The sequence below is a fragment of the Drosophila subpulchrella genome, chromosome X (assembly GCF_014743375.2).
Source record: "Drosophila subpulchrella strain 33 F10 #4 breed RU33 chromosome X, RU_Dsub_v1.1 Primary Assembly, whole genome shotgun sequence".
Taxonomy (NCBI): Eukaryota; Metazoa; Arthropoda; class Insecta; order Diptera; family Drosophilidae; genus Drosophila; species Drosophila subpulchrella.
Genome location: NC_050613.1, coordinates 11,514,444 through 11,585,195, shown reverse-complemented (window position 1 = coordinate 11,585,195; position 70,752 = coordinate 11,514,444). Strand labels below are relative to the sequence as shown.

General features: G+C 39.1%; 8 protein-coding genes across 8 annotated transcripts; 4 read left to right on the top strand and 4 right to left on the bottom strand.

Annotated features, from left to right (window-relative positions):
- Window positions 1–18,017: 18,017 nt before the first annotated feature.
- On the top strand, window positions 18,018–21,677 carry LOC119557353 (alpha-protein kinase 1). Its single transcript, XM_037870089.1, has one exon. It carries the CDS (start codon window positions 18,537–18,539, stop codon window positions 20,715–20,717), a length of 2,181 nt encoding a protein of 726 aa, XP_037726017.1. The 5' UTR covers window positions 18,018–18,536; the 3' UTR covers window positions 20,718–21,677.
- Window positions 21,678–25,414: 3,737 nt separating this feature from the next.
- LOC119557764 (autophagy protein 5) lies at window positions 25,415–37,315 on the bottom strand. Its single transcript, XM_037870660.1, has 6 exons — window positions 37,073–37,315; window positions 36,901–37,000; window positions 36,732–36,837; window positions 35,722–35,947; window positions 35,521–35,626; window positions 25,415–26,092 (listed from the first exon to the last, which is right to left on the bottom strand). The coding sequence occupies exons 1-6, from the start codon at window positions 37,223–37,225 to the stop codon at window positions 25,974–25,976; spliced, it is 810 nt and encodes a 269-aa protein (XP_037726588.1). The 5' UTR covers window positions 37,226–37,315; the 3' UTR covers window positions 25,415–25,973.
- A 366-nt stretch (window positions 37,316–37,681) lies between these two features.
- Window positions 37,682–45,344, top strand: LOC119556572. The gene is made up of 3 exons (XM_037868871.1): window positions 37,682–38,281; window positions 39,691–40,008; window positions 42,368–45,344. The coding sequence occupies exons 1-3, from the start codon at window positions 38,198–38,200 to the stop codon at window positions 43,853–43,855; spliced, it is 1,890 nt and encodes a 629-aa protein (XP_037724799.1). The 5' UTR covers window positions 37,682–38,197; the 3' UTR covers window positions 43,856–45,344.
- On the bottom strand, window positions 40,364–42,098 carry LOC119556574. Its single transcript, XM_037868873.1, has 3 exons — window positions 40,997–42,098; window positions 40,738–40,949; window positions 40,364–40,685 (listed from the first exon to the last, which is right to left on the bottom strand). Exons 1-3 carry the CDS (start codon window positions 42,023–42,025, stop codon window positions 40,448–40,450), a joined length of 1,479 nt encoding a protein of 492 aa, XP_037724801.1. The 5' UTR covers window positions 42,026–42,098; the 3' UTR covers window positions 40,364–40,447.
- A 231-nt stretch (window positions 45,345–45,575) lies between the features above and the next one.
- On the top strand, window positions 45,576–48,202 carry LOC119556573 (malonate--CoA ligase ACSF3, mitochondrial). The gene is made up of 3 exons (XM_037868872.1): window positions 45,576–45,784; window positions 45,841–46,030; window positions 46,503–48,202. Exons 1-3 carry the CDS (start codon window positions 45,707–45,709, stop codon window positions 48,041–48,043), a joined length of 1,809 nt encoding a protein of 602 aa, XP_037724800.1. The 5' UTR covers window positions 45,576–45,706; the 3' UTR covers window positions 48,044–48,202.
- A 46-nt stretch (window positions 48,203–48,248) lies between these two features.
- LOC119555829 (antigen 5 like allergen Cul n 1) lies at window positions 48,249–49,384 on the bottom strand. Its single transcript, XM_037867447.1, has 3 exons — window positions 49,277–49,384; window positions 48,517–48,938; window positions 48,249–48,465 (listed from the first exon to the last, which is right to left on the bottom strand). Exons 1-3 carry the CDS (start codon window positions 49,382–49,384, stop codon window positions 48,249–48,251), a joined length of 747 nt encoding a protein of 248 aa, XP_037723375.1.
- Window positions 49,385–57,050: 7,666 nt separating this feature from the next.
- Window positions 57,051–62,801, top strand: LOC119557829. Its single transcript, XM_037870788.1, is given in 4 exon segments — window positions 57,051–57,558; window positions 60,309–60,530; window positions 61,122–61,430; window positions 61,644–62,801. Coding segments are annotated over 4 exon segments (1,674 nt in total). The 5' UTR covers window positions 57,051–57,417; the 3' UTR covers window positions 62,646–62,801.
- A 4,708-nt stretch (window positions 62,802–67,509) lies between these two features.
- Window positions 67,510–68,178, bottom strand: LOC119557327. Its single transcript, XM_037870049.1, has one exon. It carries the CDS (start codon window positions 68,030–68,032, stop codon window positions 67,718–67,720), a length of 315 nt encoding a protein of 104 aa, XP_037725977.1. The 5' UTR covers window positions 68,033–68,178; the 3' UTR covers window positions 67,510–67,717.
- Between the last annotated feature and the right edge of the window lie 2,574 nt (window positions 68,179–70,752).

The following is a 70,752-nucleotide window of genomic DNA, read 5'->3' as shown; positions in this document are numbered from 1 at the left end:
TCCTTTGTAAATATTAATATTTATAAGTTATAATGAAGGATAGATGTAGTTTTGGTCATAAGCTTAGAGGACCATCTTCATTTCATTATAATAATTATTTTAACATCTTAAAGGATATTTTAGGCAAACCCTTTAATTTAAAAGATCATACCCCTTTTATTCAGATTATTGGTCCACCTCTTTGAGATCTGTAAAACTTAACGATTGATTACAAAAAATTTGAATTTTTAGGCAGCAGTAGGCTGTTATACACTTCTAATAAGTAGTTTCTAATCTTTCATACCTATAAAACTTTCCAAAATTATAGCTACTTGAGACTTATCAACATCGATTTGCATTGACATGGCAAATAAAACTAAGCGTTTGATTGTTAGTTGGGAGAAATTGTTTGAATATTTATTTCTTTCATGGGCGGGCTTGAGAAGGGGTTTTTTGAACCATAGAACTCGAGTACCCCCTGGGTACTTCAATATATGTATGTGTATGTGTGTGCCTGGGTATCGAAAACAAACAGTAGAGCAACAACAACCGAAATCGTGGGCGATAAAATTCGTACTCGAGTGGGGGAACAGGGGCGCCGCAAAAAATGGGGGCTCGATCGGTGGTTAGAATTATATTTTCCTCTATATCTTGGTTATCTTATCTGTAGTCCATGCCTTTGAAAACTATATTCTGTTGAGAGCGTCGCATATCACTCTAATGATTTCTTTTTTTATATCATGATATTATAAAAACAAAATTTTAATGAAAAATTGGCAGACTTTTTCTTTCTATTTCAGTTTTTTATAAAATATTGCATACTTTTTGGAGCAGATAGTCCTAAACTGCAAATCTTAATAAAAAAGTAGGATGTACACCTGAAAATATATCAGAAAAGCTGGACTTGAGTTCGTTTTCATCAGTTAAACTTGAAAGCCTCCTCCTCAACTTTTTTTTGGAAACCCCTTTTGATGTGACGCCACTGTCGCTGTTCCAAGTGCCGATGACGTTATGCGCGCCGGACGGTCTGGCAATGCAATGCACACTGCACTCACACTCACACCGGCACACCTCGCTCGCACACACACTCCACATCGAGTGGTCGCTTCGGTGTGTGTGTACTTCTGGGGTTCATTCCGTGTGTGTGTTTCATACTCTATAGAGTAACACCTCCCAAGCAGCGCGTTCAGTTCGTCAAAAGCGCCAACAACAACACGATTAATACACTGCGCACAAATTTAGAAAAATAAAATATGACAATTTTATCCAGAAATTTTGGTGATGGGTGAAAGGTTTTACTAGTACACTAAAAAAGTTTTATCTCAGAAAGTCAAACATTTACCATTTTGATTTTGTTATGTATATAAAAAAAAATCTTCTTAAATATGGTCATACTGTTTTTATTGCAAGATTAAATTTCTATTTACAAGATAATCTCTGGATAATTCTAAAAGATTTGAACTATACAAATTTTTAAATTTCTATGTCAATAGATATTTCTTATAATATTTGTAAAAAGAAAATAAAAATTGCTTTTTTAAACACTTTTTTTCTCTCTGTGCATTGCTAGCAAGATGAACTTGATGTCTCAAATTGCATTAAGGTTGATTTTTCTCAGTGCAGCGAGAAGAAGAAGCAGAAGAGCCACAGAACATAATCTAAATGGAATTTTGCTTTGCTTTGCGCTTCGCTTTTTCGAGCGATTTCTCAACCGAGATACAACAACAGTGGGCAGCGACGTCGACGCCTCCACTGCCCACTCCCCCACCTCCCCCTTCCCGACTCCCCTTCGCCCATCCCCCGTTTCTCTCAGTGCATGGGCGTGTGTGTGTGTGAGTGCAGTGCTTGCGTGTGTGAGTGCGGATTTTTCTGGCGACAGACTGTCTGGCCTGACTCTGCCGACGCCTCTGCCCGCACCGCTGCCACCGCCGACGTCGACGCCTCTGCCACCTCCGTCTCCGTTTGTTTGGCCTGCCTTTATATGGCGAGTGGGAATGCGTCAGTGTGTGCGAGCACACAGCACAGCCCACGAAAATGGCACCGAAACGAATAACATAATATATTTAGCTGCAAAAGTAGATGGATAAAATACGTAATTCTTTTTAAAATGATTGTTTTTTTTTTTTAAACTGTATAATAAATTACAATTTATTGTTGTATGTTTATATTCTTTAACCATACGTTTATTGTAAAACAGATTTAAGAACAAATTACTACCATTTTTTTCATAGCTCCAAATTTTAATTTTCATAGTTAATATACCAAATACTCTGCAAACAATTTTAAATTTGTTCACACTTCTTAAATAATTTTTTTCACTACTTTAATTATAGAAACTACTTCATTTCAAGGACCTCTCCTTTTCTCAAATGTTCCTAAAAGCTTTTTAATGTGACAATACAGGTTTAAACATTTCGGGTTGTGATCATATAGGGGTTCTTTTTAGATTCTTTTAAACAGAAAACAAGTTTTTATACGAAATTCTAGTTAAGTTATAGTATAGTATAATAGTATAAAAGTAACTTAAAATATTTGTATTAGATATGAAGAAATATAATGTATAAATATTTAAAATTTTATGTTTTCATACAACATCTTAGAGAAACCAGTTTGGGAACCTGCCCCTTAACTTGGTGCTATTTTCTTCCCCTCCACTGTGGCTGCCCGTGGCTCTAAGAACGTAGGTGTGCCAGTGTGTATGTCTGAACTTTCCGTCCGTTCCGTTTGTCCATTTGTCCGTTTGTCCGGGGCACGAATGTTTTGTTATTGCGGCGTTTTGTTATTGTTCCTCCGTGCTGATATGGATTCTCGATGGGTTTGAGTTGGTGTTGGTGAGTGCATTATTGTAGGACTGTTGGAACTGTCGGATTGTAGGTATCCCAAAACCGAAACTCAAACCCAAACCAAAAACCAAACACTCACAGTCACAGTCACAATCACACGTACAGTGGGCATTACCATCGTAGAGCTTGAACTTTACCTTTCAAAGGGTTGCTCTTGCTCCCTTTTGCAATTTTGACCTTCAGGAGGAAAAGGAAACCCGGTGCTCAAGTCCCGGAGTGCTTTAATTGCCTGAATTCTGTGATACTACTGCCTGAACTTATAGCGATTGAGCTTTACTGTACAGTAGACCTTAAGCAAAAGGGAATGCTGTAAGAAATTACAGAAAGGGGATTTCTGAAGTTACTTTTTATGTTAAAAACCTACTTTTAAAAAAGTAGGGTTATACCTTAAATTTGCGTAGGTTTTTCAGATTTAAAACCAAGTTTAAGGTTAATATGCGGACAGTAAACCTAAAAGTAAGTTTTCAACTTGAAACTTCTGTAGGTTTTCTAGCTTTAAAACCTTACTTTAACATGCCACTTTTCAAACAAATATTTAAAAAAAACATAGACAAGAACTCACATCAAGTCAAAAAAAACATTCATTACCATACATAAACATACACTTTCAACGAAGAATCCCAAAAAGCTGCAACTGCATTCAAAAACTTAAAAGCCACACGCATAAATTAAAACCCAAAGGCATACAAACAAAAAACGTACATAAATATTCCAAAATAATTTATCTATATATATTCAAAATAATGCGCACATAATGTCTGTCCGCGAGCAGGGCCGAAAAGTTTATTTGTCTGCCCTCCCAAGGAATAAACTTTTATTTTTCCACCTTCTCTCCAACCACACACCCCCCACCACCCACAAGCACGCACCACCACCCACCGTCTGCTGTATTTGCAGCATGCTTTATGCCCCATATGTAGATTGTACATGCGTTATCAGACTCCAAATATTGGATTTACATAGATAGTTGACCTCAGTCCTGTAAACAAACCCCATTTCAGGGCTCAGTTGGATGTCCCACGTACAGTAGGCACTGGAAATGTGTGCTTAGGGGGGTGGGGGCGAAGTAACAGCGGGGGGACGATTAAAATACCAGGCAGATCCCAAAAACGATCTATGGTACAATGGAACAATCCAAGACAAAGTAATTTGACATTAGATCAGAATGAAAAGCTGTTAAGATTTCTCATAAATAAGTCAAATAGATAATATACTAAATATGGGTTATAGGTTTTCAAAAAATAATATAGAATTAGTTAACATATTCTATAAAGTAGGAAAACTGAATAAACTGGGTTTGACTTTGTATTATAATCCTTTACACATCTTACAATCCTGACAAATATTACATAAAATCTGAAACCTTAAAATTACCTTAAGATAGAATTTATAATTTAATGCTTTAAGATGATCATCGTATTATTGATCAAATAATCCCAAAATAACCTTGAGTTTGTTTAAATTCCAATCTTCAAAAGACAAAGGACAAGTACTTCCTACCGCCGCTGAAGACGGGGTAATGTTAAATCCCCCACCAACACAAAGGGCCACAAATCAAACCGAAGATCTGGGGGTTCTCAAGATCCCAAACACAATCCTGAGCGAAGGGTTCTTCGTCACTAATGCGAAGACCCGTTGACATGGGACACTTGGGCACAAATCATTGTTGGTCTTTGGTTTCCAGTTTTTGGTATGCAATGCCACATAGATTCCATCCGATTCTTATCTCTAATCTCTGCCTTTCTTTTTTCTGAAACCCGAAATGGGTCTTCGGCCATAGATCCAAAACACCTACTATGCTACGTCTATGGTTCCAATGTAACGCCTGCGAACGGAATTCGAATTTGATTTATGACGCCCCATAGATTCCATTCCCATAATTAGTATTTCGTGTGCGTTTCCCTCCTGACACACTGCTTATACTGTGTATAATGCCGTAGTGCCATGGGTCTCTCGGCCTGAGCGATTTATGGACAGGTGGCGATGTCGGCTGGCTACTGTGCACCCGATTTCCTCAGCCGATTGTTAATGCCACGCGCGTATATCGCAGATATAGAATTATGCATATAGATAGAGAGATGGATTGATAGATATGTAGATAGATAGACAGATAGGTAGACCCAGACGGAGACGGACAGACGGGGGGTGCGTATCTAATGAGGTCTCCGGCGGCTCATTTAACTTTTAAACGAGAGATACCGCCGCCTAAATTATGGCCACCTGCGATGTCCCCAGCTGAATCACCAAATATCAACAGATATCGACTCCGACATCGGCGTTATATGCATAAACATGACCACGTATCCAATAATCTTGCCAGCTACCGGATATGGATCCATTCATCATCCCAAGTTCCCCGGTGGAGCCATCATCATTAGACGGCGATGATAAACGACAGAGGTTTTTTGGGATGACATCCGAAAGTGCCACTACAAGTGATATATGTCAATAAAATGTATAAAATATTACATTACCGATCATTTGTTGGCATACGAAAAAGGTGGAATATTTGTTCCTACAAAAATGATATGATATGAAGTGTTCTAAAGTTCTTTGGTATACAAATAAAAATATTTGTTTTACTTAATTTGTGTTCTTTAAAATAACCATTCTTATAACACATACTTTAAAACTTACATGAAAATTTATGTGATAAGGGAACCACTGATAACATTTCATTGAGTTAAAATAAGGATATAAAACCACTCTTCCAGTTTTATTGAACTTAGGATCTTTAAAATTTCCATTTTTATATCACCTTTTTTAAAATTAAGCTGAAAAATGAAAGTGATCAAAAACCATTGATAACGTTTAATCAATTTAATATAAAGACCGAATTAATTCCCGAATCCAAAGACCCCATCAAAGATTGGGCAGGTAGGTGATAGGTAGGTGCGTATATCTCTAGATCGCAGTGGTTTATGGTGCGGCCGTAAACGCAAGCCAAGTTCTTTACGGCTTCTTCGACGCAAACCCTAAATGTGGATTACGCTAATATTGCCCCTTAATAAAGTGGCCGTGGCTTCAGGGTCGAATGTTGCGTCTGATTGGTTTTTCCCACGATTACAATTAGCCGGACGGACACACGGACTGACCTGCTAGCTGACCCGAGCTGACCCTTGAAGAATGTTCGTCAGTCGGAACTGAAAGGAAAGGAAACTGGATGGCAGGTCAGCGCGACGGATTGTGCACTAAGTTGCTTAATCCGACGGGAAATCCAAAACACAACCCGCACCCGATCCTTCGCTCCTTCGATTTAAGCCAAAGTTAGAGGCACAGGCACACATGTGTGTTTGGTTTGGCCGGGAAAGCCCCATTTTAAAGCTGGACCAGCCAACACATGTTAGGTTAGGTCCCTCACAGGTTCACAATCCCTGGAAGGATGGACCTCTGGGAGATTCCCACAACCCGCAAGGCACAACCCGAGGCAGGTCATCTCCTCCCGGCCGACGAGGGAGCCACTTGTCCCGAAAAAATCCACGAGAAACCATCAAGTGGCGTCTGAGAAACCTCAGAACTTTCCACCCACCTATACCATCCTAACGCCACATTATAAAATATTATGCCATAGAAGATAAAGAAGTATTAAGCACAGAATCTTTAATGGATTATATGGTATTTCTATATAAAGAGGCAACCTATTATATCTTGCAATACCTATACCTATAACTTTAAGTATATAGATCTTTATGACAATTTAATATTAATCCAGAAATTACATATAAATATTAAGCCGAAAATCTATTACCACGCAATATGGTTTTAATATTAGTTGATATTACTAACCAATCAAGGGAACCCCTAATACTTTGTAATATAAAACTCAATATAACTATAACTTAAAAACTATATATAAAACATATCTAGATCTCCAAGATTCTCATTCATTATTTTACGAATTTATTATAACCTAGGTCTCCTAAAGTACCCTTTAAATAATCGCGATTCTTTATATTAAAAAACAGATCTTCAAACAATCAAAAAGTTAAGATCAGCGAACAACAGACTTCTCTAACACCCCACAAACATCCAAGGATTATAAACCAACCCACTGATGATTAACCCACCCTGTCCCAAAGAGAGATCACCAGTTGGATCTGTCAGTCACCGTTTGTGGTCAGAGATGACAAATTTCCTAAGACATGATCACCAACTGATCTCCCGACTTCGTAAGCCCCCTGGGCATTCTCTCTCTTCAGATTGCACAACTATAGGGTTTTGTTTTTCAGATTCCACATCTGATTTTTCTTCATGCACTTCGATCTTCACTCACTTCAATTTGATCGACAATCGACGATCGACGATCGATGGCTGTGTGAAAACAAGTTTCGTAACTATGTAAATTAACCTCCATACAGCCAGATCACGCGTTGCCAGTTACTTTTCCGACTGATCACGAAACTGCAGGCCGATGAAAAGGGAGAAGCTCTAAATGGAGACACCGAAGATCGACCATACTTTCCACCTTTGTTTTTGTTTTTCAGGGATTACATACTTGGGTGGAGTTTGTTGACTTTTAAGATGCTCTACTTATTAAGTCACTAGTCTTATTTAATGTGCCTTGATTTTTAGTTTCGAGAGGATAGATTAATATATAGAGATATAATTATTACCTAATATTAAAAAGGGGGTCAAGGGTTTATTGGATTTTTAATTATAATTTAAGGTGCCTTAAAATTCTATTATTATAATTTTTTAAATACCACTTAAAGAAGTACCTTAATTTTTCAGTTGTTTTTAAAGCTCTCTTTTTTTAGCAGTGCACTTAAAACAAAAGAAGTACAAATGTGGTAACATACCAAACCAGCAACCTATGCAAAATTGATAATATATTTAATTTTTAGCCAAGTAGAATAGATCAAAGCACTACCAAAAAAGATCGTTGGCCAGGCCACCCACACGCGCTGCCGAAAAAAGTCGGAAAAGTGCTGAAATTACGAGAAAATATTGCTGATCAAAGTGGGAAGTTCGAGCTGAGGAAGGGGCAGTGGGTAAAAATGCAAATGCAAAAGCGAGTGAAAGTGAAAGAACTTCTATATAAACATACAAACTGCACAAACAAACATATTTAGCTAATTTTATGTTGACTGGGCAGAAAACTTTGCAATTATGGCCGTCGCGGATACACAAATTCATTCAGAACGTGCGTCTACATATAGATGATGTATGTTTGTATAGATCTGGATATATATATGTATCCGAAAGACCCCAAAAGAACTGCATGGCAAAAGGCCATATATGGCTGTTCTTTATTTCCACCCATTTGGCAACAAAGTATACGAACATACTGCATTTTATATCTTGCCATGGAGTGGGTCTAAAATTTAGGAATGCAAAAACCAACAATATAATTGAAAGCAATTATTCATTATAGGATGTATGGATCTTTTTTACGTACTTTGAGAGATAACGAACTAAAGTCATGGGAAATTCATTTATTTGTTGTGATGATCCATATAAGAAAAATGTATTTCTTATCGGAATAACTAAATGTATATGTATAACCTGAACTAGTTATCTTGAGCTTTTTCGCAAATAAACTTTACACATTTACCAGATCAATCTAGTTTTTACAGCTATTTATTGATGGAATATGGACTTTTGGGCTCATAACCAGGGCCTTCTTATCCCAGTGGGTTTACATACTATATAGTATGGTCGCAGTCATCGCTATAGTCATACCCCTTAGGTGGAAAAGTACCGAGCAACATTCCAAACTCAGTAGTTGGCCGCCGATTGGTGGTTGGTGGTTACGTGGTGGTGCAGCAATCGATCGATCGATCAGTTCGCCAAAGTCGAGGTCGCACTACAAAGGGGGATATACTAATATACTAATGTGTGTGTAGGAATAAATGGGGGTATATAGGGTGGCATGAGCATGTGCGCAAAAACAAAGGCCTAAGGGGGACCCAAGCTACAGTCGAACCTCTTAGGCAAACGATATGGTATCAAGGTTATGTATGTATTCATGGAATCAGTAGAATTTGAAACCAGTTTGAAGATCTATTATGACAAAAATACTTAAGTATTGGATTTTGAATAGGCCAAAGCTTCAAAATGTAGGCTATATATTTGCATCCTATACTATACTACAATTTGGATTTTTAATTTTGAAATTAAAATAGAGATTTTCTTAAATAGTTGTTTTTCATCTTGAATAAACCAAACACAGCATCCCCTGTCTATATTTATGATCTTTAAACTGAGATATACCACAGTTTTATTTAATTGCCTATAAGAAATAAAAAAAAAAATATCTGAAAAATGGATATTTTCCATACGGATTCCACGGAATCGATTGAGAATTATTAATGGGCGGGGTAATGAATCAAAATCGGTTGTGGGGATCCCAAACAAAAAACCACTTTTGGAATTTCGCCTGTACCGGAGCGTCGACGTCGGCAGTGGCAGAGGCGTCGGCAGCGACGACAGAGTGTCTGGCGGCGTAGCAAGAACTGGCGACATTCTGTCTGGTGGCGATCGCCGCAACGTTGCCACTTTTCATCGGCCTGCTCTCCGTCTATCGCTCTCTCGCTCGTCAACGTACCTGTTTGGGCGCTCGCTCTCCCTCTCTTTTTCTCATTTTGGAGCAGACAGAGCGACGTCAGCGATGAATGTGGATGAACATGAAATGAATGTGTGGCAGGGCAACTCCAGCCCCCGCTCATCCCCTCTCCCGATGACTCTTCTCCTTCTTCTTGTATTCATTCTCTCAGCTCTGGGGTTCATCGAGACACACACACGCATACGCTTTGGCGCTTGCTGCCCACGTCCGCTTCTCTATTTGCCATCTCGCTCCAACGCCCTGTGGTTCAGGCGCAATGTGTGAATACGAAAATAAATTAAATAACATTAGCTTGGTACACCTTGCGATTGCCACTGTGCGGCTCTTTTTCGCTCTCTCTCTCTCGCTGCCTATCTCTCTCCTGTTCTTCCGCCAACGCAGACATTGGGGCGCCGTTGTTTTGTTGTTGTTAACGTGGCAAAAGCCAAGATCCTGGAAAGCTCTACTTTACTCCTGGAATATCTGTAAGGAGAGCGATCGACAGAGAGAGGGGGGATCTCCGCTATTTCCTGTGCTCTGCAACCAGGGCTGGAGAGCCAACGTGGAACATGGCGCCAGGGCTGGCATATTAAATTAGCCAAGCTCCCGCTCCCGAGCTCCCCTCTCTCTCTCTCTCGCTCCCACTCACTTTTTTATTCTTTTTTGCTGCCGCTCTGTCTGTCTTTCCAATTGAAAATCGACAACGGCGCAACAACAACAACAAAGTGTGGCGCTGCAAAAGAGAGAGGGGTCGGGGTAGAGTGGTAGGGGCATGGTCAGGGGAGGGGGGAGAGCTCGACAGACGAGTTATGTGTGGCTGGCGGTGTAAAAAAAACCTGTTTGTTTAAACAACAATTTTGTACTAAAAATACACACAGATACACACACAAAAGCTGTGAAGTGGAAGAAGAAGACTGGCCGCAGAGAGAGCGAGTGGGAGAGAGAGCGGAGCGGGAGCAGGAGAAAACCAACGAGCACGAGTGCGAGAGTGAACTCGTAATCGCACACACACGCACACACATGGACGAGCAACACTCACACACGGTGTGGCGCTTTATGCTGCGCTGCTTGGGGCGCAGCCGAAAGAAGAAGAAGACGAAGAGGAGCTAAAGAAGCCGAAGCAGCGGCAGAATGCAAAGGGAGTGAGGGAGACGGAGGGGGGAGAGCGACGAAGAAGAGGAAGAGCCGCCTGCCAGTTTGTCTGCCAAGAGTGCGCCACACAGTCTTCGATTGTTCCCCTCCCCCTCCCCCTCCACCACACCACTCCTTCCTTCGCTCGCTTGCCCCCCTTTATCACGCTGCCCCCCTCCCACACTGCCCGCTGTGCACACAGCTGCATCGGCAGAGGCAACTTCTCGTCCGTTGTTGTTGTTGCTGCTGGCTGAGCACGTAGGCGTCCGCTCGTCTGTCGCTGTGGTCACAGTCGTAGTCATGAAAGTAGCTCCCCAAGAGGGGATCAAAAGACATCTGTGTTCTTAAAGTCGCTTAAAATAGATATGATATCTCATAAAAATCGTACAATGAAGTTCTACATAAATGTGTGTTCAGATCGAGGAACACATTAACATGTATCTTTAATACAAAAATATTTTTTCCATAGTCCCAGTCCATGTAAATATATTCTTATAGTTTCAAGTTTAAGATTCTAAATTTAATTGCAATTGCTGTTTCAAAAATCGTACCTTGACAGAGTTCAAAGTCACTTTCAAAAGATTCCATATCTTCCATGAAATATAATGCGATAGAATTATCAATTTTATTATCTAACACAATCACGAAAGTTATAAAAAAGGCAGCTCGCAAGTAAAAATAGCCCAGGTCTAAAGTATCTGTGAGCATTTAAAGAATTTCATAGTTGCTTGCAATTTGTAGATTATTTTTTTCGTTTTTGATAATTAATTTACCATGACTAGTTATTTGGGCATGAGTAAAAAAAACCGTGCGATAAGATAAGATCTCTAACCAAAAATAAATAATAATATGGCATAACCGAAGATTAGGTAATACAAGCAGGGCATGATTTTAAAATAGATATTACTGGCTAGTTCTTGAGATAACTGCTACTATTTTAGCCCGCACTGTCGATTTGCTGCGTTCTGTGGTTCTATTTAAATGTGCGTGTGTGTGTGTGCTGGCGTTGGAGGGCCCCCAATATTTTTTTTTGAGGCACAGGCCCCAGGCAGCGCCTTCTTCTGCTTCTTCTTCTGCCCTCTTCTTCAGGCTATATATTTTTTTTTGTGTTTTCACGTTTTTATGCGCTTCGTTCACGTTCGACTGCAAAACAGAAATTGACTCAAATCGACGCCGAACCCCCCTTTTGAGAAGCCCCCCTTTAACACCGCCCCTGGACAGAAAAGTGCAACCGCAAAACTGCGAAGCCGGCAGCGCAGTCGACGTCGGCGTTTGCTAACTAGCCAAAGACCAAAATAAGGATGAGAAGAATGGGAGCCAAAGGGAGAAGAGGAGCTAAAAGGAAGAAGACGGCGACGGCAAAACACCTGAAGCTCAAAGGCTAAGCTTGGCATCTGTGTGTGTGCGAAGGAGAGAGCGAAAGAGAAGGAGCCGAGGAAGAGGAAGAGAAGGAGGCAGCGCATTAAAAGTCAGGCGAAGCGAGGCGAAAACAGGCAACACAAGGATCCAAGAAATTCCAATTCTCGGAAAAGTTAATAAAAGTTTTGCCTTCGCGCATTGCCTTTCTCATGTGGACACTGAAAAAAAAGATAGTAACTCAAAAATAAATATATCAAATGTTCTAGGATATAAAAAATCATATTAAAATAAGTATAAAAACCTAATGCAACAAACTATCTCATGATTTATTTAAGTATATAAAATGTTACTACGGAAGAATCTATACAAAACAAATCTTATCTTGTTAAAACTTTTAATATGTTTGTCATATGAAGAATACTAAGGTAAGGTCGTTAAAATATTTGATTGCAATCTTAAAAACATATGCGTATCAATAAAATTAAGCTGTAAACTATGGTTACAACGGTTAATAATATTTTCAGGTCCTTAAAATATAAGATTTATATAAGAATTAAATTGCACCTAAAGTCTTCAGAATAAATCAAAGATAAGAAATATTTAGGATTTCAAAAATATCTAGTTGAGGAAGCCTAAAGTGAAGGATATACATAAAATGGAACCTTTAATCACAGTGAAGCCCTCCTGACCACTTCCCTCGACCTCCTTGTATGTATGTGCATATATATATTTATGTGGCGCGGTTTTTTTCCTTTGTATATGGTCAGCGTGCATTTTTATGCGCCTTCCAACCGCCAAGGCGGCCCAATGTCTGGCCCATAGGGGCCCCAAGAAGCGGTGGGGACTACGGGGGTCTTGAGATTTGAGGGGGAGAGGGCGATAGGGGTCCAAAAGGGGACTGGGGATACTGGGGATGGGACAGCGACAACGTTACTTTACCATGACGCTGGCTTTTTGGCTCGCAGCTTTGGCAGGCCGCTTTCTTTTCCGAGAAGAACTATCCATTAGGCGCCTGAGTTCGCTTCGGTTCGTAGTTACCTGGAATCGGACTTGCGAGTCGATTCTTCGAGAATCGGGAATTGGGAATCGGAAGAGGAGGATGGGGTGTGGGGCATGTGGTATGGGGTTCGGCGTTTGGATGGGGAACCAAGTAGAAACGATCGTGCAGCGAACGATCCTTAATGCTGCCATTGGAAGTCGTTAAGATTGGGCAAACACCAGAACTTCAAGAAAGGGAAGAAAAGGTTCGAGGAGAAGAACTGAAAATGGATATTTCACACATTCCCAGTAGCCCAGCAAATAATGAACCGGAAAATCGGAAAAGGCAGGCGCGTTCGAAAGAAAATCATATCGAGGAGCATAACCTGTAGATTCGTCTTAATTAGAACAAAGATTAACTTCTTGAAAGAAGGATCTGATCAACTCCATGAGAAGATGACTATTGATAGTATTTAATCTTTTCATGTGGAACTTACAAATATAAGATCGTATAATTATGCAAAAACACTATAAAAGCATTTCATTTGACGAATCATTAACCGTGTGATATGAATTAATCTAAAATGTACAAAAGACGTGATTTAGTCAAGATCGCTTGGCATATCGGTGCTAAAATAAGAATGGAACCTGCACTTTGTAATAACTATTCATACGTACTATATCATTTAGGCCTTCAACTGATATAATTTACAATGTTTTCCTGAATCTAGTTTTTTGTTCGCCGCCCGAAACGTGATCGACCCACGTGGATCGGTGGGGGGCACAAGCAAATAGGGCTTATTCGAGGGGTGACGTACCCCATAGCCCCATAAAGATACCAGAGTGGTCAGTGGCGAAGAGATTGCAGCAGGGGCCCCCAACCGATAACCCGGGGGCACTACGTGTTCAGATAGATAGTGCCGATATGAGTGTGCGGGCGCATATAGCACATATGTATATATATATTTATATATTTAGGAGGAGTATATTCACGATTCAGATTGTGCATGACACTATATAGTGCACTTTGTAATTGCTCAAACCCCGTTCCGTCGAAAATTGTTTACAGAATCGACTTTTATTGGCCGACAAATAGAACTTGGCACTTGAATTGCCTTTGTTTGATCTTATCGCCTGATAAGGCTCATTTATATACCTATATTTCTGTTCTCTTGGGGTTTAGTCATAGGCTAAATGAGCATGCCTGCCTTCATATTTGAGGAATTTCCTGTTTTCCCTGTTTTATAATTTTGGTTTGGATGGTTGTAATTCAGCAAACGAAACTTACGTAAGTGGGTGTTCTTAATTACAAATCATAAGATCGGATTACCACATTCTAAGAATTGTCATAACTATAGGATCAATATCTCATAGATTGATAGGTTCTGGTTCCTTGGGAGGATTTCGTTTAGTATCATGGAGTTCTGAGCGTATCGGTATGGGGTCAAGCTTTGGTTCTCTAAATATATCCTGGAAACTAATCACAAGATCATCTTGTTGAAGGACGAAATAGTTCTTGTGTATTGATGGGTTAACTTTGGGATGCTATTCTTATTCGGTACATTGAGTGTATCCTGGCATTTGTGTTTCTTCTTCTTGGGGCTCCATCTTGCGATTCTTCAGTCTTCCACCTCTCTTTCTTCTCTCCTGGTGTCGCTTTTGGTCTGTTTGTTTGTGTGGGCTTATTCAAACGCAGACAGCGCGGCGGCAGCGTCGTTGGAAAAAAGCAACTTGAGGTTCTCCTCCTCTTCCTCCTCCTCCTCCCACTCCTCACCTTCCTTCTCCTTGTCTTCCCCCTTCTCTTCCAGATTGGAGATCATAAGTGCCCCAGCACGTCGTTCTCCTCCTTTTTCATCGGCTGCCGCGCCCTTTCCCTTTCCCAATTTTTTATACTTCTTTTTTTTATTCTCAACTTTTTAATCAATTCATGGGTATGGGTGTATGTGTGTATAGGTTTCTTCGATTTTTACGTTACCTTTTTATATTCAATTTTTATCTCTTTGCCTTCGTCTTTTCCGCTTCTTTTTTTGTTTTGTTTTTGATAAATCGATTTAGAAGCCGACGGGGTCTAAATAAAAAAAAAGTGGAATTCTTTTGATTTTTCTGTGCCAGTGTGTGTGTTGCTTTTGAACTTTTTTGTCGGTTGAATTTTTGGTTCGAGTCTGTGTGCGTTTTTTCGGCATATTTTTGGGTTGTTTGTGGCCGCTTTACTTGGAAATGCAATTCAAAAATGTATTTCTCTCGCCTTTTTTAAAGGGTTTTTTTTTTAATTTTTGTTGGCTTTCTTCCCACATTTTTGTCATTGGAAAATGTATTTAACTAATTTTTTAAGTTTTCGTTATTTTTAGGTTTTGTTTAAAAGTTTATATTTGGCTATATATTTGAATACATATTTTTTGTACCTAAATTTTTTTTGAAACATTTTTTTATGCAACACTTTTTTTTTCTGACATCTCAGGGCTGGCACTTTTTTCGCGTTTTTAATCTTTTCGGTGCCTAATTGCGTCTTAAAATTGATTAACCTTTTTTTTGTCAGTGCATCAATGTTTTTTTTTTGGTATTTTTCCCAGCTCTTTCTGTTTTTTTTTTCGTGTGCAGGCGCTTCGCAGGCTCCATCTTGTCTTGCCGTCCCTTTCCCGCTTCCTTGATCTTTCCAGACAGTCCGTCGTCGCTTTTTTATTCGTGGGTGCAGCGGCGGAGGGGAGTGGAGAGTTTGGTTTGGGTACAGTGGGGCGGGGCAGCAGCGACGTGGGAATCTGGACCCCAGAGATCTATCATGGTTTTTTGTTTTTATTTTTGGAGAGCTAGATGACTCAAAGGTCCGCCTCTACCCGTCTCTTTCGCACTTTATCTTACCATATCGCACGCGCAAATTGATGCTCGACAACAACACCATATATTCGATTTGTTTTATGTTTTTTATTTATTTTTTATTTTCATAAATTTGCATACACACGCAAGCTAAGCAGCCCACTGTCGGCGACAAAATCACACACACAACTACAGGCGCATGCAAATAGCGAAAGAGAGCGAGGTGTCTGCGTGTGTGTGTGTGTTTCATTCATGAATTCCAGATTTTGCCGAAGCAGGAGAACAAAATGAAGAAGAAGCTGATGAAGAAGAGGCAGCATTTTCGTTTGTCATTTGCAACAAGTGCGGAGAGGCTCTCTTGTTTTTTTAGTTGCACTTATTGCATGCCCTTTTTGCCATTTATTTTGTATTTATATTTTTTTTAAGCTTAGACAGAACGGCGGCAACATCGACAGAAATAAGCTATAGCCACATATATATATTTATATAAATGTATAGTATATATGCACCCACGGCCATAACAACGAATAAAAAACAAAACCAAGATAGTTGGAAACCTCTCTTTGTATGTGTGTTTGTGTAAAAATATAAAAAATGCAGCAATGCATTCAACAGTTGATTCAAGAGAGAGCGAGAGAGCGGCGGCTAGTGAGAGAGCGGCGCTCAACAAGTTCGTTCGGCGATCTGTTGCGTCGCGTGAGTTTGGCGTGTGTGTGTGTGTGTGAGATGGCCAAGGGGGCGGGGGCACAGGGGTGTGGGTCAAAAGGGGTGGGGGCCGGTGGCGGGGCAGGGGGGCGTGTGGAGTGGCAGTGCCAGAATGTCTGGCAGCCACGACTCTGGCGCACACTCACACCACTCAAAGGGTGCCTTCGTGTCCGTGTATCTGTGTGAGCAACTGGCAGAGCCAGCGAATTTGTAGCGCAGCCAGAAACAACACTGGCAACAACAACACAACACGGCAACAGCAACCGCAGCCGCTAACGAAAGTCGCAGCACCGTGGGGCAAAAAGCTGTTGGCAATGGGGCTATGGCTTAAATAAATATTTTGTATTTAAAAAAAAATATTTTTTTCGATAACATTTTATTATTTTAATAGTTAAAGGCAGCTGAAATGTAATATTTAAAATTCGAGATTTTTCCGAGTAAAGTGTTGGAAATTAAGCTTAATATATTATTTTATTTCAAAATGTTTGATAATATCTAATAGTAAAAAAATTGTTTATTTTTAATTGTGTGCTCACTCCATTCCTTTTTTATGGATAAAATTATTATGTTTGGCTTTCGTTTTTTACAGGCATTAACATAGCCAACTTGGTTAAAGAGGGTTATCAGATCTAATTTAGATTAGCATACTTTTTTGCACAAGACTTGCATAGGATTTCACCAAAAAAGTTAAAGGAATGGCGCATCGAGAATTTACCCTGTAAACGACCTTGATTAAAAGTCATAAATTAAATAAAAAAAGACAATATCGCCACCAAAGCTGGATTTTATCCAGCATTAACATATATTTTTTATTTTATTGTTTTCTTTCTATTTTATAATTTAAAAATAGAAGAAAAAAATTGTTTTCTAATCATGTGATAAATTATGTACTACAAACTGACTTTACCCCCTTTCCTTTCCTGAACAACACTTGAGTTTCAAAATCATTCCATTTATACAATCAAAAAAATTCGTATCGCTCCGAATAACTAAATTATTGTTTATGTTTTTGTCCCACTGTGCCGTTTGCGGTGTTTGTCAGTTAGTCAGTCGTCGGGTGACTGTGGCAGTGGCTCCGCACTCGAAACGTGGAAAGGGGGCCGTTGTTCGAAGGGACGGGGGAATGGGTTGGTTGTTCCGTCCCCTGGTGTCCATTCGGTCCCACCGTGCACACAGCAGAGCCAGAGCAACAACAACAAGGCGTAGAACGGGTATGTGGCCATCCTGCTCGCACTTGCACTGGCAGTCGCATACGCCACGCACACATGCAAGCGCAGACACCTCGCGACACGATTGTCGTCAGTTTGTCTGCAATGCTCAATGCCTCAGCGCCATGCGTTGTGTTGTTCCTGTTGTTGTTGCGCCGCTCGGCACAGCGCTCTCTCCTTCTCTCTCTCTCTCGCTTACGCTCTCCCGTCGTTCGTTTTATTCTCTCGCCCCTTGCACGCACACGAACCGAACACCCACACGAAGGCAGAACGGCGAGAAAAGCAGAAACAACAACAGTAGCAGCAGCAGACAGGCAGGCATTTTACGTTTGTGTGCGCCGTTTTGTGAGTGAACTCGCGCGCGCAGTCGACGGCGGCGCCGGCAGCGACGCCGGCAGAGAGCGGGGCAGTGGCAGTCTAGAACGTATCTTCGAACTAGAACGCCGAGGGCAGAACAATTGTGTTTTGGATTCCTTGCCGTGCGGATCGCAAGCGCGAGAGTTATGAGAAGAGCGTAGCAAAACGTACGAAGTAGTAGCCAACGAATAAAAAAAAAAAATACAAAAAGCAAGAAGAGTAAAAAAGGCCAGCCAAACAACAACCCACAAACGTTATTTTTTTTAACTGTGTTTCTTACGCCCGATTTATATACACTCTATCATATATATATTCCAAACGGATTTTAAAAGTGCTTTTCGATTCTATAATATAAACTCCAAAAGTATCTGTGTGTGCGCGCGTGTGCCAGAGTGTGTGTGACTCGCAGTCGACGTCGCTGCTTTGGGGACAGAGCTGCCAGATCGCGAGTTATGAAAGCGCAAGCGTCGCACGCAAGTAGCAACAACAGCTACAACAAAAGCACCTAAAACTATTGCCCCGAAAAACACACGCACTTATTTTTGCCGCCCCAAAAAAAGGCATATATACTTTACCAGAAAATATCCTAAAGATCCCGACAAAAAGAACCCCAGAATCACCATGGATAGCAGCAGCGAACAGTTGAACGGCTCGGGAGCTTTGAATTTCAAGCGGCCCAAGGATTCTTCGGAGAATTCTACAAACAGCAGCAATGGCACCTCTTCGGGCAGCCCCAAAATGGGCAGTCGCCGGATCTTCACGCCCCATTTCAAGTTGCAAGTTCTGGAATCGTATAGGAACGATAATGATTGCAAGGGCAATCAAAGGGCCACGGCTAGGAAATATAATATTCACCGCCGGCAAATACAGAAATGGTTGCAATGCGAGTCAAATTTACGATCCTCGGTGGCCAACAATCAGCAGCAGCAACAGCAGCAGCAGCAGCAGCAGCAACAGCAGCAGCAACAGCAACAACAGCAGCAGCAGCAGCAACTACTCCCGCAGCAATCGGTATCGCCCACACCGGCGGTCAAGGTGTTCCATCAGCTGAGCCATCCGTTGGTGCATCAATTGCATCATCATCATGCCGCTGCAGCCGCTGCGGCGGTGGGGCATCATCATCATCATCATGGGGCCCACCATCATGCCGCCCATCATCATCATGCAGCGGCAGCAGCGGCGGCAGCAGCAGCGGCAGCGGCAGCAGCAGCGGCCCACCATCATGCCGCCCATCATCTGTTGGCGGCCAATGGCATGGTGCCACACCCCCTGGCCGCCCATCCGCACTTGCATGTCCCGGTGGCAATGCATCCCCAACTGCAGCAGCACCAAAAGGAGCAGCAGCAGCAGCAGCAGCAGCAGCAACAACAGCAGCACTTGCAACAGCAGGAGCAGCAGCAGCAGCAGCAACAGGAGCAGCTGCAACAGCAACCAGAGCCAACAGCAACTATTGCCTCAAATGGCAGCAATCAGGGATCCTCGAGTGTGCTCTCGGCGGCCAAAATAGCCGCTGTGGTTGCCGCCGCCATGGCCACCAGCAATGGCAATCCCACACCAACAGCAATCCCCGCCAGCAGCAACAGCAGCAGCAGCAACAACAACAGTTGCAGCAACAACAACAGCAGCAGCAGCAACAGCAACTGCAACAGCAACCAAGTGCCAATTCAAGTGCCAATCCTGAGCGGATCCCCCGTATCCTCCTCATCCGCCTCAGCCAGCCACATTCCACACATGCCCTATGCCTACCATCACCACCATCATCCGCACCATCATAACCACGGCTATCTGGAGAATCGTCTGGAGGCGGTGGCCACCCCAGCACCCATGGACCTCTCCCTCGGCTCCTCCGCCCGCCGTCAAATGCAGCTGAACGAGAAGGATCCCTCCGGTGTGGATCTCACCTTCCGCAAACGCAAGGTCATCAGCAATCCCATGCAGCCGGATAAGATGAGCAAGCTGGAGGAGGTGATCAAGAAGGAGCCGGAAACGGAGGCGGAGAACGAGGATGTGGAGGTGGATGTGGATGTGGAGACGGAGCAGCCCGAGGAGCACAAGCTGCCCTCCAAGCAGGTCAAGCTGTTCAAGCCCTATTTGCTGGACGAAGATGATGAGGAGGAGCGGGAGCAGGAGGATCTGGATGAGGGAGCTGGCGAAGAGGAGGAGGAGCAGGATGACGAGGATGAGTACCGCGATGCGGATGATGATGAGGTGCACGCGAAAGAGGTGGCCGACAAGAAGCAGCGTCGCCACAAGAAGAAGCCAGCGGTGATCATCAGTGAGCAGCGGGAGCCCATCATCTGGAGCAATCATCCGTATCCTGGTGGCTGTCTATCGCCCGGCAGCTCCACTGCCAGCTTTCAGTGCCCCACAAGTGTGGTGCAGCAGCAGCAGCAGCAACAGCAGCAGACATTTCCCGTCGGCGGGAGTCCTAATCAGCAATTTCAGGATAGCAAAGCCGCCACGCCCCTCAGCCCCTTCTCGGCGCCCGCCCTCTCGCCCACCGGCTTCTGCTGCCCCAAGGGATCGCCCGTTTCCGGCTACGAGAGCAGCTCCTCCACCTACAGCGACAGCGGCAGCAACTACAGCCTCAATCTCCAGCTGCACGCCGTCTACAACGACAATCTGATGTACTTGCAACAGCAGCAGCAACAGCAGCAGCAGCAGCAACATCACCTGCAACATCAGCAACACCTGCAACGCTGGCTGGATCAGGAGTCCCTAACGAGGACCTCGTCGTCCGTCAGCCGACCCCTCATCCTGGTGGCGGACCCATCGCCCACAAACCTGACCCTGGTGGCCTAAGAACACACACAATACACAATACACAATAAACAATAGCAACTAAGGAAGCAGCAATCCCACCAATCGGATGTTATAATGGCAGTCACTGGGCCTGGCCTTTTAGTTCCCTAAGCCATATTTAAGCTTATGAATGGTTTTTTTTTCTAGCTAGCCTTACCACCTAAAAAAACACCTTACCTTAAAACACAAAAACAAATTGTATATCTAAGCGCAAACATATATCTTCCAAGCATATCAGCAAAAAAAATGCCCCAACCCTAGGTTTAATCTTCTTTTTTTTTTGGTTACCTACTAAGAACAAATTAAGCTTAAGTTTAGATTTTTTATTTTTTTTTTTTTATTTAGCTTGTGTAAATAATTGTGTACAAAAACTAAGAAAACAAAAGCGAATCTTTTGAATTTGCTTAAGAATTTCAACGCTAAATTTATGGGGGCGTATGTAGGAGAGAAAGAAATATGTGAAAAATGCAACTGGAAAAACTGAGAAAATTGTTAAGAGTAAAGCTTTAAATATGAAACAAAACACACCTTTACAATACACACACTTTTTATTTGGAAATTGAAAATTCTTGTGATATGAACAAACAACAAAACAAAATTTTAATAAAATTGTTGAAAACTGAAGCTTAATGAATATATATAGCTATATATACATATATATATATTTACAAACGCAAGAGAGAGCAAGAAATTAAATGTAAATTTAAGGGTTACATCTAAAAGTTAATTATAATTATATACAATATACATATATACAATATATTTATATACAAACAAGAGGATAACGTTTTTTTTTTCATTGCCAAGGGAAATCTTTAATGAGCCTATTTAAAAAGCGCATATACATAGAGAGATATATACCTAAATATATATACATATATATAAAAATCAGTATTTTTATATATAACATTTGACAACAACAACAATAATTGTGTGACCATAAACAACAACAGCAACAACAAATCAACAACAAAACGAATTGATTAAATTAACAACAGAAAACTAAAAAACTTTAAATTGAACTGGTTTTATCATTGAACTTGGGTGGGATTTTTAATCAAAGCTATGCTTTCAAGATGGCTGGAAATGTTTTGGGATGATCATTCTTTCTTCTGGATCTACAGTTTTGCTTGAAGATTGGTTAAAAAAAACTGATTCCAAACAAGATCACTTGGAACTTTTTAGGATCTGTTAATATTTGAAGTAAATATTATAATATAAAAATCTAGGAACCAAGAGAGGACTAGGATTACAAGAAGATCTAAAATTGTTGAGTACACTCATTCTAATGAAATTTACTTTAAAGGATTCGGAAATGATATTTTGGTGCAAAGCCTTTCAGCTAAGCTCTTACTCATATATTTTCCAAATACCCCTAATCAATTAGCATAATCTAGATTCTAGAAACATCTCCCTGCTTTCAGCTCGGTAATTCTTGGCTGACTGTGTGAGGTTAAGGCCCCATTTATAGAACCGATCGCCGTTTGATCTCGGCGATCATACGAATGTGCCATTCAAATGTGTGTGTTATTTGCGTGCCTCATTGTGACAACTCATGGGTTGTCAGTCCGTCAGTCATTCAGTTAGTCAGGGCATAGCTTAAGGCTTTGGGGCTTTCCATTTCGACTGCCTGTGCCACGCCCCCACCCAGCCCCATCGACGGACCACCCAACCACCCACCGCCCCTTTTCCTCAAGCCACACGGTTTCTGGTCAAATTCGCTTGGCACATTTCGACGGCGGGGTATGACTAAGCCGCAAATTCTATAATGATCGTATTTTTAAAACGTTTAAAAATAAAGTGCTCTCGTTTGCCAATGTGTGCGCCAATCACGAGCCCCGAGCCGCAGCATTCAGCACCACTGCGATCCACATCCATAGCCACATCCACATCAGCATCAGCACCACCGCAACCGCCACCGCCGCCAGCTATCGTATCGTATCGTATCGGATCGGATTGGGGATCGGTTCTCGAGACAGAGCGGCATACTCATTGTTTTTCACTTGACGCGGTTTCCCTTCTGCTGAGCAAAAAGCAAATCCCGCCGATCGCTGCCAAAGAATTTTTGCGACATTTGCGGACAAAACGGACGGACAAAGTGATCGCAGACCCCATGGGATACCCTAGTCATACACAGAACGAAAACAAATCATCTTCAAGCATTATATACATAATTCCAAACCTCATTGCACACCCTTCAAGTTTCATATGAAATAATATTTGTGATAAGGGGTTCCATATTTAAGAACCTTGCCCTGAATGCATAATATGACGATGATATGATATATAAGTAATGACCTAAAAAATTCCTTAAAAGACTTTTAATCAAATTAATCCAACTACAGTGAACATTTTTTTTCTGATTTATAAGTACTTTTCAAATTTAGATGTATTACCCGAATTTCGTTCTGTGTAGAAAAGGGTAGGGATGGATGGTGCTGCAAGATCGGAACTGTTGGCATCTATGCGATTTGATCGTTCAGGTGATCGTTCCCACGTAGTCAAGTTAAAATAGGGGAGAGGTAGAGACAGAGGGGCAAGGAACAGAGGGAATAAGAACAGGGGGAATGGACTTCGTAGGACTATACAGATCAACTACTCCAAAACAAAAAGAAAACAGCGAATTGAATTATCAAAATGGAATTGGAAGGGCTTTTTAAAAATGGGAAGTACCGAAGTTAATATGGAATACGAATAAAGTAATAGGAAGCTTAAGATTTAATAATGAGAATGGTACAGGGAATATAAATAAAGGAAATGGAACTGAAATAGGTGTTTCATGGAATTGGAGAGATAAAAGCCAGCGGAATAGCGGAAAAGGAACAGGACAGTAAAATAATAAGGAAGGAATATGGGACTTAGGGATAATACAAGAGAATAGAAGAAATATAGATGGAGATCACTGGGATGGAAACAGTGGAAGAGGAACTGTGGAAAAGGAACAAAGGATAAAGCTCAGTTTCTTCCTTTTAGAACAGGAACAGTGGGAAAGGGAGTGATACTAGATAGCTAGAGAGGTGGGTGGAGGTACCCAGTACCGGGAATCTGTGGGAGGAGCGACCCCACCGCAGATGATTGCTAAATTTCGATTTATTTTCGTGTTGCTTTCTTCGAACCGTGTTGCCGTGTAAACTTTTGCTCGCCTTTTTTCCTACCTTCCCAAAAATGTGTGGTTTTTGTTGCTGCCATTGATGCCACGTGACAAATTTCGATCGCTCGGACGTAACAGAAGAAAATATATATTTGTGATTTGCAGCCAACCAAATTTTACAAAGTAAATAAAGGGAAGAAGACAGGCAGCACGGCAATAGAATTCACCTGAGTCCCGAGACTCGAATCTCGAGTGTTTTGCAGATGGCGATCGTCTCTGGCAGATATATATCTATATCTATATATACGTTCTTATATAGTTTGTTATTGATCAAGCGAGTTTTGCGCACAGTGTGATGTTGTAATCAAAGGAACGGATCTCGCGCGATCCGATCGACAATCGTGACATAATCTGTTATATGAATTCTTTTAGTTCTGAACTGTACCGATGGGTTGGGCATATCTTTTGGCATGCCGGGTATCACACGACATGATGTAAACTTTATTAAATAAGATCAAAGAAATTGCAACATGATTAAGGGAAGTTATCAATGAGTAAATATAAGAATAAATATAATTCAAATCAGATTGAAGGAAATTTCATCCAAGGAAGGTTTTTTGGTGATAAAGTAAGTTTTGAAAGATCATATAATAGGTTGTAATGGATCAACATGATTTTAATTTGAAACAAGATCTTGTAAAATACCTATACTAAAAGGTATAATACTATAACTCAAGCACCAAAAAATCCTAAGATGCCTGATCAATCAGAACCGTTGACAGAGCAACTGGCCAAGGGATCCATCAATGTTGCGGGACCAGTTCGGTGGATCCATCAGATTCCCGATAATGTTAACCCCTTACTGTCTTCACACAAAATGGGAAAAAAAACCCCTCCTTACCCACACATACGATTTGGGGCTAATAATTCATACGAAAATTGATTTTAATTTGGCTTGGCTTTTATCAGATTTGCAGTTTATTTTTGGACTCGCTGGGGCAAACGTGCCCAGACAAACGCTACAAATAACAATCAAATAAATCATTCTCGAGTGGTGCAAAAGCGTTAACTAATTATAGATCAGGACAATGTTGTTCTTACACCATGACTATATGTTCCGCTGACAGTGTCAAATCGCTGCTCTTCAAATAAAGTAAATTCGCTGAAGATCGCCGATTTCGGGGTTGTCCAAAAACATATTGTGTAAGGTCCGCCTGGTGGCAAAGGCAAACAAACAGATATAGCACTGTCAGTCCAGACCCAATTTTCAATTCCAGGCGTTATCTCGACAGGCGGATAAATCGCGACCGAAATTGATAACCTTTTTGGGTTTTTTTTTGGGTGCAGGGCTTGACCAGTTTCCGGCGGCTTAAAAGTATCTAATGGAGGTTGATCGATGAACACGGTGGCTGAACGATCAGTTGAACGATCTACCGATCTATCCTGGAATACATACAGTCGAGCTTCTAGAACTTTTAAGTTAAGATCTAGATCTATAAAACAAGATGTTTAACGATGGTGCTGAAAAACAATATCAAAACATTTTTTTTAAAGAAAGTTAAAGTATACTAATCATTTAGATTCCCAAAATAAACAAGTCTTACCATTTTTCATAACTTTCGTATATATATTTTTGATTAGGTCAATACAAAATGGCTTTTATAAATCAATAATGTGGCGTGATGTTATTTCAGTGTATTAAATAATAATAGGACTTAAATATACCCAGAAACATACAAAATAATTAATTTCAATTAAATTTCCCGCAACTTAAACTAGCAGATAGTGCTTCAAAATAAAAAAGTTCGATTGCAAAAGTTATAGTATATGTTTTAGTTAGTGGGTAGTTCCAGTAATCGTTTGGTTTGCGCTGCTCGCTTCTTTTAAATGCTGGCATATATCATAAATATTACATACAGTTTAGCTTAACTAGAGACGTATATTTCTATATATACATGTAGGCGTATATATATATATATATGTTTGACTGTAAATCGATCGCTGAGGATCGCCCTGGGATTTGCTGGAATCGAAAAATAGAACAGCACACACACACACACACATATTCACAAACACACATGGAAACAAATACAAACAGACACACACACGCGGACTGGGCAAAACATCGAATATATAGGTATAGATATATACATATAGACAGGGGGCTAGACATCCTTGTAGTCCACCGATAAATGCAGAAAGTTGTCGGGATAGCTCAGGTGCTCGGACATCCATTGCAGTTGGGTCTCCTCATGAAGATCGATTCCGTGGGTGCGACATCCAACTGGAAATGAGAATATTGGAGTAATACTTTAGCAAGATCATTTTGGGAACTCAACAAATTGGCACTCTAAAAAATCCCCACAAAGTTAAAGCCTTAATTCAAAGCCCAAAATAATCGTCTACATTAAAAGTATATTTTATTTATTTTTCCAAGAATCGTAATCTTAGACTTTAAGGGGTTTATTTTGGTATATAACTTAGTATACTTAGTTTTACATAAATTTATTTTTTATTTTTTTTTAAGAATCAAAGTGACTTTTAGTCTTTAGCGGGGCTTATTTCGATATATCACTAAGTATTATTGGTTGCTACCATAGTTGGAAAAACTTGCTATGCTAACCTATAATTAATCCAATTATCGATCATTCCAAAGGCTGCATAAAGTAATAACAAACATAATCGGTCTTCATAAAACTTAATGAGATCATTTGAAGTTAAAAGGAACCATGCCGCTGCATACACTCTAGTTAAATTTAGCATATAACGTTTTTTACAATGACTATTCACTTTCGGAATCAGTAAACAATTCTTATTATATAAGTCCCAAAACTGTTACCAAGTAACTGAAAAACCGGAAGAGCTATAAAGATTATTTTACCTGGTAGTCTCAAGAATGTTGGTATACTTAAAGACTTAGTTAAGGATCGATCATGATCGCTTAGTTTTCTTATTGAAATTAAAATACCCATCAACCATTATGTAAATGATCAGCAATCAATATTTCATTAATGAGAGACAGCAGTCATGTGAAGTCTACATATAGGAGTACCTATATTATAATGAATGAGATCAGCTAGCGATTACTGCAGCCTGATAAGCCGTGGCTTCTATATGCCCTACACAGCGGATCTGATCATGATCAATTTGCGAGCCATAAAGATTATGGGTACTGAAAAAGAGGAGGCGGGCTCTACCGAAATTGGACTCGCTTGGAAATCAAAGTTTAGCGCCTTATCTACAAGTGTGTGTTTTCCATTCTTATTTTTCCTTTTTTTTCGGGGTACCGATCGTGACAAATTTCGTCATTTTTAATTTTAGCATATAAATTGTAATTATAGATTGCCGATCGCCAATTCCCGATGCCCTGCGATTGCCAATCGTCCGGGGCGTTATGGCAAGCTTCCCGATCGAGGCTTTATAACGCCAGTGAGACCCGTACATATTCATATATATTATATACCCATCTGTGTATGCTCGGCAGATATGGAATGTGTGTGGTGAGTGCGCGAGTGGATGGGCTGATAATGGCTGATTACAGGCGGTGGGAGGCGGTGGCGATAAGATTTGTGCAACGGGGCTCGAGTTCAAGTAGGGCGCACAGCTCTATAGCTCTATGGCTCCATATAGACCCCGCGATATACAACTTACTACACACCGTTCCATTCCATTTCGATCCGTTGCGGTTGGGCAAGTCACGAGTTTAATGACCAAGCTAATGGCGCTACCCCAAAAATAATAAATGAACGGAATCCAATTGCCTCGAGTGGAAATATGGGAAGCGAATCGATTGGCGATACAGGGGGCATTCTTCAGGTGGTTTCGGGAGGAATACATACAACGCTTTATTGCAGGAAGAATTCTTTATGAATATTACAATGCCAAAATGCTGGAATGTAAAACCAATGAATTATATAGCTTGGCTCTATTTTGGTTTCAAAGTAAATGTAATTACAAACTGAAAAAGAAACAAACTTGTACATATGCTTAAGGCCAGGTATTACTTAAAAGTAATAAACCAAGGTCATAAATAACGAACGCTTTGGGTGGAAGTAAGGGAAGTAAATCTATTGTTTCAAAGTTCGCCCGTTGACCAAGGGGTAAAACGTAAATTACACAATCATTTCAGAATAAAAATGTTTACGGCCTTTGGCATAACTAGGTAATATAATAGCACAAAAGCGATTAGTGTAGTTATTAGGTTTAAAGGTATTGTAAGAAATTAAATAAATATAACTATTAGAAGGTCCGGGGAATTTGAAAGTAAGGCTTGTATCTAAAAATCTGAGATCTAAATACATTACAAATTTTATTTTTGGATTGAATATCTCTACCATTTAGATCCACCTAACCATATCTACCCTCAGATCTAGTTTTATAGTTCCGAAAACTGGAACTGTAAAGCAATCAAACGTAATATCTCCCAAGGTGCCGCTCAATCGGCTGGATATATTCAGCGATTTGTGGGGTAACCATTAAACCAGAGACACCTCCAAAGCGCCAAATAGATCATAAATCTTGCATAGGAAACCGACCCGAACGATATAAACTATTAAATGGGGGACAAACCCGCAGACAAGCATTATAAGTATATACACCTCTGATCTCGATGATAATATGCGAGTGTGCGAGTGTGTGTGTGGGGCCCCCCACAGAAAGCGAAAGAGAGAGGGAGACGGCGGCGAGAAAGAGAGGGAGCGAGAGCGAGAGTGGCGCCAAACAGTCTGAAAATTTATTGATCCCATTTTTATTATCGTCAACGTGGAAAGAATTCGAGGGGAGCGGCAAAGGTGGAGAACGTACGACATCGCATAGCTCATGGCTAAAAATAACCACGCTTCATCGATCTGATAAGGCGGTCCAATCATTATAATCACTTAATAGATTGTGTTCCATAAAGCCATTAAAAAATAGAGTATGTATGTAGAAAATAAACCCTATCTCTGTTCCGCAATTCCAAACGTTCCATAACGACCATTATTATAGCACTTGGAAAAGTCAATTTTGCAGTTCAGTGACGCCATTAAAGAGTGCGAAATCAAAAAGTGCTAATCAATTGTTTTTGCTTTTGTTTGTCTGTCTTTCTTCATTTTAATTTTCTTTTCTTTTCTTTTCTTTTTTTGCTTTTTGGGCCCCATAATTTCAATTTTAATTTGGGTTTATTTTCATCCAGCTACAAAGTACTGGAATTACGATCAAAGGGGATGGGAGCAGGGGTTGCGGATGTTTAGCGAAAGAAACAAAATCGGATTTCGTTGACGGTGCAGTTGGATGGTGAATTGAAGATTGCACCCGATAATGGCCGATCAACCAGACAAGAAGAAACAAACAAACGGGAAAGTGGGGAATTAAGTGGGCGCCCAGAAGAGGGGGCGTGGCAGGAAGTGGAAGAATCGAATCGGGGGCTTCTTAAGTGATTCCTAAGGGGGGATTGGCAACAATGTATCAATATTGCAGCGATAATGAATAGTTTAACAATGGTTTGTTTGCCTTATAAACTGGGTTTGTATTGTAATATATCCCCACAATCACCTGTTACCAAGTTGAAATACACATTTCAAGCATATTTCTTAGTGGTTCCGCATACTTAAGAAATTTTAATGTTAATATAGATATTTACTTAGATTATTATACCATTTTTTTTTAAAAATCAGGGCTACTTTTGGTAAGAGATGTTAGATTGATAAAAATTACTCTGATATTTAACTATGATAACTATGATATTTATAAGGTTAGGCTAAAGAACTTTACAAGATTTGGCAAAAAAACGATTGAAATGATAGAAACACTATTTATAATTGTATATTAAGATTATTAATGTGTAAAATTAAGTAATAACTGATATTATAGTTCTTAAAATAAGAGGTTTTTGAAAAAATATTTAAATTTCGGTTCGGATTTGGGATCATTTAAACGAAGTATGATTGATGATCGCCAGGTGTTAAAAAAAGGTAAATTAAAATAATGATGCTGCGAAGATCAACACACAAACACTGACACATAGCAGCAGCCCACCCAAAAAGCGGGGCGTGGCACCGCCAATTGTCGCACAAACACAAACACACACCAGACACACACACACGCACACACCTGCCCTCACACACACACACAGATACGAACCCATACATGGGCATTGTCCAGGTTGCATTTTGCAGGTTGGCATTTGTATTTGTATTGTTTGTCTGATTGACGAAATGCAAACGAAAATGTGTCGAAATGGGACTAAGCAAATGCGCCGATGAAAGAGCGAGTGAGAGGGAGGGCGAAAACCAGGGGGTGGGGGCTGCTTGTCTTTTAACTAAGGAGTAAAAGAGAGAGGCAAAAGTGATAAACATTGAGGTGCGATTTCCGTGCGCCGCCGTTTTCACCGGAGTTTTGTTGGAGTGCAGCGAAAAAAGGCAGAAAAATAAGAGAGAAAAAAAAATAGAGAAAGGAGGGGGAGGAGTAGGAGGTGGAGGGGCAGGGGGTCGAGGTGCTGGCGAAGGTGTAAATACAAATAAGCGGAGGTGATATCTCAGAACTTCCTTTTCACACATTCGAGAGCACCCTACACAAATACAAACACAGCCAGCATGCCTCACACGCACACACACAAGCCCCGCTGAAGTAGCTCAGCCAGTTCCAGCTTTTTTCAAGCTACATCTAGCTTTTTATACACAGAAAAAAAAAACAGTTATCCAATAGATGTTTCCTATATCACTTGGTTCCTCGAATAATATTGAAGCATGGTAAGTCCTAAATTTTTGTTTACTAAGATATCACAATAGCCTATTGTAACTAGAGTTCAAATCCCACTAATGTCCAAGGAATTTGTATTATTTATTAGCCGAATATTAATTTTAAAATTTTAGTTTATCATTTACGAAAAAGATATTACAAAGAGTTCTTAAATTAAAAGTCCTTTCTATTTTTGTTTACAAAAGATATCGCAATAGCCTATTGTAGCTAGAGTTCAAATCCCACTAATGCCGAATGAATTTTTTAATTTTTTCAGCCAAACAATTATTTAAAATTGTAGTTTATCATTTACGAAAAAGATATTACAAAGAGTTCTTAAATTAAAAGTCCTTCCTTTTTTTGTTTACATAAGATATCGCAATAGCCTATTGTAACTAGAGTTCAAATCCCACTAATGCCCAATGAATTTTTTTATTTTTATAGCCTAATAATTATTTAAAATTGTAGTTTATCATTTACGAATAAGATATTACAAAGAGTTATTAAATTAAAAGTCCTTTCTATTTGTCATCTGAATAAAAAAAACTAAGAAATTAAATATCTTATTTGTACTAAACTGAATTAAACTAAATCTTTGGCTAAAGTCTGCAGGGTAAGAAAAATTAAAAAATCACTATAATTTGTTTCCTTATAAGAATATTTTTTTAATTTTTTTTAACCACCTGAAAAGCTTTTCTTTTTTAACTTTCAAAAGCCTGGCAACACTGAAAGCCACTTGCATTTATTGTTGCTGCTTTACGGCGAAGGCAGCGCAGTCGGCGTCGCTGCCGGCGGCAAATCATGAAAGCAGCAACAACAAATGAAGCGAATGCCAATGCACAAGGAGCAGCACAAGTGCGAGCGAGAAAGGTGGCCAGAGAGTGAAAGAGATAGGGATAGACGGAGCAGGAGCCAAAGGCAAAGCCAAAAAAAATGCGTTTCTTTTATTTTTGACGCGTCTTAGATTCTTCCTCTGCCGCTTCTTCTTTCGTCTTTTTTTTGTATTTTTTTTTTGATTTCTTGGAATCGCATCTACTTTGAACCTTCCACGTTCCGACTGAAAACTCAGAGACCCGGCTGCATTGTATATTTGAATTTCATTTCAATTTAAATACGATTTTCTATGAAAATGCACGCACCACAAATACGTGCAATCGTTATCCAAACCATCGCTCCCTCCTCCTCTTTATCGCACTCCTCTTAGCCTCCGTCGTTCTTTCCCCATCCATCGATCCGATCCGATACGATCCCATCCCATCCCATATAACACCATCCAAGTTTCATGAAAAACCCGGGGAAACAAATTGATCATGTTTTGAATGCATTTCTGTTTGATTTCAATTCCGATTTGTATACTCCAAAAATGCGAAAGATTCTTGGATGGGGATGGGGGAAAAAAGGGAGGAGGGTGTTAAATGGAGAATCTGAAGGGATAGGGAAGAGCCACATGAGATCATATAGAGCTGATCCCCCTATGGTATATGCTATTGCGAAAAATGTTTCTGAATATCTAGTAAAATGAGATATTACGTCGGAATAGTTGTTATTGCCAAAAATTGAGCATATAAAATGATATAGGGAATTAGGGATTAGGGAAATACGTACTGAGAAAAGATAAGAATGAGATTATATGTGAATTTATACTGCAAAATTAAGTAAATTGGGTGCAACTTTTCGTTCTGTACTTAAAAATGATAAAAATGGGATATTAATAATACTGCGTAATAAAATAAGTTGGCTATAACTTTCATATACATATGTATTACTAAACTTAAAGGAACATACGTTTTAAATTGCAAACATAAAATACGTGATTAAAGAAATTTTGGGATCTAAAAATATCTCACCCAATTTAAACTATTTTTTTTAGAGATAACTTATATTCATTTAGTTATAACTACTATTTAAGACATAAAAGATGGGTTAAAAAAGTATATTATATACTATATTATTTTTAACAGGTTAAACAAAATTGGGCTATTATAAATTTTAGATCCGAATCAAAGTCACACACATTAATTACAGCAACCTGTTTAAATTGCCCACCCGAAATCCCGCCAAAACACGCAACATTCTCTCCTGATCCCTATAGAACCCAAATTCAAAACCTAGGGGAAACACGAAAATGTCATTGGATTGCCTAGGATGGCCCACTTAAGCCAGGCGTGCGGCGAAAAAGGAGCCGAGGAATCCTTCCCGATTCCAAATCCGAATCCTCCGCCAAGGACATCGTACATACAACACCATCCGAGTGCCGAATGACCTTTGGGAAAATACGTGTTGATCGACATCCATCGGCAATTGTTTAGGATCGTCGGAAATCTCTCACCTTTCGAATGGGAAATTCCTTGGGATCATCGAGTGTGCAGAGAAGGCCGTCTATAAGCATGCAAATAAAGATTTCACACCTTGGCCAGCGCACTAGGGTGCATGCTGCATAGAACATCATGGTGCATGGTGCACAGTGCATAGGGCATAGGGCATAGTGCACCACCAAAGGACTCGAAACGAAATGCAGCGAGATCGGGACACCTGGGAAATACCCAACGTGGCCGAAACATATGGACGCGCACAGGAGGGATCTCTCTCTCTGTCTGAATGGAGAGCACTAGCCATGGGCTATGGCCAAGTGGTTCCCGAAAAACCCTCACAATATAATTCGTAAATCCCAGCCGCAGGTATTTAGTTCCGCCTTTTGTCCGTCTTTGGAATTCCCAATGCTATTATTGCACCTAAGCCACTGGAGTGGGAGGTTTGCCGTGTGTGTGCGCGTTGCAAGTTGCTGCCGTCCAGCAAAACACGATGCCACCTCTACCCATCTCGCTCTGGCCCCGTCTTGCCGTCTCTGTCTCGCCCTGATGGCACTGTCTCGCTCTGGTTCGTGCTGTTCTTGTCGCCGGCGCCGCAGGTCAACAGCAATGCTTGGCATTTTCTAACAGTTGCTGGTGTACTTTTGTTGCAGGTTCTATGCCGGGGGTTTCCGCTGATGTTGCAGGTTCCACAGCTGATGTCGCAGCTTCTATTGCTTCTTCGTTAGTCGGTAAAGTTGCCGTTGCAAGTTATAAGTTTGTTGTAGGTTTTCCTAAAGCTGTTGCTGGCAGTTTTCGTTGATGTTGCAGGTTACATAGTCAATGTTGCACCTTCTATTGCCCCTCTTTCAGTCGATAATGCTGATGTAACAAGTTAAAAGTCTGTTAAGAGGTTTTTATAATATTGTTGCTGTGATTTTTAGTTAATGTTGCTGCTTCTACATCTGATTTTGCACCTTTTATTGTCTCTCTTTAAGTCGATAACGTTGCTGTTGCAAATTAAAAGTCTGTACTCGATTTTTATAAAGCTGTTGCTAAGAGATTTCGTTGATGTTTGCTGGTTACTAAGCTAATGTTGCACCTTCTATTACCTTTTAAATGCAACCAATTAATAGTTTTGTGGCTGTTGCTGCCATGACTAATTTTTAACCCTATTGGTGTCGTTGCAGTTGCAAGTTCCAAGTTCATAAATGTTATTCCTTTTGCTGCTGAAGTTTCCGTCAATGTTGCAGGTTCTAAAGCTAATGTTGCACCTTCTATTGCCTTTCTTATAAAAATTATTATTGCTCATGAACATTTTAAATCCTTTATCTATTATTTTGTACTTGTTACTGGAGTTTATCACAGAGGTTATAAACTCATAGTTGTTTTATGATTTTTATAAAAGTATTTTATACAGTTATAAGTGTTATTTCCATTTTTAAATGGAAAACATTTTTTTAATTTTTATAAAAATAATAAAAAATACTTTAAAATTGAAAATAAAAATGGGAATAATTTGATAACCAATTGGTGCAATATCTAACATCCAAAAACATTCCTGATCTGTAAAACGAAGTATAACATGAAAGGTATTAGGTCGCAGATCACGAATATTTTTTAAATTTTTATTTTACAAATTAATCATTACTTTCATTTTTAATTTTATTAATAAGAACTGATAAATATGGTTACTTTTTATTATTTTTACAAAATTTGAAAAAAAGATCGCTGTTATAAAAAAAACTCAAAAATATTATTTTGAGACCACAAACATCTAAAAAATAAATATCTAATGACTCGAATAGCTGTCATAATTTCCTAAATAAATGTATTTTGTATTTTTCTTAAGTTTTCCCTAAATGGCTGCCATGTTTGAAAACTATTTATTAATGCCGTATTTGCTAAAATCGCTTATGGTTTTTCGGATGTTGTTTTTTCCTCAATTGTTGCTGTTTTTGTTGCATTTGCTGGTTTTCTAGCCGCCTTTGTTGTTGCTGTTGCCCCGAAAATCCACACGCACATTTTCATTGTCGACAAATTTCCAGCCGGCAGACAAAGAATTTTTCATTCGTTTTTGTTCCACACTCTCGGTTTGAATGGCCAAGGAAAATGCGACGAGCTAGAGGGAAACAGGGCACATTTTTGGCCAGGTTGTCAGAGCGGGGGCAAGCGAGATGGCCAAAAAGACCTGCGATCCGTTCCGATCCGATCCGCTCCGGGTCGCTTTTCCACCCCGGGGGCATTGTATTCAGCCCAGGAGAATCGGAGAATCTCCTTTTCCATCTTCTGTTTCTATTCCTATCTATTTTGTTGTTTTTTTTTCGGGTTTTTGTTCAGATGGGACATTGATGAATTGAAGAATGATTGCCGGAGAGTGCCGCTCAGGGCGGATTTTTCGGCTCGGCACGGCTCGGCTCGGCTCGTTTGTGTTATTCAATAGAAAAATAAATAAGTCAGAGGGGTCAGCGCAAAGAGATACAGCGATGCAGAGAGATAGACATGCACTTGGCCATGCCAGACTGACTGGCACCTTTTCCCTAATTTCCAAGAGACGCTGCGTCTGCGCAGACAATGGGCTCTGCCCGTTTTCATTTCCCTTTCGAGACTCTCAGCTTAGTTTTCCTATTCTTGTTTCTTTTTTTAGAGTGCCTGCGGTAATTGATAGCCAGCTATAAGGGCTCTAAAATCGAAAATCCCAACTCACCCGCTTTGCGCACAGGTGTCGATAATTCGGCCATCAGGTCGGCCAGACTCTTCTTTTGTCCGCCCTCGCCGAGCGGCGAAATCAGTTTCTGGGTGTACGTGAAGTCCTATCAATAATGGAGATATAAAATCCATGAATTTGGGCTCAACTGATCTGAACTGAACTGAATCGATCTGATCTTGATCCTCGTTTGCCACTCACATCGTCCGTGTAGATTCGCAGGGGAATGTTTTTGAAGGACTCCTGTTCGCCATACGGCTCCATCAGCCGCCGATTGACCGCCCAGAACTGATCGAACTTGTCGTTGACCAGGCCCAGCCAGAGTTGATTGTGGTCCTTCTTCTGCATGGCGGATATGACCAGGCCGCGGTGCTTCAGCACATCCGCCTCCTTCAGGCAGGACATGTAGTGCGATTCCAGAAGCTCCCTGAAATGTATTAATAGTTTATAAAATAAAAATTGGCAGTTAAAAAACACAAAAAAGAAAAATAATAAGCCTCTTATCAACGAGATCCTTTATGCTTAAGGTAAAATAAGATCAATTATTATTAAGCCCTTGCAAAGGTTACTATAGTGTTGGGAAAAACTGTTAAGTTTCCGATCCTTAAAGTATATATTCTTTAGTTTTAACAAACATTACTTTTAATTATTGTGGGCATTACCTACAAATTATTTCTTTTAAATTGGCTAGATTGATTTTGGTAATTTTTTAGAAGGGGTACACTAAACTGCGCTTTTAAAATTAATAGGCTAACCTATTTAATTCCATTTTAAATCTGGGATGTATAAAATTGAATAGATACGAAATGGATATCTAAAAGGATAAAAAATACCTTACTAAGAGAAGATTGCAATTATGAATATTGGTGATTGGTGGATTTTTTAAAGGTGACCTAAAACTGCTTTAATAGAGTCCATTGGATTCCATCTTAAATGTGGGATAGCTATGTTTGTGGTAACTCTACCAAAATTGACAAGCAATTTAATAAAAATATATGCATATTCTGTGAGGTCATTGTTATCAATGAACTGCGAAACGGAACTTATAATATAATATGACTCTAAGACTCTGTTTGGCATAGTTATGATGTCGTGAAGACGGGTTTTGGTGACCCCAATTTAGTAATTTAAATATTGTATTATGTTGACAAGGGCATAGAAGCTACGGCTAGCCAAAATAGCTTTTAAAATCGAATTCTCTCAATAATTACTTGGAGTTGAGCTTGACGAGCGCGTCCTCGGGGAACTTGGAGAAGTGTATGGTGAGACTCCAGGGCGTGCCGTCCTCCTCCGGATGCAGCAGATCATACAAGACACCTAATGGGGGCTCAAATTAATTAGTGACCAATAGGAGAACCATGATATCATCGCAAAACCCACCAATTGGATAGTGAAGGCGCAGGGGTGTTCCATTGAAATCGAACCACACGGCTCCGTCCTGATGCTCGGCGCTTATATACCTCGAGAAGTACTTGCGAACCTGCCCGAAAACCAAACAGCACATGGGGATTATCAGTATATTGCATATAGTAAAGATATTCCAATTGTTTACCTTATCGGTGACCAGAGGCAAGTAGCTCAGTCGCGAAATCATCAGATAGAAGGGCTCCGGCTTTATGCCCACGATCTCGTCCCTGTCCGCCTGGAAGCATATGCCTATCTGGCCCTCCCAGATCATTCGCAACACCTCGCGGTCGTGGGCCATGCTCCTAATTTGCGCTTTTGTTTTGATTAAATTATATATTTTCTTTTTGCACTTGGAAACTTGGGCTGTTATCGATAACAGGGTGTCCAATTTGTCGAGAAACAGCTGTTGGTCTGCAAGTGAGCGGGGTGGCAACGCTGCAGGCAGCAGTGCTGCCGGACTGTCTAATTTAGAAGCTATGTTACAGGTATGTGTCTCTGCTATGCCAATGTCTCCGCTAACTTAGCAGGGACACCTATTTATTGTATGCTTTTGGTATTATTTTGGTATATACTGAATATGCCGTTGGTATTTCAAATACGGTCTCATCAAAATGTTGGGGCGTGTCCCGGCTAAGTTAGCGGAGACACCCTCCCAACACTTTAGCGTGACCGTTTCTCGATACCCTATTATCGAATAGTCGATACACCGATAGCCGCGATCATGCCATCGATCTTGCTCCATCTCTAGAATATTTGTCTTTTTATTTTACTAAAATAAAATAATCAAAGCAAAGCAGACGCGTCACACCGATTTCAAGCGGAATTGTTCAGCAATCGGATAGGATTCGGAGACCAAACGACTTGTAAACCTAAAAGAACACCAATTCGTTACCCAATTATTCGTAGTTCGCCGCCCAGATCGGCTCGATCGAAGTTGTTTTCTTTGCTTGCTGTTTATTTTGTTTCCACCATACATGTGGGCATACATTTTGTTTGTTTGTGAAACTCTAGATGTGAGTTAATTATGAAGTGATAAAAAGCGAGCGCGACACCCATCGTAAAACCCAGAAAATCGGATGAAATACGGGAAAACTCCAGAAATCGCATAGTTAACTCCGCCAACAACAATTCGGATTCGGAATCGGAGGCGCATTGTGTGAGCGAGAGGGTGTGATTGAGTGCGGTAGAGCGAGAGCGAGAGAGAGAGAGAGAGCAGGAGACGAAGGAGAGTGGGCAGAAGGAGAGGAGAGGAGGAGGAGTGGTGCACAGAATGGATGTTGAAATACCTGTTTTGGCTGGATATCTTAATGTGCCGACCCAAACTGGATTTTCGCTAAATCGCATCTCGAAAAAGGTATGAAAATTCACCTAGCCGTGTTTCCGCCCCTTCTGCAAAGTAATTTCTATATAATAAATAAATCAGATCCTAAACATAGATTTTATTCGAATTTACCCACAAGTGCGTAGTTTTTCAATAAACCAAACAGGACTTTACGGCTGAATGTGTGTGCTTGTGTTTGTGTCTGCATACTTGTTGCATACAAATGAGGCCCACTGCGCGAGTGGGAGTGAGAGAGGGCATACGCGGCAGAGGGAGAGAGCGAGAGAGGGGCCGACAACATACAGTGGCGTGCAAAATAATAGCACTAAGGATGGTTAAGATAATGATATATTGTTTTCTAACATTTATTCTATATTTGTATATGTTTTCTTAAGATCAAATTGTTAAAAAAATATTTGTTGATTTTTTTAAGATTTGGATTTAATCTTGATGTCCCTTTAATTGAAAATGATCTTTTTTTTAAGTTCAAATTGTTTAAATGAACATATTTGATTTTTTTTTTATTTTGATTTGAAAAAACTTTGTTTCTTCAATTAAAAACTAACCTTTTTCAATTTAAAATATGAAAAGTAAACTTTTATATTTTTAAATTTGAATTTTAGAAAAAATCTTTAATCGAAAGTCATCATATTTTGCATTCCTCATATTTAAAACATCTGATTTCATGAAACACTAGCTCATAATAGTTGATTCATAAACCACTTGCTGGTTTTTTATGATCTTACACATGTAAAAAATTGAATACTTTTCTGGGAATATCTTGTATCATATAAGTAACTCTATAGAGTGCTAGTACTCTGACCGCAAATGTTGTAGTTTCAGATGGCACACACAGCTGGCGATTCATGCGACTTCATGGTATTTGTGTTTATGTGCGACAGGAAATTCTTGAGCCAGCAGAAAAGTGGAGAAAAAAGAGGGGAAAAGGGGTCGCTCAGGAGGGGGAGTGGGGTGGATGAGTACTCCAGGGTTTAGCCCATTATGTAAGTCAAAATCTCTGCACTACTCATGCTTAAGTGCTAAATCTTAAGGGATCTTTATAACATCAGTGTAGGATTGTCTAAAAATACGTTGAGGAATCATATAAGCCATAGTATCATATTTATGATTTATTTACCCAGAAATACATGTTTATTATAAACCCCTCTTAAACTCCACTTAAGAGTTCTTAGAAACTTCATTCTTTAGCGATGTAGCCAAACTGATCTGATCGTATACAGAAAAATTGCATAATAAGCTTAATAAATTCTTAGCCCAAACCGATCTAGAAATACATGAATATATTAGGAATTAGGGAATTCCAAAGATTCTTAAAGATTCGATCCTTAATGAATAAACTTAAATACTCATTTTAAAGACAATCCTATATTTTGTACTATGATATACCCAAACCGATCTAATCGAATCCTAATCCTTTGCAGAAAGCATGCAGTCGCTACTGTTTGCTATTCAAGGCCAGTCGCCATGGAATCGCTCGACTGGAGATGTGCGAGAGCAAGGAGGACCGCAACCCCAAGATCTTCACCCTGGAGAACTGCGTCAAGATCACGCAGGAACCGCCTCCCGATCGCCTCATCCACATCGTCAAGCATCATGTGACCCTCACACTGAGCACCAGTAGCGAGGAGGACCTCAAGGACTGGATCACTGCCCTCCAAACGGTGGCCTTCTGCGACACCTCACCATCGGGCGGAATCGGGGCCATCGAGGAGGACAACGACCTCTACTGCAGCTCCTTTGTGAGTGATCACCTCTTTATGCGCGAAAACTTACTGGGGTGTGTCGATAACATTGAGGAAGTACTTAATCAAAGGGGGATTTTCTGCCCCATGAGTATTTTCGGATCCTTGTTCATATAATGTTCTACTTAATGTTCACTATTAGCTAAAACTATGCAAATATTACTTGTAGTTCAAAGTGCTAGATAGTAGAACGTTTTATTTAGATTCCAGGGTTGCTTATCCTGATTTACAAAGTCAAATCAAGTTTAGTCACTTGAATATCTATTTTTGTTACATATCCAAAAATCTGCGAGGAAGTTAGCTTTATAGAACCCATAAACTAACTGACAAAGTTGATAAGAAAGGGTTTCTCTGTTGCCAGACTAATCTTACTTTTATAATTAGTCGGATTTTATTACGAGTCACTAGAATTTGTACTTGCTAGATTACACAATGATCAACGGCGACGGTGGAGAGGGCAGCACCTGACATCGGGATCGTCGATCATGCGTAGAGTGAGCCAGTGCTTCGCTCCGGCAGTCTGCAGCCAAGTGACATAGCGCACAAAGGAGTTATAGTCGACGTAATGGGCCCGCCGGCAGTCGGACCCATGATGATGGGGCGCCCGGCGGTCGTAGATCCAGGTGCGGGTTCCATTTCCGCATCGTCCTTGATACCTAGACTTCGATTCCTTCCTAAATAGGGCTATAGTTTACCATTGATCATCGGTTACTTATCCGAACTTACACATCATCCAAGGCCTTGAGTGCCCGCTTACGAATCATCCGAGTATTGGCCAACATACGCATAACTGGCGGACCATCCTTCACTCGTTTCACCAGAGTCAGCAGGAACATGAATGGCAATAGATCAAAGCGTACGGCTTGCATCATGTTCAAGGCAAAGTGCTTGCGTTGGGGCCACTTATGATCCAGCCAAATGATGGCGGCTAGATAAACCTAAGGAGGGGTTATAAAGTTATAAAAAACAGCTGCTGCAAACCCACCTCCATTTCCGAATTCACAGCCAGTGAAGACAATCCCAGTAATCTCCTCACTGTGCCCGCTTCCACAGACAGAAACTCCTTGCTGGCGATGAACTGCAGAAAGTTGCTGCCCAAACGGGACAGCAGACCCTCCTCCAGACGCAGACCCATCACCCTGCTGCAGATGTACAAGGATAGGGCACGATCCGGAACCAGAGAACCCTGATCGATGCCCCGCCAACAGTTGCCGATGAGTTCCTGGCACCCGAAGAACCGCGCTGCCCTGAAAACCTGCATCAGGAGACCGGGGCCCATCCGATTGGACTCCTCCAGAGCCCAACGATACATGGTCACAAAGGCCCGGGCGCTGACCATCGAACTGGGCAGCTGGAAGACTTGCGATCGGGCGAGTTTCGGTCGACGGAAAAAGCTTGAGAGCACTTGCAGCACCATAGCATGGCAATGGAATTGATGCTCCTCGACAACCACAATCAAAGTGGGGCTTAAGTTCTTCTGGAAAGATATCAGCAGCTGCTCGGCGATCAGTACACGCTCCGGACCCAAAGAATCATGCCAGCGACCATCTAATTTCTGACCAATGGTATTCTCTGGGTCCAAATTTTGCGCCATCTTATCAATTGATATTTTTGGTACTTGCCGAAGACCTATATTCGTGTCGCTGGTCCCAATGAGATCCAACACTTCTTCAAAGTTTCCCACTCGAAGGTCATGGGGTTTTCCCAGGGGAAAAGTTCTTTCGAGTGGCATATCCATCGATTTGTAAAAGAAATCGCTGCTTTCAGTGCTTTCAGTAAGCTCGGTGCTTTCGCCGATGTTCATCAATCCGCGATCGCTTTCTCGCAGCTCCTCACAAGGGGTTTCCTCACCAGGACTCTCCTCATCTCGCGGGTTTCCAACGAGAATGGTGTCTTCATCACCTGTTTCCTCACTTTCCTTCAAATCTTCTAATATCTCAGACATGGTTTTTCTGTAAGCTTTTAGTTTTAACGTTGGATTTTGAATGGGTTCTTTTAAGTTTATAAATATCATAAAACTTGTTTAGCTCAAAGTATAAAAGCAGTGGCTCTAAAAGGTCTATTTTCCATGTGATTGAAAAAGCAATGACAACTTTTCTGATAAAACTAGCTTATGCTTATTCCAATCTAAAAAAATATTTATTTGAGTAATAACACAAAAAACAACCATACAAATTTGCACATAACAAACTTAATGCGTGTTTTTATGATCTGTTAATTGGTTATATTCCTAGGAAAACCATTAAAAGTGTTCATTAATTTTTTTCGAGGCACATTTCCCACTAATGTTTTCTATACAACTTATTTTTTATGTAATATAACTAATAAGTTAAAAATCGTCTTATCTATTTTTCAGGATGGCCTGTTCATCATCACGCTGATTCCCTCCGAGGCCTCCATTCGCTGCTGCATCGAGCCCAAGACGTACATGCTCCAGATGACGCCCACAGAACTGCAGCTCAAGTCGGAGGATTTGGGTGCCACCATCGCCATGTGGCCGTATCGGTTCATCAGGAAGTACGGCTATCGCGATGGCAAGTTCACCTTCGAGGCGGGCAGAAAGTGCACCACCGGCGAGGGCGTCTTCACCCTGGATCACACCAATCCACAGGAGGTATTTCGCTGCATGTCCGCCAAGATGAAGTCGATGAAGAAGCTGATCAGCGGCGACAGTCTGGGCACCTTGGAGTGCGGCGAGAATCAATTTAGTGCGGCCGCTGGCATGGAGCCCGGCTCGCGGAGTCCCCTGCCGCCGTCGCCGTCGAGCAATCCCCACGGTGGCGAGTTCGAGATCAACTCGACGCAAAGTTGCATTTCCCTAAGGGGTTTCATCAGCTCCAACGATTCCCTGAATAACTTTTCGGCGGGTGGCGCTGGAACTGGAGCAACACCGGGTGGTGGCGGAGGAGGAGGAGCAGGTGGTGTCGGAATCGGCGCCGGCAACGCCGTTGGCATCACTTTATCCGTACCCGCAAATAGCAATAGCAGCAAACACATTCCCAATAAACCGCCACGCAAACCGGGCGGAGTCAGCCCAACAACCCATTGTGATAAATACAGGAACATTGTGAAATATGAGCCTGTGGCCATAACGACGATATCCTCGCCCTCCGCCACCGCCGATGTGAACAGTTCGGTGATACTGAAACCGCTGGAAGGTGAATCGATATGCCAGCCGGAGATGTCACCCGATTTGCCGCCAGACTTGCCGCTGCGCAATGAGAGCGCCCCGAAGGCGCCGCCACCGGAGCGGGACTACGAGTGCATTGAGAATATCACAGAGGCGTGGCGCACGAGGGGCGTGGGCGATGTGAGGCACTGCGAGCGTATGCCCATACTCTGCGATACCTCAGAGTTCGTACGCCAGCGATCGGTCACAAAGTCATCATCCTCCTCGGGTGGTCAGAACACACCCAAGATCATCGACATCGATATTGGCGAGGGTTGTGCGAGTGTGACTTCCCTGCCGGACTCCAATTACGATCGTCTGGACTTCCTGTCGCCGAACAACAAGACATCCAGTGGCTACAAGACCATTGTGAATGTCACACTGCCCGGCAATCGCAATCCTCCGCCGCCCAATGAATACGAATTGATCGCTAGTCCCGACACGGAGAGCTTCCGCAAGGCCGACGACAGTCATCTCGGCTACGGGGTGCTGCGAAAGGCCAGCAGCACGACGAACAACAATAATCTGGGAATCTCCAATTGCAACATCAGCGGCGGCAGCAGCAGCATCACCAATGCCACGGCCAACAAGAGCAACCTCGATACGGCAGCCATCGATCATCGCAGCTACAATGGCCTCAACTACACGATCGTCAGCAAACCGAAGCGAGTGTAAAAGCTAAATATATGGGGATGTGGGTTTGGGTATCCAGAGATCCTGGGATCGAACCGGGTGCAGTGGGGTTGGGGTGGCTCAAGAGGAGGCAATCCAAGTTTTTACTTTATTTATCCCAAAACTGTTACTGTTTCCAATTTTAAGCCAGCGCATCATTGTTGCCATTTAAAAGGTCCATATATTTTTAAGAACTGTTTGAGATAAAACAGTATCAAACAAACATTGTATTTGGTTTTCCAAGTAGTCATCTTCATTAATATTTTTATATTTTTTTTGCAGATGAATCAGAGTGTCAGGGAAAACTTTTTTTTAACAAATTGTGACCCAAAAAATTATGTTGTCATAACCTTTGATTAAGTTTAGGGACCTTATATAAGAGTTATTTGTGATTTTCATTTTAAACAACCTACTGGGAATTTTAATAATTTGTAAAAAGACGTTGACGTTTAAGTTTCAATAATCACAAATGACTCTTATTTACGGTAGCTGATTAAATTTAACTACTTTTTTACTGAATAGTGTCTTCTGTTTTTAACGTATTTATTAAACTACACGTTCTTATTACAAAAAGTGTTAAAATAATATTTTTTTTTTATAAAATATAGAAACATTGGAAACAGTGACAGACCAGTAACTTTTTGAATATTTTAATGAATTGCATTTTGAGTATAAGTGAAAAAGAAGAGACTGCCGAGTGCCTTACAGTTCTACACAAAAAAGAAAACAAAAACAGGCCGGAAATCGAGGGAAGGGAGTGCTCCGAATCTCCAAGTCCCAGAATCTATCCTTCCCTCCGACCTGCCAAAAACCATTCGAATCGTTCAATTTTTGTATTTGTTTTTCGTTAATTATGTTAAATTCGTAATCTGTGATTGTATTGTTAATTGTGAAACTGTTAAATTTTAGCAAGCACTGCCCGCCACTTGATCGCACTCGAAAAATTACCCCGGCTCATACTTAAAATCAAAAATTACAGAACAAGAAAACTAATTCGAATCCTGGACGCAACGAAAATTTACAAAATGTGTGTTGAATTTGTGTTAAATATATGTGTTTTTGTATATTTAAAGAAACTAGATTTTAAATACACTGCAATTGTATTTGTTTCCGTTTATCCGTCCGTCCTCTCAAGGTCTCGCTGCCATATAAATCGGTTATAGAACTCCCTCGAATTGTTATTCCTATACGTTTTTGTATGATCAATCATATAGCCTGCCATAGGAACAAACGGTGTAATGCCATAAACTCCAAAATCTCCCACACTAGTTGGCTCTTTTTTTGTTCGACCTTAGACTGTAAATATAGGTTTCTTAAGTGTTGTTTTTCAAATGCACCCCCTCTCATAACCCAGAAAATAAGAACCCCCATATGATCCCCCCCATGCACGTTCGAGTTCTCAAGCCAGGATCGTTGTAAACGACATTTTTGAGTATTATGCAAAGGTCACAAACAAAAAAAAAAAAACATACAAACGATACGAAAACGAACACAAAAAAATACCAAAAGAAAAATTGTGACGTACATATTACTTGAAATACATCATTTTTTTACCTACTTTACGTTTACGATTACGACTATTGTAATTATTATTTTTTGTGTCTGCAAACTATTATTGTGTAAATAAAGACCAACAAAATCAAAACAATCGAATCAAATGAGTTTTCCTTTGTCTAGACTTAGGGAATTCGAGCTGTCAAGAATGCCATGATGTAAACTTCAGAATCGTTTTGGCTTTTCAAGCGATAGCAACTGAAAATCGGAGCTAAATTCTGCTCTCTGTAGCATATACTCTAATTAAGTGTTTTCGCGTCCACACCACTTAATAAAATAAAATACAAATTAAAAACCAAGATGCTGCTAATGCGACGTTGCCACAAATTAAAGCTGCGCCCATGGATTCGTCTGTGCTCCGCCGAATTGATACATAAGGTGTGTACAAATGTATATTATTAAAGAGGTTCATATTTTAAAATTCCTGTTTTAAGGATGGCTTCATTGAGAAACTGCGCCACAGCTTCGATGAGGATGAGCGCAGCAATCTGGTGGTGCCCACGTTCAAGAAGGCCATGCTCTATCCGGATGAGATCGCCGTGAAGGACATCACCGGGGAGTACACCTACTTCCAGCTGTATCTAGCTGCCAAACGCCTGGCCATTCAGATCTCCAATATATGTGGTGAGTGTACGATCGAATGGGAAACTATACAATGCTATACTATGTTAACTATATAAGTTTAAGTTGGATATGTTTACTTAATCTTAAATATTTTGTTTTAGAAACCAGTATCTCTATTTTAATCAATTGGCTTAAGACTTTATATAAATATAATAGATCTGGAATATCTTTTTGGGTTAATGCTTTTAATCACTTAAATTTAAATATCAAAGTAAATATTTTAGATAACTTCATAGTTTCTTAAGCTTATATTTACCTTGGTGCCAGTATTCATATCAATCGGTAAATAATTTTGATAGTTATAACATTATAAGTAACTAAGTATTAAATATTATAAGTATTATTGCTGTTAGCCTTTTTTTATTTGGTATGATAGTTTATTAGACTATTATCTATGCATATACCAATATTCATATCGATTGGCGTATGACTATATTTATAATCAAATTTTTGCATAATTTTCTCTTTGCAGGCAGTGCCTCACTATCGAATGTCACATACTTGTGCTCTAACAATGCCTTATGGGTGGCCATCCAATGGAGCTGTTGGATCTCCGGTCAGGTGGCGGTTCCCCTGGAATCTGGTCAGGCGATCGATCAACTGCGTCGCCAGGCGTCCCTCTGCAAGACCAAGTTGCTGATAGCCACTCCCGAATTTGAGCCCCTGGCCCAGGAGTTATCGCAGGGATTGAAATCGGCCACCATTATATTGGATCACGCCTTTGTGCCGACGGCAGAGAGTGTGTCTTCGACCTCGATGTATGCCAAACAGCTGGTGGGCACCCAGGGAGTTATCCTCACGGAGAGCACCTTGCCAAGTGACTTCTATGCCAAGGCACCCGCCATGCTGATCTATACGCCCAATGCGGTGAATAGTCCCAAGACGGTGCTGTTGAGCCACCGCAATATCGATGCCCAGGTTCGATGTTTGATCGGCAGTTGGCGTCTGGGACCCACGGACTGTATGCTACCTATTCTCTCCATGAATCGAATGCATGTCGCCTTGGGCGCCGTACTCAATGTGGGCGGTAATGTCATTCTGCAGCAAAAGTTCGACGGTCATAATGCCTGGAGTGCCCTGTTGGGCATCAATAGTCCATCAAAACAGCGTGTTACCCTCTTCTTGGCCATGCCCATTGTTTACAAACGACTGATTGCCGAATATGAGAAAATGTTCGCCAAGGATTCGAGGATGGTGGAGTACATTGTGAACCATTGCCGGCAAAAGATTCGTTTGATGGCCACAGCCTTTGCCTTGCTGCCGGATTCGGTGTTCTACAGATGGCGCGAGATTACGGGTCAAAACATCTACGAGTACTATGGAATGATGGAGACGGGTTTGGTCCTCGGTCATCCGCTGGATGAACCCCATCGTGATGCTTCCAGTACTGCCACTTCTTCATCGGCGGCCTCGTCGGCCAGTTTGAGTAGTACCGCCTTGAATGACTATCGCCCTGGTACCTTGGGTGCTCCTCTAAAGGGAGTCACAGCCCGGTTGATCAGCAACAAGGGCGCCGAGCTTATAACCTGCAAGAACGAACTGGGCGGAACTGTGGATCATGGTCTCATCCAGGTGGAGGATATAGGCGGAGATGCTTCTTTAGCCCACACGGTGATTGGTGAACTTCAGATAGCTGGCTCACATCTGGTGTCCAATTCGTTGACCAGCAGCACGCAACAAACGGAACCGGAAGATGGTTTCTACAAAACTGGGGACATTTGCGCCTATCAGAATGGCCACTTCTATTTCCTGAGCAAGACCAGTGATGTCTTCACAGTAGGCGGCTACAAGGTCTACGGTTCGGAGATCAAAAAGGTGCTGATCTCACATCCCAACATTAATGATGTGGCTGTCTTGGGCATACCCAACAAGTTGTGGGGCCATCGTCTTGGTGTTATATGCATTGTCTCACCGGATGCCGATATTGATTTGGATGCTATCAAGACCTACTGCTATCGCCACCTGCCGGCCCACAAGTGCCCAACCGTTTTCAAGACCCTCGTGTCCAAATAGAATATACAATATAGTCTTAAGTCCTCATTGCCTTGCCATTAGCTACAAATTCATGTGATTTTTCGCGATGTTAAACCAAAAAAATCCTTTCTTTGTCATAACACTAATAATCATTTTAAATATTTTTCATTCAAATACAAAAGCAGCAATGCAAAATGACTTTCAAGGTTTTATAATATAATATAATTTATATGAAACATTTTATTTAAGCACATAGTGGTGGATACTGTGAGCTCAAGCCCTTGGGACACTTACTGCCTGCTTTGGGACATTCGCTATATACACTTTTACCCAAATTATTTGTTACGGAGTAGTTACAGGCCACTAGGTACTTTCGAACGGCACCCTCTTTAAAGGTAGTAATGCCACATCCCACAGCGGAACTCTTCTCGTTGATCAAAACGGTCAAATGTCCAATCACCCTGAAAAGTAATAAAATCAGTCTTATTTTAAGATATATATAAATACCTTACTTTTGTTGACGTTTGTAAGCAACTAAATCATCGGGCACTACGTCTTTTTCTTCGTCTGCCCAATTTTTAACTGCCATTTCTATAAGTTGAGTTGGTGGTATATCTATTTGCATCCCTGCAGATTGCCGAATTCTTGCCAAATAAAGATTCTGACCCGAATCCGGAAACCTTTCGGTATTGCGACAAGCATCATGCTTAAATAGACAGGTTTTCGCATTTAGTAATGCCATCTTTGCCAAGTCATCATCCCATTTTACGGTTGCCATTTTGCAGGCGATCCTTGAAACATTTGCCTTGCCACTGGCCCATCTTTGTCTTACCAAATTGTGGGCCTTGACAAGAACATTTTTAAGATCCTGATTGAATTTAATAACTCTGGCATCTTTGGGACAAGAGCTATTAAAGCTTCCGTTTGGGTATTCCTTCATAAAACAATATAGAAAATTTAAAAATTATATCAAAACTATTAGGTAATTAAAAAGAACGCAAATTTTCGGATCTGTTAAATGAAAAGATTCCATAAACACTTATAAACTGTATTTACAGTTTTAAGTACATTTAAGAAATGTATGCAAATCTATGATAATCTAAATCTAATTTTAAAAGGTAATTAAAAAGAACGCAAATTTTCGAATCTGTTAAATGAAAAGATTCCATAAACACTTATAAACTGTATTTACAGTTTTAAGTACATTTAAGAAATGTATGAGAATCTATGATAGTCTAAATCTAATTTTAATAGATTGTATAGCTCACTTACACACGCAATATGGGTTCTTCCATGACAGAGGTCGTTTCTACAGAAATTCTCACCGAAACAATGCATCACTAGAGATAGGATTAATATTAATACCGTTTGGCCTAACATTTTGAAATTTTTTCATACCTTCAACAAATGCAACTTCTTTTATATGCAATTTTAAACGTTAATTCGGTTCAGTTTTTTTTATCTCTGGACAATTTGCACGACAAAAGGCAACAAACACCTACTGCAATTAATAAGTTATGACCCAATAACATTTTAAGAAAATGTTGTTCCAAGGCGATAAAAACATTGAAAAGCTGTTAGTCTTAAATGGAAAAAAATAAAAATTCGTTGAGTCAACGAAATTTCATTGAAATCTCATTATAATATTTAATATTTAAAAATCTTAACTCAGTGAAAGTGTTTAATCACTTTTTGGAACTGTTGAAGTTATTTGTATTGTATAGTATTAAGGTTTATGGAAACAAAATTATGGTTTTCATTGACGTGTATACATATAAGTAAAATATTATAATCAAATTATTTATAATTTAAATGTAGAGATCATTATTTCAACTTGATCGATAGCCTTGTTCTTATATATCGATAACTCTTCATACTAAAAGTTAGTTTCTTTACAACACTATAAATGGCGCGCATTCAAATATAAAATAATACGAAGCTAACCTAATATATATAAATATTATAATCAAATTATTTATAATTTAAATGTAGAGATCATTATTTCAACTTGATCGATAGCCTTGTTCTTATATATCGATAACTCTTCATACTAAAAACTAGTTTCTTTACAACACTATAAATGGCGCGCATTCAAATATAAAATAATACGAAGCTAACCTAATGTTATGCGATCAAGCGAACACTACTAACATACATAAATGGCTTTCTTTATAACCAAATGCAAGAATGCCTATCAAAATATGTATGTACTTATCCGCCCCCTATCAATACGTCTAGAATTTGTGTTAAGTTTGCGATAAGTTTGTTGATGTTGATGGCTTTTTGTTGTTTACTCATTATTTTTACAATTTTGTTTACGCACAATTTTTGTGTTAACGTGCCGGTAGCAACGTCGGCGTTACAAATGTACCCTTTCTCACTCTTCTTCTTGGGAGCCAGATAAAGCAAGAAAATTCTATTTGGCAGCTAAATATAGCAGCCGGCAGCAAACCATAAAACTATTTACAATTATGCTGATCGGGAGTTGTTGCTGCACAGAAAAAAAATGAGTGTTGGTTATAAAAATATATTTGTATTTAATAAAAAAAAAAATTGCGATTCTATAAAGCATATATATACTTGATCAGCATATACAGTCGAATCGATCTAGGCTACGTCCTTTTGTTTCTATGCAAACTTGTCTTCGAGTTTAAAATATGTCTGATTAAAAAGTTCCCAAAAGTATTAAGGAAATTGTAAATAACATTTACATTTACACTAGCTTAAAATATTTTAACATTTTTAGTTACAAAAAATGTACATAAATAATATTTCTTAATATTATAAAACGAAAATATTTAAAATATATACAAAAAGTAATCAATTTTTAGCCGCAAAATTGAAATTATAAGATGTGTAATTTACATAAATAAATTGATCTTATATGAAGGTTAATTTGAAGTTATTTTTCTCAGTGTGGTGGATCTCCACTTGGCACTCAAGGAGCTTTCAATCGGCCGACATCAGGGTTATATGTTTTATGCCGGTGTGGATTACACCAAAAAAACCTCACATGCCCCTTGTGTTTGTTTAGATTTTTCACATGTTTTTGTTTTGACTTCTTTTTTTTTTGGTTTTTCTGGGCCACGTTGTTGTTTTTTGTTTTCTTTTCCCTTTTCAGAATGATGTTTGTGGTCGAAGGTCAATTGCACAAGCCCTAAAAGTGTGTTTATTGGTCATAAATAAAAGATTAATTTAATTAATTTATCATTACCGCCGAAGGCAAGTAACAGAGCCATAATTCTTTCAATTTTTGACCTTATATTGATTAAATTTCGAAAGAAATGGTCAATTTTTCTTAAGTGATATCTTAAAGATTAACTATCAAAGATAAGCACTTAATTAAGTCTGGGTTCTTTTTTTTATTTTATTGATAATAAAAGCACTATTAAAACTATTTTTTAGACTAAACTGGACAATTTTAATGCCCTGAATAAAAAACTAAAAAATATTAGTAATTACTTATATGCATTTTTTGTTTACCAAAACTATACCTTTTTAAGTGGATGCAAACCTAACAGTGCCCCTCAAACTGTATCCAGAAATCAATAGCCTTGTTTACCCGCCAAATTTTTGGGAACCTTTATTTACCGAACATTTTCGAAAACCAATGCCCAATTTCCAAATCTGTTTTGTGTTTGCCCTTTTCATTTTCATTTCGTATTTGCTTTCTGGCCTAATCTTTACATTAAGTTGGTCTGGCTTTTATCTGTCGCCTTTGGATTTTGTAACCCGATGGTCAGAAAGTCATGTGTTGTTATTTTTGTTTGTCGGTGTTGCTATTGTTTTTCGGGTTTTATCAGCTATTATAAGCAGGTCGCTGATAAGGCGGCCGTCAGCTGTAATTTAATTTATTACACGCAGAAAACTAAATTAAATATATTTTAAAAAATGATGCCTAATCTGAAAATATGAAGTGTGTCCCTGAGATACTTTTTTAAAACATAGGTATGATCATAACTTTAGATACATTTTTTCTTTTTTGAAGAGAACTGTAAATAAAAATGTAAAATATTTATTACACCTTAAAAAGTGATTTTAATATATTTAAAAAAAAGAGGTTTCATGTGAAGGGATTGAATGTATGCATGAGATAATTTTTTAAAACTAATTATGATCATTACTTAAAATACATTTTATTTTCTTTTTTGAAAATAACTATAGCTATAACTATAATACGGGGGTTTTGATTAGAAAACATTGCATTATTTAAATATTGATCTAAAAATATTGATAATGTGGAAAACATATTTTAAGATTTAAAACAATTCTTTGCCACCTGGTATGCAAAATCTTAAATATTATTAAATGAGCATATAATTTTTTTTTCTGTGCATTGAGTACTTTCAAGAGTTTTCTAGAGTGTCAAAGGTTTCCACTTAAAAATTTGAATATGTTTATATTTTAGGAGAATGGAAAGCCATGGGAAAACCTACGACAACATTGAGAAAAAGGATGCGTTGCAAGCGGCACGTAGTCGCTGCCTTTATTCTAGTTTTTTTTGTGGTGGTGCAGGCAACTGGAAAACTCACACGCACACACACCAATGCACGACGCAATTAAATTTTATGTCATTTTATGTAAAGACGCAGCACGACTTCTCTGCCGGCGTCGACGTCGCTGCCTCTGTCGCCGGTGTGCCGACGTGCCAAAATACGCATACTGAGAAAAAAGACTAGTGAGCTCAAAACATAAACAACCCCTCTGGCTTAACCCTTCAAATACCCGTGAGAAAAACTAAACATTAATTTAAATGAATAACAAAAATATAAAATCATTTTTGATATATATTTTTTATAATTTAAAAGGGAACTTTAATAAATCATTTTGGTTATTGAAATAAAGTGGTAGATCAAATGAAAATTGCCTATAAAAATAATATAGGCCTTGGTATAAACATTTTTAACTATTTTTTTGTTTGAAAAAACAATGGACAATGGAAAATTTACAATTTTATTAGATGTTTAAAAAAAGGTGATTTCCCCCAAATGCAATTTTTAAGTTAGTCTTAATAGACTATGTTTTTCATAGTATTATAGTCTATATATGTATTACCTATTATATATTAATAAATATAGCCATCCTGTTCTAAAGTTTTTCATCTTAAGAAGTTTTTAAAATCCAATTTTAGTTTTTATAAATATATTATAATATTTCTGGCAATAATATAAGCAATAACTATATTCAATAGTTTCAATTAGAAAGGGTTAAAACATCATCCAACATCAACAGATAGTATTTTGGTTCACATGTTGCTGCCGTGCTGTTCTGTTTTTTTTTTTTCTTTTTATAACTTTTTTCCTGAGCCGGCGTTGGGGCGCAACAACACGTACGCCAAAAACTGAAAAGCAGGGAAAAAACAACAACACCAGACTCTCGCAGACCCGCACACACACGCACATCAATTTAAATGGCGTTGCGGAAATCTGAAATGGCATCAAAACTGTAGAACTGCGGACCTTGAGAAGCGCGACAAGAAATACTAGAAACGCAGAAACAGAATAAAAAATAAGAAAAAAAACAAAAAAAAACTCGAACAGCATGGAGCACAAGGCTTCCCTTTCGAGACGAGACGAGACGACGATCTAGTCCAAAATTCTCGGGTGCCTCGCCTCGCACACGTGTGTGCCTCAACAACGATCCACCCATTCCATGCCCATTCCGATTAGACCCCGGCACACGCCCAAAAAAAACATTTGAAACAGAAGCAAAAACTTGGGAGCGGACTTACAGTTTACAATACAGTGGACACTAGCTAAGGTGTTTAGTTCAAATCTATAAGATTCTCTGGTTTTTGTTGTAGAAACACTATACCTTCTATATGAGGTTTATCACTTGAGACTTCTTTAAAAATTAACAACATTTTTTAAATAAGTTATTGAAATCTGCACTTTGTTATGATCCATCATTTTATTTTTGAAGATTTTAAGTTTAAAGATTCCTAAACCATAGTTCTTAAGTACCATATGTACTACACTATTTAGAGATCTTAAGTTTGGGAATTTACAATGTTTATGATTAATACATTAATACATACATATTATAAGTTTGATAGTTGATCACAAAACAAAGTTCCTTTCTTAACATAAAGTATCCAAAATAACTAAGCTATAATAATCCTTAAGAACAAAGTGTTTCCCCATATATATCTTCTCAAAAATCATTTTTGAATAGATATTTTAAAATGCGAATAGCTACTGTGTTTCATACACCTTTTGCGCGTGCGCTTTTTAATTACGCATTTTAATTTTCGGCAATTGAAAACTGTAGAGCTACTTTTGAATATATTAGATGTCATGTGGATCGTGGGTGTAATGTTAACAGCTCCCTTTGACGTCACTAGACAGGTCGTGTGGCTCCAATTTTTGTTGTTTATTTTCTTCCCATTTTCCATCTATTTGGCTTTGCAGGTGCAGCACCCAACCGATTATAATTTATGTATTTGTAGCGGGCGCATGCTAAACTGCACACACTTCTGTATATACTATGTATATAGTTGAGACCCTGTTTTGGTGGTCATATGTTTGCAGTTGTTTTGTGTTGCCTTTGTTGTCCCTGGACGTGGCGTTACGTGACGGTCGGAAAGTCAGCAGACAGTCGATGCGCCGGTTGTTCTCGCCCAAGCACACGTCCACCCCAAAACAAGTGACGTTTGTGCGTATTTCAGAGATATTACGATCAGAAGTTCGGATTTTTTAAAGATATTAAGTTACTACTAATATCTTCTTAAATGGTTTTATAGTGGTTCGGATTATGGGATTTATGGAGTGCCTTATAAAAACTTAGCAAAATACATCCTATAATGAAGAGAACCATATGACAGGTATATTATTATCCTCAAACATTTTCCTTATTATATAACTTAAGTCTAAATAAAACTAAACTATAGGACCTTATATAACATATTTTAAAACTCCTGATATCCTAAAAATCTTACCTGTATCAGAATGTCGAGAACGCGCCAGAATTGGAGTTTTCTAGATACAAAAATTCCATCTGAAACCGGATCTCCATAGTTAAAGACTTCGTGATTTCACCTTCGCATAAACAGCTTTGGTGCAATGAAGAGAACCATATGAAAGATATGTTATCATCCTCAAACTTTTTCCTTATTATATAACTTAAGTCTAAATAAAACTAAACTATAGGACCTTATATAACATATTTTAAAAATCCTGATATCCTAAACATCTTACCTGTATCAGAATGTCGAGAACCCGCCAGAATTGGAGTTTTCTAGATACAAAAATTCCATCTGAAACCAGATCTCCATAGTTAGACTTCGTGATTTCACCTTCGCATAAACAGCTTTGGAAACTTCCCGGCCAGCTCACATGTTTTGGTTTTCTGTCTGTGCTTCCAAGTTTTTGCCTCCGCAGAGTGCAGTGCACTCCGTTGCCGCATTCAAAACGGTAAAGTGGGGGGCCTTCGATTTTTTATTTTCCACATAAAATGTTGCACTTCTTGGCGGGACCAGTGCTTGCCCAACTGTCGAGGAGGGGTTTATGAAAGCATTGATCTTGATGGGCAGTGAGTACGATTAAAACGAGCGAGATAATCGGGAATTAGTGGAGCTGATAATTCCCTTTAATTTTCACCGACCACTGATATGTATATCCATTCAAATCACTTCTCCTCATTAATTTTTTTTGGGTTCGTTTTTTTGTTTTTGTTTTCTATGCAATGTTTTTTGGGTCCAAGTCCACAGGCGCTCTATTTGATCAAGACTATTATACAATCTCTCACGTACACCTATGTAAAAAGTGCGTATGGGTGTCTACAGTGAAGGTTCCGATACTAGGTCTTCTAACTTTTATTAACAAAGGGATTTTATTTTGAAAAATATGTGGAACAATCTTTTTTTCTTAATAATAATCTAAATTTTTTTTTTAGAAATTTTGGGAAATTTTTTTCAAATGTGTTATGATTCTTTGTTTTATGTTCTGAAAAACCTAGTAATATAACTATAATATCAACCTCAAATGTGTGTGTAAACATGCGTTTTCTGTGGGGCAATGAAGTAGAACAGAAACGGAAAACATAAACTATTTGTGCGTGTGTATTGGTGTTTCCCCATTGGTGTGTGTGCGTAAGGGGGGTACTTTTTGGTGGGGTAGGGGAGCGAAGGGTGCATATTGTATTGGAACGACGGTTTGTCACACGCAGCGACCTAAATACGATTTTTTATGATATTTCGTTTTTGAATTTTCGTTTTTGTTTGTGTTTTCGTCTTCTTTCGTTTGTATTATCAATGGAACACTGTTGTGCATAGGTGTGTGTGTGTTAATCCATGTTTATTAATGCACTTTCCTTTGGGATACCATATGAAACTGAATAAAAATGCACCATTTAAGCGAGGTTTGACATTCACTGGGAGTTGTTTTGTTTGTTTTTGCTTCTGCTTATGCTCCTTCTTCCTCTTCATTTTTTTCATTTTCTTCTTTTTCTTCTTCAACCGGCTTACATGGTTTGATTGTATGTGTGTGTGTACACTTAAATACAGGCGTGGCCATATTAAGAGAAACAGGGAATTGAAACGCGAATTCTTGAGCAATTTTTTTTATAGGATCTTTACAAATTCAGAAAAATAATCTTAAAATTGTCCTATTTCCATCGTTTTATTTTTAATACATAGAGTTTGGACTTAAATTAAAATTTATAAAAAATTTGGATGTTGTAGAAAACTTTTACAATGATTGTTACCAAAATAGTATAATTTTTATTAATATGTTCGAAGAACCTTGAACCTACATAGATCATCTTCTTAAAATGTGTAAGTATATTTTTGAACAGTTTTGAAACATACTTTCTTGGACTTTTCAGAATTGTAACTCTTTACTATTATTTTGGCCGCAATTGTGTTGATTGTCTACTTCTGACAACAACTCCAAGCAGCAGCTGTTGTTGTCCCCGCGCCCTTCTTATGCTGCCCTCTCCTCCCCTCACACACACACACCCGCACTCCCGCTCGCACACACACACTGAAAGACCGCTCTGCTTTTACAGGCGTCGACGTCGACTTCATTTCTTTGCGCAGCGATGGTTTTCAAAACGAATTCGAACGCTTAGGCGAACGGTTGTGTTTCCTCCCAAACAAAAAAAAAACAATCTTCAAAAAACTCTCAAAACCCCAGAGAAATCGAAAAAAATAACTTACCCATACATAAATAAAAGTGTAATAAATTAAAGCGAACTAAAATAAAAGAAAAACATTTTTTTGTGGTGCATCTTCAAAAAAACCGGTTGTTAAATGCGCGTTGCAATAAAAACAACGAAAAGAGTTCAACAACAAAAACCTTAAGGAAAAGGCAACGTTGCACATTTTCTGGAGTGCAGTTCAAACTGTAAGAAAAAGAGGCGAAAATTGAGGAAAAACTAAAGAAAGTCGAGAGACTATTTGAACGAAAAACAAGATGGCATTCTCGATTGTGAGCCGTGGTATTTTGCGCACTTCGAGAGAAATTCTGGAACGCAACATGGCCGCAACTGTCGGCGTTCTGCAGCAGAGCGCCTCCCCGCCCCCGAACACGCCCATTTCGCACAGCGATTGCCATGTAAGTGCCACTGTTTTTTTTCAGTGTGTGCCTGATTTAAGTGAATCTAATTCAATTACCAAAAGAGGTCAAAAAGAATTTGGGGATTCAAAACAAATAGTTAAAAAATAGTTACTCAAAGGCGGGGTTTCCAAAAAAACAGTTTCTAAGAACAATTTTTAAAAGATTTTTCTAAATATTCGTTAAAAAAGAGTTCAAAACCAGGTCTATTGAAAAAATTCTAAAATTCTATAAGAAGCGAATTCAAAACAAAACAGAGAAATAGAATCGCAATTCCAAAAACAGAAGGGTGAGAAAAGTAGATGGAGTGGGAATAAAAAAGAGAAGCAGGGAAAACGGAGAATGAAAATTGGATGAGGGGTTTACGAAACGAGGCCAGTGCCACATAAACTGTAACAGTGGCTCACAAACTGTAAGAACTCTAAGTAAAAACATAATATTTTGATTAGATATATCTGAAGCTATATCTATTATATTAATACCATTGTTATACCAAATGAAGAATTACATATTTGTATTTCTAAAACTGTATAAAATTATTTTTATTTTGGTTTGATAGAAGCACAGTTTTATATAATAAAAATATGCCGACATTATAATTTTTGGCTAATGCCGGCATTGGATTTTCTATTTTTGAGTTCTAAATTCAGTAAACTAATGGCAAATGTCTTAAAGATCAATCATTAAAGGGCGCAGCAATTCAATCAATCAATAACAAATTTGGAAACAGGCGCCAAAAGACGCATTTCCCTCAACAAAATAAATAAAGCAAGAAAATGTAGTGCAAACAAAAGAAAATTACACAATAAAAAAAGGGGCTTAAAGAAATTGGCTTAAATGAAAGAAAAAATATTTGTATTATCTTACTTTTATTTGCTTCTTCTAATATTTGTAACCATTATTTTGTTGTTCATTATATTGTGTTAGCCATGACAATGCCGGCGAATATTTGTAAACTATGTATATTTGCATAAATGTTTCGGATTCGAAACGAAATTTATGTTATTATGTTGATGGTGTTGACTTTATATAAAGTGTAACCAGCTAAGACAACATAATATTGGTATTTTCCCCTGTGTATTCAGGTGAAAGCTAGTTTTCCCTTCCCACCAACAACAACCCCCTCGTTTTGAAAGTCGGTAAACTGCGCAAATTCTGTGGCAGGAAAATCTTGCGCAAAAGCATTGGGAATAATAACAAAGGAAGATACTTCCTCCCCGTTTTTCGCACTCTCCCCGCGCCGGAAAAAGAGGTTTGAGAGTCACAGGAAGTGATTTTAGTGATGGATTCAGATTGTTTTTTACTCGCGATTTTTCTTTTTTTGCTGCTTATTAACATTGACCTGTTGCTCGACTTTGATGTTTATTTGCCGACTCTCTGCATCTTCTACATAAATCTCTGCCATTGCTTTTTGTCTTATTTTCTTATGGTGGAAACGTGTTATTTTTTGTATTCGAGACGCGCAGACATTTAAATGAAAGGAGGCCCGTTTTTTTCGCATTCATTAATTCGTTTTTTTTTTGGAGAAACTTGTTTACGAAAAGACACACCATAAAAAAAAAAGAAACAATCCAAAGTTCGTTTAACCAAACGAAGCGACTGGAACCGAAAAAGGTTCCAAAACAGTCCAATAAGTGTGCGGGCTTTATGATAATGTTATATGGTATGATATCATCGTCGTCGGTGGCTGGTTTGCTGGCAACATCTGTAGTCGGATTCTTTCTTATCGAGAGAGCCACTGAAATTCAAAACGTTTACAAGAGTTTTCGGTTGCTTGTAATTAAAAACGAACAAACTCTTTATCTTTTTCTAATGACATTGACAGAAGCTGTCGGAACAGATGATGGAAAAATACATTTCTCCGAACTGGTTTTTGGCATCTATAATTACATTTTCTTTTGTTTTCAGTGTTGCAATGCTGGCTATTAGTTTTTCTTACACTTCTTAAGTTCTTTTTTGTTGTAAGAATTAAAATTTTTCTAGAATATCTAGTGGATAGTTTTAGATGTTAACTTAATGTTATATAACATATGTTTTGATTTTTGTATTTCACGGGTTCTTTTACCAACTGGTTTCAATTTTCTTCAAATTTTTTTGTTACGTGATCGCCACGTGTTTTATTTTTCATCTGCCTAGAGCCTCTCAAACTTTAAAATGAACTTCAAGAATCCAAAGACACATTTTTGACAGTCACTCCGGCATTCGTGGCAAACCAAAGTTGGAAATACTCGTACAAAACAGACAACAAACCGGGTTTAGAATTGTTTTGTGAGTAAACAGAACTGACCTTAACATTGGAAATATTTTTCCACCACCAAAACAAAAAAATAGAGGAAAACAGCAGTGCCCTGAATTGTAACCAAAAACATAATGATTGCTTATAAGCCGAAGGTTATATAACAACCATATCAACAATAGAAACAAAAGAGCATTCAGCATGGGCTTAAAAAAACAAAAATAAATAAAGCAATAGCATAGAGAGTGGGTAATATTATAGTGCTAGAGTACAGGCCTATGTATATGTATGTTGTATTAAAAGCATTAACAGATTATGTTATATATTTCAAAATAATTATAATCCATTTTGTTGACAATCTCTTACGTATTCGTACTTCAAAACTGTCTAGTCATTTATAAGGCAGAATCTTGATTAAAAAATGTAAATAAAAAGGCATAAATTAAATGTGCTACTTTAATCCAACTGTTCCTATTTAATTTACTTATTTATCTCTACTATCTTCTGATTTCAGCGCCTTTTCCTGGCAACTGGTGGCAACGTCTGTGGACATGGAGCACACTCACTGCTGTGGCATCAAATGCCAACTGCCGTGGTCCAGGCTGTCCGTCAATATTCCAAAAAATCCGCCGAAGCGGCCAAATTGCGACGGGAGGTGGAAAGTGATAGTGATTCCGACTCGGATGATGAGTTCGAGCGACGTCGCCAGAAAGTGGATTCCAAGCGGAGCGAACGGGTGAGTGAACTGCTTGAAAAACAGCATTAAAAATATAGCCATTTCGGAAATATAACCCATAAAAGAGACCCAAACAAACAAAAACACACGCCTCCTCCACGTGGCTGAGAAATTTCAATTGTGCTACTACTTGTGAGTACCAAGTTACAGCTTTTCCTTTGAAAATGTAGAGTAGATGTAAGCTCAGGGTGCAACGCATTCCGATTTTACATGTAAGCAAGCAGTTATTTTATATCCTTGTAAAGCTTTTTAGTGAAAGCTGTATGCCTGGAAGCAGTGTTTAAATTCGAGTCCTTATAGTGAGCTTTTTATTAACGTTATATACAAGCAGTACAGTCCTTGTGGAGCTTTAAAAAGTTCATAAAACAATTTATGTAAAGCAGTTTTAGGAAACAAGCTGTCCTGGAAAGCTTTCAGGATTAAAGTTTTAAGTCCTTTCAAGCAGTAAGCAACAAAGCTCAGCAGCGGAACAAGAAAGCAGTTTCAAGTTTAAGTTTCTAGAGCTTCCTTGGAGTCCTGTGCTTTTATGTTTGAAAAATAACATAAATATTATAATTTATTATTATATTTATATATTTTTTAAATTTTTAGGGCGACTCAGCCTTCTGGCGCCGCAAAATGCGTACCCTCCATCGCATTTTGGACGTGAACCACGACGGTGTTGTGTCTTACGACGACTTCCGTTTGCTGGCCAAACGCTTCAACGATCTGGGCCATTTGACCCCGGAGGTCGCCGCCGAGTTCAACGATGTGATTAAGCATACGTGGGAAGAGCAGTTCGGGGAGATAACCCCTTACAATCTGGTGACTGCCGAGCAGTTTCTCACCGATCTGCACCATCGTCTCAACGACAAGAAGATGGCCAAACGCATTGGTCGTTTCCTGCCCTACTTGTTTAAGGTGGGTCTACTTATATATTTTAAGAGATAAATTAAATATTTAAACAAATTATTGCTGCTAACACGTAAACTGAAGAATTCAAGCAACGAGTTTTATGGCATTATTGTTATTGCATCTAAACGCGAATTCTTCAGGATATATGCAAATTAAATGCATATACTGTGTTTTATTTGATTCATAGCTAATTTTATGTTTTTTTCTACTACCTTTCAGGCTGTGGACTTTGATCACACTGGCCATTTGGATCTCGAACAATACAAGCTCTTCTTCCGCTGTCTGGGACTGACCGAAGACGACGCTGCCGTTTCATTCGCTGTGATAGACAAGAACGGCGATGGCCAATTGTCGCTCAAGGAGTTCGTGCATTTGGGCCGTCAGTTCTTTTTAACCGAGGACGACTCGAAGATATCGAAAATGTTCTGGGGACCGCTGGTGGCCGATCATTGACGGGGTGCAGTCACTGCTGTAGATCACAATTCAACCAAAACAATCACAACAATAATAACCCCACATAAATATCCGATCAACAACACCAAACAAGATTATCAAAAACAACAACAACAGAACGTCCGAAGCCGAAACAACGGCAACAATAACACCAATGAGCCAATGCTAAATACATTTAAAACGACAACGATGATGGCCAATAATAATAATAATAATATAAAGATATTGGCCACATCGTTGCCAACTCGCGTGCAGGCGGCAGGCGGCAGTTGGCTTAATCTACAGCATGTGGCGCCGCATAAATCGGGACCGATGATAACTACCATTAGCAACACCACCACCACAACGATCGTTATAAGGAACATGAGCATTTACGACTATTTACGGCATAACTTGAGCAGGTCAAAGCGCCAGCGCTCGACCTTTGAACCCCATCCATCGCCCAGCACATGTCCCGCCTCCAAGTTGCGCAAGCACAATTTTAGTAACTATCAAAAGGAACGGGAACGGGAGCAACGGCATAAAGATAAAAATCAACGAACCAAGGGCAAACCATCGATGGATGACTACGATATAAGATTCTTTTTCTACCTTAACTCGCTAATTTTATTCACCATGTCGTGCAGCCGTCAATCGGCCGCCGAGGGTGATGACCTCAAGCATTTCATTTGCGACCGGATCCGGAAGTTCGATCGCCTGCGGCGAAAGGCACGCAAGCGCCGGAAGCGAAGGCCCAAACAACTGGCCGAGGATCGAATGCACCTATAAACTCTGAATAGTGGAGCTACATATTAATCACACGGTCACCCTATCTACCATATAATCGATTATTTTTTTGCCTAGTTAAGAGTTACGTTTAACTGATATATTAAACCATACAGCAAGCATGATATAACGGAATAAAACTGATTTTTAAATGTACGATTAATAATACGAAAATATGGTTTTATTTATTGGGTCTTATAACTTTCTGAAGGCCTTACATAAGAAATATAGCTCAGTGCTGATATATGTTAAATATTAGAATCTATTTTATTAATTTGACATTTCCTAATGCAAAATTATGTGATTAAGTTGGTCTTTGAAAATTAATGAGTACTGTACCTTAAACATAGAATGATGCATTCTGCGTTTTCATTTCATCAGATCGAGGGAAGCCCTTCTCCACATTTTGCGCAAATTGCATGCAAATGCAAAAAGGCAAGCAGACGGTACTTCCTTCCACTCATTTTTTATTTTATTTCATATATTTTTTAATTTTTCCCTCACTTGGCATCTGCGGCCACATATCATTATGTAAGCGCCAGCGAAAAGGATTTGCGATATCAACTGAAAAGTGTTTAGCTGGATGTTGCGAGGCTACAAAAAATGGTGACTAAAATAGGAGATGGTTTTAGGCCAAGTTTTCAATACTCTAAAATATCTAATATAACATATTTTTGACAACAAAACAATAAAAATATATTCAAATATATGAAAATTAAAAAATATATCAGAGATACTTCATTAAAAAATTAAGGAAATAATATAAAGGGTATCTTAACCAAATATATTTCCCTTTTTCAAACAAAGCCTGAAGATCGGTTTGATTGAGGTACCAAAGCTGTTCTCCCAGGGTTGCCAAGTTGCACAAGGAATCCCTAGACCCCATAGATAGGGCATGGAAAAGAATTACGTTGTGGAAAAGGGCAAGAAAAACTTGTCGCGCGTAAATCTCTGCGATGGCAACCTCCCACGGCCGTCTAGGCTGGCTGACCAGAGCTCATTATGCGCATTTGTTGCTGGGCGGGAAAACGGGAAAAAATTAGGGGGTTTTCAGTTGCCCCTTTGAAAGATGATGGTACGCCCATTTCTTCCCTCTACTTCTAGTCCTTCTCACTAATTTTTTTCCACCAGCCCCGCAGCCTCATTTTCGCCGCTCCCCGGCTCGTTTTTTATTCATTTGTAGCTAATAATTTTAATGCTATTCAAAATTATGTTGGAAAAAAAAATATAAGAATATAAAAAGAGAGTGAGGGGCTGAGTGGGTGATGGAAGCCATGTGAAAGCATTTTTTGGAACACCCCACACACACGAGCTCGGCTCTTATAAATTGCATTTGTATCTAAAAGGACATTAATTTTGGTTGCACGAAGGAAAAACGTGGTCATTTTCTTTGTCTATAATTTACTTTTTGATTTTTTGTATATTTAAATATTATTTTGGAACCAAAATATCGCTGTAAAAGTGACTAAAGGTATTCTAGAATTATTATATCTTAATAATATTATATAATTACAGAAGCTAAACGATTTAACATTTTTTCTGTGTGCCTATTGGAATTTTTTTGAGGACCTTAGCGATTTAAAAACTATAAAGATATATTTCTAATGTCACTTAAGTATTTTTTCCAGTGCTTTTGTGGGTGTGTTAGCAAGCAGTGCAGTCGCCTTTCTGTCCCTTCTGCGCATTTCTTACTCGCTTCAATATTTTATAATTTAATTTTTTTCCTTACCCCTATTTTTTTTTTTTTTTGGTTGTGCCACGCACATGACGTCCATCGCTAATCCTTTTGCCTCACATATACTCTGAAAAAAATCACACACACTTGCACTGCTACATCTTTCATTATGTAAATGCACGCTTTACACATTTTTTTCAGATGCACTGTCCACTCTGAAAACCCCCCTTTTTTACCATATTTTTTATTTCCCAACTTGGGATTTTCTAGTGGGTGTAGGTGTTGGTGTGTTCATATGAATAAAATATATATATCACACACGGTCACACACATGTAACTGGCTAAGTACATATGTAACTCGCCTTCGCCGTCTCTTCTACTAATTTTCATCTTTTACTCTCCTTCGCTTGATTTTTTTATGGTCCACCCTCTTCCGTCCTCTATTTGCCATTTCAACGTGTTTTATCGCGTTTTAAGAGCAGTTTTTAAAAATTAAAAGCACGTCCTAAGTCCACATTTGGTCAACAGCTGCTGCCCAAGATGGAAAAGCCACCCACGTTTTTCCTCCCTCCATCTCTTTTTATGTTACTGGATTTTCATTTAAATAACAGTCGACTAAAGCTTGATCGTATCTATTTGTGTACGTACTGAAATTATTTAGATCGAAGGAGAACTTGGGAGTTTAAACAGATCCTTTAAAATCAATACTCATAGTTAACTTACTTAAGAAAAGATATATAATATTTTAAACAATTATAAATATATTTCCTATATGTTATCAAAAGGTTTCATGGTATGCTTTTTAATTCAGGTAACGTATTCCCCAAGATAAATAGGCATTGCAGGTATTGCTGTTTTAAGTGCTTGCCGCAAAATACCTTTGCGGCTGGCATAAATTTAGCAGCTAATCATAGAAAAAAGAGACTCAACTGGCGGGGGGCTTGGAGGACATATACTTATCCGGCGAAGGCCATAAAAGTGCGCTAATGTTAACCCGTTGCGTTGGCTCCTGTTTGAATTACAACACCCCCAACACACGCGAGGGGTTAAGGCGGCGTTATGCTGTTGGCATGATAATTTAATTACAGCTCTGGGATTGGGTTTTGCGGCAAAGGCGGCATCAATCTGGAGCTTAGACAAGACAATCTTCCACATGTGTATATGGCATCTTCGTCTTAACACCTTTTGGCCAACCTTTGGAGTCAGATAAAAAAGCAGGAACGACAAGGTGTACAACCGAAACCAAGGAAATCACTCCCGTAGTGGGCGTCAAGGGACTAACACTGGATGACTACGGAATGCTCTAATTCAAAATATATATCAAGAAATTTCACTTAAATATTATTTCGAAATAAGTTAGCTATCTAAGAAGTTTGAGAATCGCATAGAAGGGCGCGGTTATGCATAAGGTACAATCGAAATTTGAGAATCGCATAGAGAGGCTCTAATATAACGAAGAACTTTTTAAAATGGGGTTCCGAAAGATTTTCCTTAAGATTTTTAAACATTCTTAAATAAATTTACAAATCTGAAATACATAGATACCCTTACGGCCCCTAGCTAATATAGCCCTATCTTCTGTGGGCGTCTTCCTGCGTTGTCAGGGTATAATTATATATTAAATTAAGCCATTTGCATGCGCGTATTTTTGGGCGCCTCCCCCCTTTTTGGCCACCCCTTTTGTGGCCGGGCTGTGTTGTAGATTATTAAAAATTATGTCTCACAGTAGGACATGCAATGCTGGCAACCCTTCCCCCACATAGCCACATAGGCCACATTAACGTGCCTGAGATAAGAAGCAGGCAGCAGTTGCAAAAATTGTTTCGGTTTTTTTTTTGTAATTTTTTTTTGGTGGGGGTTTCAAGCCCCCTGACATTTATTACTGTTGCTGTTGTTGTTGGGCCAACGCAAATCCACGCAAAAATTATATTTTGACGTTTGTCAGCGGTTGGCGGCGGGGAAACGGAGGTGGGAAATACGAGCCAGAGAAGCCTACATGGCAAAAAGATAAAGAAGCAGAACAAGAAAATGCAAAAGGAGGGGGGGGGGGGTGTTGGGTATGTCGCAGGGCCAGTGGAGGGTTAACCCTAGCCCTAAAACGAACCAAATGCACTTTGGGGGTCTGGGGGTCGAAAGCTTTGCCAATGCCCTACAGTCGGGAATTTGGGAGCTTCTTAGTTTTACAGGGTATATTAACCAAAAGATATTTTAATGGGTTTTACGTTTTAATGGGTTTTAGATTTTTAAATCACAAAGTTTGATGGTGCATAGCCTTCGTAGCTCATCACTCATACGTACTGTTGTCTTTAATCAAAAAAATTTTAATCTAGGTGGCGCAGATTTCAACCGTACATTTAATGATTTGTTCTCCTTTTTTTGGGAATTTAAAAAAATTTGAATAAGTTTTTACCGGCATACGTGTCGTATGAGTAATTTTTAAGTGATCTTTAAGACTGTTGATCAAAAAATAAAATTTGTTTAGTCCTTGAATGCTCACCACAATCGACTATACTTAAGGTCAATACTAAAATTTAATTTTTTGGACCACCCCAATGCTTAAAATGTTTATAAGATTTATTTACTGGTTCTTAAACCGAATTTTGTTTGTAAAAATAAGCATAAATTTTAATTACTAGTTACAGAAAGTGTGTTATTAATAGAAGGATTCAACAGCTTCTCCATTTTCGTGCAGCGGAGTTTTTTTTGCCAGAAAACTCATACATGACGGTAGCAACTCTGGCTGCATTCGTACCTTGGGGAGGCCGCCTCGTCCGAGATTTGTTTAACTAAATTTATATTCTAAATGTCGTCTGTCCTGCGGTTCTGCTGTGCTTTTTTGTACCTCTTTGTTGTGTCTCTCTCTGTGACATAAGCCGCGCTGCTTAGTTTTAAAAACTTATTTTAATGTTGGAATTTTATTTTTTTTTGCGCTTAGTCGCCATTGTTGTTGTTCCAGTTTGCACTGGCGGCCTTCTGCGATTTGGGCCTGGCCAGATGTCCCAACTCCACTCTTAATACATTTAAATTGCTTGCAGTATGGGTTGGTGTCTAAATCCTTGGTTAATGTAACGGCGTTGGATGTTGTGTAACAGAAATTAATAATAAAATTAGATTTTAAGATTCAAGAATACAAATTAATAATACTTTCAAAAATATTTTAACAACATCAATTTTTTTGAACCATTTTGTGCATATATTTAAAACGACGTCATATTATAGATTACGTATAATATGTACATATGTGATCGATTTTAGAGGATTATGTCGTTTGCGGGATCTAAAATCGAACACAATTCGAACTTGTTTAATGGGGATTTTGCAAGTGAACGAAGAAACAGGAGGCTCAGATAGGATAGCGATTATAGCTCAGATCACCAGTGGCGTATCGTAGATATATAAACTAGATTCGTTTCTTGAGAAGGCGAATGGCTCGTTCCCAGAGTTTCAGATCTCTCACCCTCCGTTGAAGATCCTGGAGAATCACAGACATACTCTGGGCCTGACTGTGAGGTGGCATGGGCAGCATGGCATCATCGGGAGCTATTTGGCGGCCCCGATAGGATTCGACGACAGCCCGACGAACTCGTAGATTTGCCGACGACATCTGCGGCACAGGGATAATGGGTTCGACCAGGGGCACTGTTATCCTGGCCACATATTGCTGGGTATAGTTTATCTTGAACTGGTTCTGGTTTTGGTTCATCTTCATCGCCATGATATAAAAAGGAACACTCCGGGATTTCCTTGGACGGAGTTGGTTGCAAATTTAATAGAAGAAAATATATCTATAAAGAATTTTATTCTTTAAAATTTTTTTTTTTGTTGCTTTCTGTTTGCCGAGCCAGATGTAACTAAATTCTATTCGAATGTCCGGCACTTAGGTCTCTGACAGTAAACTAACGTTTATCGCTATGGTATCTACGTTTGTAACGAATATTGAAATCTATGATATAGGTGAAAACCTTGAGAATCGCGTAGAAAGGCTCATTTTAAAAGTGCTTGTGAATCGCAAAGAAGCGATCATACCTCATATATGTTATATGAAATATTTATTATATTTAAGTCTAATGGCATTTGAGATATTTGAGAATCGCATAGAAAGGTCTTGTTAGCAAAAAGTTTTTATGGACCAAAAAAAATATTTCTTACATATGTGCAAAATTTAATTAAACCGGTTTTTGACAATATTTTATTACCAAAATACTATGCCGGATTATTGTTTGGTTCCCACCATTTTCGTCTCCTCTTTTGTTGACTTATGCATGGAAAATGTGGGTTCTCTTTTTTATTTTGATTTCATTTCGCTATAGTTTGTTAGATTTTTATAGTTCTGACCTAAACAAATAGGCCAAAATCGCGAGCTCAGTTCACACAAAGGGACGATAGGTTGAATGGGGGCTTGGTTGAGTGGGTTAGCATGGCATTTGGGTTCATAAATTTACAGTACAGGACACCGTCTGTCCGCTGTTTGCTGTGGATGCGGTTGTAAAATCGCCGCTGTTGCTTTCCTAATTGTTGGTGGATTTTAAGGTCACTTTGCACTAAACGAATAGGGCTTTCAAAATTCTGGAGAATTTTCGTTGACAAATTTGGTTGATTTTCAAAAATTAATAATAATTTTAAAGTATAAATCAATTTCTGAAATCTAACTTTACATTATGTTTAAAAAAATATTATTATTATTTTATATACATTTTTAAAAGTACTAAACATTTATATTAACTTAGATTTTCTCCACATATTTATATTTTTTTTAATTTTCTTATTTTTTACAACATATGTAAAGCTTGATCGTGCAGTTAGGGCCAAAAGTCTGGTAGCATTAGCTAAGCTTGACTTTCTTTTACTTCCGTTCTGTTGGCGGTGCGTGTGTTTTTGATTTTTGCAGGTGGCACACGGCGCAAAACGGAAGCGAAACGGCAACGACACCTTTGAGTGAAATAAATGATAATGGCCTCAATGATTATGCATCGGCACGTTTCTCATCGCGACAACACACACAGATACACCACTCACACACACACAAAAGCTGGGGGAAAGGATTCAGGATTTCAGGATTCAGGCGGTCGCTGGTTTACCGTTTACCCGTTAGCTGTTTTTAGCTTTGTGGCTTTTCTTGTTGCTGTTGCTATATTGGGACACAGAGAAAAAAATGTGTTGGTTTAATTTGTGTACAAAAAAATATTACAAAAAATATAAATAGATTGAATTTTAAAATATCCATTTAGGCAAATTAAAGGTTTTACGATGTATTTTGTTTTATATTCTTAAAATACAATATATAAATAAAAAATATTTCAAAAGTTTCCTATGGCATAACTTTTGTTATAAAAAAATGTTAGAAAAAATGTACAGAGATATAGGGGGTGCCAAAAAAACTCAAGGAATTTGGAAATTGCTATACATGTGTAAATTGTTAAAAGAGTAAATATTTAAGAAAAGCACCTTATAAATCCATTGTACTTCCGAATTGTGTTGCATACATTTTGGCACATTTCTAAAAGAGATTTCAAAAATGTGATGTTCTTGTTTTATTCTAAAAAACTATAGGAAAACATGTAAATTTTTCTCAGTGCTTCTGTTCTTTCACCGTCGTTCGAGCGATTTGCCAAACAAATTACAAATTGGGTTTAACTACTATTTTTTCGCTTGTTTTTGTTTGTGTATGTGCGAGTGTGTTGCTGTTGTTGTTGTTTTTTCCTGCTGCCATCGCAATTTTCCTGGTCCAGTTTTGTTGTTGTTGTTTTTGCTGCTACCTTTCTGCGGTTTCCCCCTTTATTTTTTATTGTTGTTTGATTTTCGCGGTCGCGCGTTTGGCTTTTCATTTCATTTAACACGCCCGCCAATGTTTTTGCGGCGTTGGCTGTGTCAACAAATCGCAACCGCCCCCTTTTCGGGCCCCGCCCCCTCACCCACCCGCCTCACCTTTAACCCATGTTAGAAATGCATTAGAGTCTGTTTGGCAGGTGGGTTGATATTTTTGGGGTCTCGTTTTGGGGCCATAAAATATCAGCGTTCCATTCCCCAAAAAAAAGGTTCTCTTAAAAAAAAGGTGGGAAAAATAAGCACTTGTTTGTTGATATTATTCGAGACTTTGGCTGGTTAAAATAAATGGCAGGAAGTCAACGTTGAAATGAGGTAAAGAAATTTTTGACAAAGCTAAAAGTAAAATGTTTATATTTCTTAAATATAATGATATAAATCAGTGAAATTAGAAAACAAACGTCTGTCGACTTATAGCGATTTTAAAATACATATGTTTTTGTTTTCATTTCTACCTTTTTCAGGGAGAATCACCCACCCGCATTATTAATCTCAAATTTCAGTCAAAGGATTTAAAAAAGAAAACGCACACAAACAAACAAATATGAATATATAAATACTATAGTAATTTGCGCATTTAATTAAAATTATGATAAAGGCATGCGAAATATT

Excerpts from the sequence above, each read along its gene's own strand:
- LOC119557353 (XM_037870089.1), top strand. The coding sequence starts at position 18,537 with ATGGATAGCAGCAGCGAACAGTTGAACGGCTCGGGAGCTTTGAATTTC.
- LOC119557764 (XM_037870660.1), bottom strand. The coding sequence starts at position 37,225 with ATGGCCCACGACCGCGAGGTGTTGCGAATGATCTGGGAGGGCCAGATA. Across the intron at positions 37,001-37,072 it reads TGCCTCTGGTCACCGATAAG|GTTCGCAAGTACTTCTCGAG; the intron begins GTAAACAATTGG and ends GTTTTCGGGCAG. Across the intron at positions 36,838-36,900 it reads GCGCCTTCACTATCCAATTG|GTGTCTTGTATGATCTGCTG; the intron begins GTGGGTTTTGCG and ends AGCCCCCATTAG.
- LOC119556572 (XM_037868871.1), top strand. The coding sequence starts at position 38,198 with ATGGATGTTGAAATACCTGTTTTGGCTGGATATCTTAATGTGCCGACC. Across the intron at positions 38,282-39,690 it reads TAAATCGCATCTCGAAAAAG|AAAGCATGCAGTCGCTACTG; the intron begins GTATGAAAATTC and ends AATCCTTTGCAG. Across the intron at positions 40,009-42,367 it reads ACCTCTACTGCAGCTCCTTT|GATGGCCTGTTCATCATCAC; the intron begins GTGAGTGATCAC and ends TCTATTTTTCAG.
- LOC119556574 (XM_037868873.1), bottom strand. The coding sequence starts at position 42,025 with ATGATATTTATAAACTTAAAAGAACCCATTCAAAATCCAACGTTAAAA. Across the intron at positions 40,950-40,996 it reads CTGTGAATTCGGAAATGGAG|GTTTATCTAGCCGCCATCAT; the intron begins GTGGGTTTGCAG and ends ACCCCTCCTTAG. Across the intron at positions 40,686-40,737 it reads CTCAAGGCCTTGGATGATGT|GAAGGAATCGAAGTCTAGGT; the intron begins GTAAGTTCGGAT and ends AGCCCTATTTAG.
- LOC119556573 (XM_037868872.1), top strand. The coding sequence starts at position 45,707 with ATGCTGCTAATGCGACGTTGCCACAAATTAAAGCTGCGCCCATGGATT. Across the intron at positions 45,785-45,840 it reads CCGCCGAATTGATACATAAG|GATGGCTTCATTGAGAAACT; the intron begins GTGTGTACAAAT and ends TCCTGTTTTAAG. Across the intron at positions 46,031-46,502 it reads TCAGATCTCCAATATATGTG|GCAGTGCCTCACTATCGAAT; the intron begins GTGAGTGTACGA and ends TTCTCTTTGCAG.
- LOC119555829 (XM_037867447.1), bottom strand. The coding sequence starts at position 49,384 with ATGTTAGGCCAAACGGTATTAATATTAATCCTATCTCTAGTGATGCAT. Across the intron at positions 48,939-49,276 it reads GAAGAACCCATATTGCGTGT|GAATACCCAAACGGAAGCTT; the intron begins GTAAGTGAGCTA and ends TGTTTTATGAAG. Across the intron at positions 48,466-48,516 it reads GCTTACAAACGTCAACAAAA|GGTGATTGGACATTTGACCG; the intron begins GTAAGGTATTTA and ends ATTACTTTTCAG.
- LOC119557327 (XM_037870049.1), bottom strand. The coding sequence starts at position 68,032 with ATGGCGATGAAGATGAACCAAAACCAGAACCAGTTCAAGATAAACTAT.